General features: G+C 51.7%; 3 protein-coding genes across 13 annotated transcripts in view; 2 read left to right on the top strand and 1 right to left on the bottom strand.

The window, feature by feature from the left end:
• Positions 1–10,277: 10,277 nt before the first annotated feature.
• Positions 10,278–12,728, bottom strand: NDUFB11 (NADH:ubiquinone oxidoreductase subunit B11). Its single transcript, XM_036117311.2, has 3 exons — positions 12,308–12,728; positions 10,665–10,795; positions 10,278–10,502 (listed from the first exon to the last, which is right to left on the bottom strand). Exons 1-3 carry the CDS (start codon positions 12,509–12,511, stop codon positions 10,376–10,378), a joined length of 462 nt encoding a protein of 153 aa, XP_035973204.1. The 5' UTR covers positions 12,512–12,728; the 3' UTR covers positions 10,278–10,375.
• Positions 12,729–12,930: 202 nt separating this feature from the next.
• On the top strand, positions 12,931–42,285 carry RBM10 (RNA binding motif protein 10). Of its 9 annotated transcripts, none has more exons than XM_036117305.2 (24): positions 12,931–13,333; positions 15,328–15,469; positions 27,185–27,368; positions 28,814–29,044; positions 30,926–30,995; positions 32,861–32,934; positions 34,291–34,377; positions 36,527–36,587; positions 36,713–36,889; positions 37,269–37,426; positions 37,613–37,710; positions 37,798–37,885; positions 38,501–38,687; positions 38,798–38,940; positions 39,031–39,148; positions 39,245–39,336; positions 39,426–39,590; positions 40,506–40,655; positions 40,764–40,829; positions 40,920–41,108; positions 41,221–41,295; positions 41,538–41,644; positions 41,722–41,851; positions 41,949–42,285. In XM_036117305.2, exons 1-24 carry the CDS (start codon positions 13,069–13,071, stop codon positions 42,072–42,074), a joined length of 3,183 nt encoding a protein of 1,060 aa, XP_035973198.1. In that variant the 5' UTR covers positions 12,931–13,068; the 3' UTR covers positions 42,075–42,285. The 9 variants fall into 9 exon arrangements, with proteins under 9 accessions (XP_035973198.1, XP_035973199.1, XP_035973197.1 ...); XM_036117306.2 differs by having other exon boundaries at positions 37,269–37,429; positions 38,573–38,687; XM_036117304.2 differs by having other exon boundaries at positions 37,269–37,429.
• A 5,821-nt stretch (positions 42,286–48,106) lies between these two features.
• LOC118551494 (ubiquitin-like modifier-activating enzyme 1) overlaps positions 48,107–68,425 on the top strand; it is a 22,790-nt gene continuing 2,471 nt past the window's right edge. The window contains exons 1-22 of one of the 3 annotated variants that reach the window (XM_036117285.2): positions 51,397–51,612; positions 55,898–56,020; positions 56,171–56,287; positions 56,422–56,480; positions 56,580–56,748; positions 56,837–56,971; positions 58,011–58,117; positions 58,374–58,464; positions 58,578–58,710; positions 59,225–59,322; positions 59,397–59,543; positions 59,698–59,874; positions 59,996–60,100; positions 60,188–60,268; positions 60,645–60,800; positions 62,476–62,641; positions 62,790–62,986; positions 65,053–65,117; positions 65,359–65,554; positions 66,251–66,325; positions 66,445–66,634; positions 68,196–68,284. In XM_036117285.2, the coding sequence (XP_035973178.1) occupies positions 56,171–56,287; positions 56,422–56,480; positions 56,580–56,748; positions 56,837–56,971; positions 58,011–58,117; positions 58,374–58,464; positions 58,578–58,710; positions 59,225–59,322; positions 59,397–59,543; positions 59,698–59,874; positions 59,996–60,100; positions 60,188–60,268; positions 60,645–60,800; positions 62,476–62,641; positions 62,790–62,986; positions 65,053–65,117; positions 65,359–65,554; positions 66,251–66,325; positions 66,445–66,634; positions 68,196–68,284 (2,553 nt within the window). In that variant the 5' untranslated portion in view covers positions 51,397–51,612; positions 55,898–56,020. Of the gene's footprint in view, positions 48,247–51,396; positions 51,613–55,897; positions 56,021–56,170; positions 56,288–56,421; positions 56,481–56,579; positions 56,749–56,836; positions 56,972–58,010; positions 58,118–58,373; positions 58,465–58,577; positions 58,711–59,224; positions 59,323–59,396; positions 59,544–59,697; positions 59,875–59,995; positions 60,101–60,187; positions 60,269–60,644; positions 60,801–62,475; positions 62,642–62,789; positions 62,987–65,052; positions 65,118–65,358; positions 65,555–66,250; positions 66,326–66,444; positions 66,635–68,195; positions 68,285–68,425 lie in introns of those variants that run through there. The other 2 variants (XM_036117286.2, XM_036117284.2) reach the window with 2 other exon arrangements.

Here is a 68,425-nt window from a genome sequence, read left to right as displayed (position 1 = left end):
GGCCTAACCAACTGAGCCACCCAGGCGCCCCAGTACAGGAAATTTTACCCGCGTGTGTGCGTGTGTGTGATTTTTAAATATATATGTATATATTTACACTTTGTGTAATTGTGTTTCCTGTATGATTTTGTAATATGGTAATGGTGGTACTGTAATTAGCTTCCAACTCTAGTTTAAAAGTGAAAAAACAGGGATGCCTGGGTGGCTCAGTCGGTTAAGCGTCTGCTTTAGGCTCAGGTCATGATCCTGAGGTCCTGGCATTCCTGGGATCGGGTCCTGCATCAGGCTCCCGGCTCAGCAGGAGCCTGCTTCTCCCTCTGCCTGCCGCTCCCCCTGCTTGTGCTCTCTCTCTCTCTGACAAATGAATAAATAAAATCTTTTTTTTAAGTTAAAAAAACAAACGTAAAAAGTCATAACTGTTATAACCTGTTATTGGTCATACAATATATAAAATATGTAAACTGTAACATCGATAACCTAAATTGGGAGGGGGAGAAGTAAAAGTGTAAAGTTTAGGACTGCTACTGAAGTTAGGTTTCTACCAGCTTCTAATACGGTGTTGTTATAATTTGAAGATACTTTATGTAAGCCTCATGGTAACCACAAGGGAAAAACCTATAGTAATTACAAGAAAGAACATGATAAAGAAGTCAAAGCATACTGATACCAAGACAGCAAAGCACCAAAAAAGCCTGTAGGATAAGAAACAAGGAACAACAGATCTACAAAAGAGCCAGAAAACGATGAACAAAATGGCAATAGTAAATCCTTACCTATCAATATTACCTTAAATGTAAATAAATTAAATTTTCCAATCAAAAGACATTAAATGGCTGAATTGATTAAAAACAAACAAACAAACAAGACCTAACAACGCACTGTCTACAAGAAACTCACTTTAGCCTTAAGGACACACATAGACTGAGGGTGAAGGCATGGTAAAAGGTATTTCAAGCAAATGGTAAGCCATAAAAAGCAGGTGTAGCTATATTTATACCAGACAAAATAGACTTTAAGCTAAAAATGGTACGTTTTATTAATCAAAAGTCTTTTTCAGATCCCAAACTGACCCCTCTGAGCTTGTTTTGTGTTGTTGTTTTTTTTCTTTTCCAAAAAAAAGTTTCCCCCCAGAGAGGCCACGTCTGTAGGGCAAGTGGAATTTTTCTGGAAAAGGGAGAAAGCAGATTCCAGGTGAGAAGAATGATGGCCCAAAGGTCGATGTGATTTAGAATCTCGGCAGAAGCAGGGGCTTAAAAGTGGGCTTGGAGAGTTTTTTTCATTTAGATGGAATCTGTTCAAATCCACATGCGCGTACGCGCCACACCTCGGTATGACATTCAGAGCCCCGTGATCCAGACCCAAACAACCTGTTCTGTCTCATCCTGATGGGTTTAGGGTTTTTGAAGATTGCCTTCCTCCTCCCCTCCCAACCTTCCTCCCTCTCTCCTCTTTCTACCTCCTCCCTTCCTTCTCCTCCTCCTTCTCTCTCATTAACAGCCTAGTTTATTTTTGTTTATTTTTTGGTAGCATGACTACAGTTAAAAGGACAACACACCCAATTCACTTTGTGTGTGCTGTGGGTTGGGGGGGCTCAATAATAAAGGTAGAGAATGAACAGCAAGGGGGATTAAGATTTTATTATTTATTTGACAGAGAGAGACACAGCGAGAGAGGGAACACAAGCAGGGGGAGTAGGAGGGGGAGAGGCAGGCTTCCTGCTGAGCAGGGAGCCCGATGCGGGGCTCGATCCCAGGACCCTGGGATCATGACCTGAGCCAAAGGCAGCTGCTTAACTGACTGAGCCGTCCAGGCTCCCTGGGGATTAAGATTTTAAATAAGGGGAGTCATCTCTGAGAAGCTGATCTTTAGCAAAGACGTGAAGGAGGGGAGGGAGTTGGAAAGAGAATAAAAAGACAAGACTAAGGATTTCAAGGCCCCCAGAGGTGTACCTGTCCTTGACACCTCATAGCCTCCATCAATGGCTCCTCTTTTCCCAAACTTCAGCTGAGACCCTGGATCCTCATTCTGACCCAGGCAGAGTTCCCCACACCCTCTCTACCTTTGAGATGACTGACTCCAAGAATCCTGCCACTTTTCCGACAACTACTGCTAAAGGCCCTGACTGGCCTAAATCATTTTTCTTTTTTTTTTTTAAGATTTTATTTATTTATTTGACAGAGACAGAGACAGCGAGAGCAGGAACACAAGCAGGGGGAGAGGGAGAGGGAGAAGCAGGCTTCCCGCTGAGCAGGGAGCCCGATGTGGGACTCGATCCCAGGACTCTGAGATCATGACCTGAGCCGAAGGCAGCTGCTTAACGACTGAGCCACCCAGGCGCCCTGGCCTAAGTCATTTTTCAAACCTCGTCTTCAGAAAATGCCACCTTCCATGCCAGACCCCAAACCTCCCAGAAGTGACTGCTAGAGATTCCGAAACCACGTCTATTTCGAGTCCACAATCTAAACATTCCCCCAAACCATAATTACCACGATTTCATTTTTTTAGGGCACTTATTTAAAAACGTCCATGGTCACCACATTAATGTGAATAAAGATTCATTCATTCCACCAATATTTACAAACATCTAAACTGTATCAGGCAATGTTATAAAAGCACTCTCAAATTAACCCTCTCAATATCCTTAGGAGGGAGTTAATGTCATTAGCCCATGTTGATAGAAGAGTAAAAAGGGGGGTGGGGGGCGCCTGGGTGGCTCAGTCTGTTAAGCGTCTGCCTTTGGCTCGGATCATGATCCCAGGGTCCTGGGATCGAGCCCCACGTTGGGCTCCCTGCTCAGCGGGGAGTCTGCTTCTCTCTCTCCCTCTGCCCCGCCCCCAGGTCGTACTCTATTTTGCTCTCTCTCAAATAAATAAACAAAATCTTTTTTTAAAAGGCGAGTAAAATGGGAACAGAAGGTCACACATTTGGGGAGGGGGCTGTGATTTGAACCCAAGCAGTCTGGCTCAAGAATCTGTGCCCTTAATCACTATGACTGTCGTGATCATGGCTCTTGTTTCAAAGTTCTCTCTTCCGTTAGACATTTCCTTTAGGTCTTTTTCAAATGTCATCTCAGTGAGGCTTTTTTCCTGGCCACTCTAGCTAAAATTCACACATTCACACACACACACACACACACACATTTACCCTTTCCTGCGTCATTTTTCTCCTTCACATTTACTATACATTTTACTTAGTGATCTAGCGATTAGCATTATTCAAAATTGTTATTTGTTCTTTACATTTGTTATCTGTCTTTTATAGAAGTCAGCTCCAAGAGGGCAAAGAATTTTGCCTGTTTTATTCACTGCTGTAACCCCTGTCACGCAGTAGGCACTTGGTAAATATTTGTGGGATGAATGAATGAATAAATGAGGGAATGAGGGAATGAACCCTTCCAATGACGGCTGATTCCAAGGTGCCTTGTCTGGATCCTGGTTGGCCCTGGATTCGCTCTTCTGACTCATGCAGAGTCCTCTGACCTCTGATATATTGACTCTGCTTACAAATATTAACATTTAAAATCGGAATCATACCACTCTGATGAATTTCTATTAAGACAGTTTGCCCTGGGGACACCTAGGGGGCTCACTCAGTTGAGCGTCTGCCTTCCGCTCGGGGTCATGATTTCGGGGTCCTGGGATGGAGCCCCACGTCTGGCTCTGCACTCAGCGGGGAGCCTGCTTCTCCCTCTCCCTCTCCCCCTGCTCCTGTTCACGCTCTCTCTCTCTCTTTCTCTCAAATAAATAAATAAAATCTTAAAAAGAGAGAGAGAGAGTTTGCCCTGGCATGAATTATGAGCCAATTTAATTCCTTGTTCAATGCCCTACAGTGGTGCCCTTAACCCAAAGCCAGTTTGGGCCATTTTCACTTTTCTGAAACTGTTTACAGTGGGATGAATCACTTTCGGGTTAATTTTTACAGTGATGATTCGATTCCTGCATCAATTTTCTTGTCCGCGTCTTGTTTCAGCAATAATGGCTTTGCCCCAGATATCTCCTCGGAGTCAGGCTGCTCCTTGAACAGCTCAGGCACATTCTTGCTTTGAGGACCCTACTGGTTGTTCCCTCCGCCAGAAATACTCTTTTTTTTTTTAAGATTTTATTTATTCATTTGAGACAAAGAGATACAGAGAGAGACAGAGCATGAGCAAGCAGGGAGAGAGGCAGAGGGAGAGGGAGAAGCAGGCTCCCTGCTGAGCCAGGAGCCCAATGTGGGGCTCAATCCCAGGACCCCAGGATCATGACCTGAGCCGAAGGCAGACGCTTAACCATCTGAGCCACCCAGGAGCCCCAAGAAATACTCTTATATCTCTAGCTCATCTCTTGTTTTCCTCACATTTCTTTCCTTTTTTTTTTAAGATTTTATTTATTTATTTGACACAGAGAGAGACAGCAAGAGAGAGGGAACACAAGCAGGGGGCGTGGGAGAGGAAGAAGCTGGCTTGCCGCTGAGCAGGGAGCCCGATGCGGGGCTCGATCCCGGGACCCTGGAATCATGACCTGAGCTGAAGGCAGACGCTTAATGACTGAGTCACCCAGGCGCCCCCCTCACGTTTCTTTCCTGGAAAAAAAAAAAATCACCTTTCTTTTTTATTTTTTTAAAAATTTTTTATTAACATATAATGTATTAGTTTCAGGGGTACAGGTCTGTGATTCATCAGTCTTACACAATTCACAGCGCTCACCATAGCACATACCCTCCCCAATGTCACCAGCCACCCCATCACCCAGCCACCCCATCCAGCCACCCCATCATCACCCAGCCACCCCATCCCTCCCACACCCCTCCACTCCAGCAACCCTCAGTTTGTTTCCTGAGATTAAGAGTCTCTTATGGTTTGTCTCCCTCTCCAGTTTCGTCTTGTTTCGTTTTTCCCTCCCTTCACCTATGATCCTCTGTCTTGTTTCTCAAATTCCTCATATCAGTGAGATCATATACTTGTCTTTCTCTGATTGACTTATTTCACTCAGCATAATACCCTCTAGTTCCATCCACATCATTGCAAATGGCAAGATTTCATTTTTTGATGGCTGCATAATATTCCATTGTATATATATACCACATCTTCTTTATCCATTCATCTGTTGATGGACAACTGGGCTCTTTCCATAGTTTGGCTATTGTGGACATTGCTGCTATAAACATTGGGGTGCAAGTGCCCCTTCGGATCATCTTTCTTTTTTAAAAAATCATTTTTCAACAAGGCCTAAGCTGACCACCCTATTTTTTTATTTTTAAAGATTTATTTATTTATTTGAGAGAGAGAGAGAGCACACGAGTGGGGAAAGCGGCAGAGGGAGAGGGAGAGAGAGAATCTCAAGCAGACTCCCCACTGAGCACGGAGCCCGACACGGGGCTTGACCTCACCACCCTGAGATCATGACCTGAACTGAAATCATGTGACTACCCTATTTGAATACAAGCTTCTGTCACCTTACACTCCCGATCCCCCTTGAATTTATTTGTTTGTTTGTTTATTTATTTTTAAGTAATCTCCACACTCAATGTGCAGCTCGAACTCACCACCTGGAGCTCAAGAGTCAGATACCCCCTGGACTGAGCCAGCCTGGCACCTCTTGGTCCCCCTGAAATTTAATGCATACTTACCATCTCCCAACATACAAATAACATCATTGGTTGCCTTGTTTATTGTCTGTCTCCCTCTGCTGGAACATAAGCTCTAGAAGGGCAGGAAGTTTTGAATCTTTTGTTTCCTGCTGTCTCCCCACTGCTTATAACACCGCCCGGCATCCAGTAGGCAGGCACTCAATAAATACTCGTTGAATGAATAGCTCCTGTCATGCTGAGCTTTTTTTTGTGTGTGTGTGTGTGGCCAGTTTTCACCGAGTCTACTATTTCAGGATCAAGAAGTGCAAGTTCACGTTCTGTGGAGAACATTGGATCCTTCTACCAGTTTTCCCTCAACACATTCTAAAGCTCAGAGTTGTGCCTGCCATCAGTTTACTCTGTGGTGCTTACGTCTAGCAGTAGCAGTCGTGAATCTGGTAAGATATTTTGGTTTTATTTCCTAGGTAATCCAGGACAAAAAGTGTAAGCAATGCCCCTTATGCAGTCCAGAATTACCTAAGACGAGCTTCGCTAAAGCTTCGGGTCAACTTTGTGTAGTGCATAAAATCTAAACTTCTAACCGTGGTCCCTGGGGCCCTATGGATCTGGCCCCTGACCGCCTCTACAATCTCATCTCTAGCCACTCTTTTCCTGGAAGAGCCCAGGGCTTCCAGTGAGCACAATATTCCAGCCACACTGGCCTTCTGGTGAAACCTATCTCCTCTGTGGGTTTCTGTGTTTGCTAACTCCGGTCTTACCCACCACCTTGAGGGAAACTCCTTGAGGACCCAGACTGTTCTAGTGGCGGTTTCTCCAGAAGCCGACCCTGACACAAGAACTGAAGTCAAGTCATTTCTTCAGGACGGAATTCCAGGAAGCTCCTGTAAGGCAGTGGGGAAGTAGGGCAGCAAGACAGAGAAGAGAGAAGGCAGCCGATGGAGACTGTTAGTAAGCAACTTAGCGTTGGGAGTTAACCTGAGCGTGTTCCCACTGCGGAGTTCTGGGGGCCGGCAGAGAACACACACCTTAGAGATGTCCCATCTGAGGGCCCAGGGGGCAAGGGTGCTTATCTACCAGCTCCCATCAGTCATTGGTTAAGGGCTGCTGCTAAGGGGTGTTCATTTCCTGGCCCTTCCAGCCTGCCAGGCCCACAGACAGAACAGAACGGCCTTCTGCAGATTGAGCGGAAGCCCTCCAGCGAAGACATACGGACACTGGCGGTTGGCAGTGGGCCAGCACACCCCGGAGCTGGAAGGACATGCAGATCCAGGCAGGAAACTGACTGTCTGTTACAGGGCCTGCGACTGTCTTGTTTGCTGGGCCTCGCACATAATAAATGCCCTGTGAGATTGAAGGATGAAGGAGGTTGGTATCCGTTATGTTGCCGGAGCAGAGCTGGGTCCAACAGATCAAGCTTCAAACATCCCTGGGGTCAAACGGTAGGGTGAAAGTCCTCTCTGTTTAGGCCCTCTGACCACTCACACCGGCCCCTGCCGTCACCCCCACCCTGGGAAATTCCAGAGGACAAGGATGCTGGTATGTATCAGTGTCTGGTACACTATCAGGACTTAGCACATGGTAGGCAACAAACGTCCACCTCTTCAGCTCAGTGTGGTCCTTAAAAGGGCAGTGGCTCACCGGAACGGCTACAGTGAGGATGACGGAGGGCGCTGAGCGATGGCGGGGATGTGGCGTTCACCACCGAGGGATGTGGAGATTGGAAAATTGGAGTCATTTACTAAAGCTGATCCCATTTTGCCCCATGACTTAGGTCCTAGGTATATGCCCAAGAGAAATGAGTGCATCTATCCATCAAAAGATGTATACAGCAAGGGATGCCTGGGTGGCTCAGTCGGTTAAGCGTCTGCCTTCTGCTCAGGTCATGATCCCAGGGTCCTGGGATCGAGCCCCGCATCGGGCTCCCTGCTCAGCGGGAAGTCTGCTTCTCCCTCTCCCAGTCCTCCTGCTTGTGCTCCCTCTCCCAGTCCTCCTGCTTGTGCTCCCTCTCTTGCTGTCTCTCTCTCTCTCTGCCAAATAAATAAATAAAATCTTTTTAAAAAATTAAAAAAATTAAAAATGTATATAACAACAAAAAGATGTGTATAAGAATGTTCATAGAATCGGGGTGCCTGGGTGGCTCAGTCAGTTAAGTGTCTGCCTTCAGCTCAGGTCATGATCCCGGGGTCCTGGGATCGAGCCCCACATCGGGCTCCCTGCTCAGTGGGGAGCCTGTTTCTTCCTCTCCCTCTGTCCACCACTCCCCCTGTTTGTGCTCTCTCTCTCTCTGTGTCAAATAAATAAATAAAATTTAAAAAAAAATAATGTTCACAGAATCATTCTTAATAGCCCCACACAGAAAACTACCCAAATGCCCATCAACACTGGAACGGATGAAGTGAGATCTAGTCACACAATGGAAGAGATTACAGCAGCGAGAACAAACTACCGATTATATAACAATGTGGTTCCATCTCACAAACATCATGGTGAACTAAAGAAGCTGGAGAGAAAAACGTGTGATTGCATTTATATGGAAGTCCCAAGCCAGACAAAACTAACTTATGCTGTTCGAGGTCAGGAGAGTGGTTACCCTTGGAGTGGGGGTGGGTGGGGAGGGGGGAGGGTTGGACCTGAAGGGAGCTTCTAGTGTTTGTTCATGTTCTCTTTCTCAACCTGGATGCTGGTTACGTAGGAGCATCCAGTTTGTAAAAAGTAAATGAACTTTGAAGACTGTATGTATATATATTTTTAAGATTTTATTTATCTATTTGAGAGAGAGAGAGAGAGCATGGGCGGTGGGGGCAGGGGGAGGGGCAGAGGGAGAGGGAGAAGCAGACGCCCACTGAGCAGGAAGCCTGACTTGGGACTTGATCCCAGAACCCTGAGATCATGACCTGAGCTGAAAGCAGATGCTTAACTGACTGAGCCACCCAGGCACCCCTGTATGTACATTTTAATTCAATGGTCAGAACAAAGAAGTTTTGAGGTGGCCGGTTGTGGCTGGGAGGGGAGGGAAGGTGGTATTGTTGCCATCAGGAAGGGAGCAAAAATATGGATTTTAGGATTTAGTCCAAGTGCAGGCTCCTGTTTGGCCAGAATGGAGGTTTCTTGAGGTCCTGGGAGCTGGATGAGGAGGCAGAACTGGGGGAACTGGAAGTATGCAGCCTCAGTAGCCATAAGCCTGAAGGGCATTGATGGTAGGGCACAGTCCCTAGACCAGAGGTAGCAATATCACGTTTCTCAAGCACATACTGTACCAATCTGTGCGCTAAGCGAACGGACATGCCCAAATACCTGCCCTCATGCAGCTTACCTCCTGGATGGGGTCAGTGGGGGGATAGGTTCTCCGGGCCGATGGTAGGGTATGGCAGCAACAGGCTGAGGTTTATTATAGGGAGTAATCGCCCAATATACTCAGGTACTTGGTGGCTGGGATAACATGTCCCTTTCACTTTCAGTCCCAGTAACGGCAGGCTGGAAGGTGGAGAGTGCTCCCTTTACATGTTGGGATTCTCTGCTTTGGAGCCTATCCTCAGGTTGGGAGACAGGCCCCACAAGGAAGCACTCAGGAAGTGAAATTGCTCACTTCCGGGAAGGCTCTACGTGGATGTTGCTCCCACCTTAGCCACAGGCCAGTGGACTAGGGCTCCTCCTGAGACTCAGTAGCTAGGGGTAGAGACATCACCTCTGAAGTCCCAAGCAGGAACAAGCACAGAGATGGTAGCAATGAGCATGTGATGTGGAGTTTTGAAGTATGGGCTGTGGAACAGGGCAGAGATGCCAAGGGCATGAAGGGGAGCCCAGATGTCCAGACTTAACAGGGATTTAGGAGAGACTCCCTGGAAAGAAACAGACAGCTAGAGCAAGTCTCCTGAGCTCCATCTTCCAGAAGACAGAGAGACAGAGGGGGACAAAGACAGAGCCTGAAAGAATGAGCCCCTGATGCAAGGAGACAGCCTATTCCCAGAGAAAGAATGTGCAAGGGGAGAATTCCTGAGAGAGAGACAGAGAGAGACAGAGAGAGAGAGAGAGAGAAGGGGAGCAGGCAGGCAAAGACATGCATGCATATACAGAGATGTGCATCTTGTGTGCGAGACCACCCAGACTGGGACAGAAGGGAAGGGAGAGGCATCCAGACTCACCAAGACACAAGACGGGCAGAAACTCCAAAGCGCAGACAGAAACAGAGAAGGTGGCGACGGAGACAAATGCTCATCCTCGGCAATAGAAAAGCCCTGCTCTGACACACCACCCTCAATCCCCAGTCGTCCCGGCCCTTCTAAGATGGTTGCCATTGATTTCTTCCTATATGCCAAACCCCCATCCAGAGGAGCCCTGAGCCACCCTGTAAGAAGCCCGGACTATTCTGCTGGAGAGAGATGCCACATGGAAGAAGACTGAAGTGCCAGACACGCGAGTGAAGAAGCCACCTTGGATGTCCATCCCAGTTAAAGATGCCTCCAGCCCCCCTGCCACCATCTGACTGCAACCACCTGAGGCCCCGAGAAGAGCCACCTAGCTAAGCCCAGTCGACCACAGGACCATGAAAGGTAATACTAAATTGTCATCTTCAGCCACTAAGTCTTAGGGTGTTTGTTACCCAGCAACAGATAACCAGAACACCGAGAAAAGGCTGCAGTGGCCTTTTAAGACCTGACACCCCCATTCCCACATCCCCCCGCCACAACAAAACCAACACCAGCCAGTCAGACTTTTAGTCCCTTTAATTAGGTGCTCTGAAGAAAGGGCAGAATGACAGGGAGGCGGTGGAGAAGGTGATGTTTCTTGAGCCCTGCTTGGCAACGGGTCAGTCCTCATCCTCCGGCAGCTGGATCTTGCTGGGGTCAAAGCAGTTGGATTCCATGATGGGGAGGCCATTGGCCTCTCGGAATTTAACAAGCCTCTCAGCCTCTCGGCGGGCCCACTCCTGCATTCTGGAGGCAGCAGCACGGGAGTAGACATGAGGGAGCCTCACTGGACACCAATCCCCATCTTATCTCCCCAATCCCCACTGGCACAAAGAACAGGATGCCTGGCACAGTCCCCTTCAACTTCCACCCCCACCCATTCCACTCTCTTGGACACCCCCCATGCACCTGTAATCAGGCAGATAAGCTACAAAGGTGCTGCCAAGGACCAAGACAATGGAGAAGCCAAAGAAAAAGACGACCCGCATGTTCCAGACGTCCACAGCAGGGTCCTTGTCATAACCGTGGGAGTCTGGGTTCTGTGGCAAGAAGAAGAAGAGGTCAATGAGGGCTTCCTGTGGCTCCACAAAAGCCTTATGCTGGCACTGCATATGTTGGTCTCCAATTTCACCTCAGACCAATCTCCCCTCTCTCCTTTAATTCCTCTTTCTAGTCTTAGGAGTTGTCAACCTCCTTCTTACCACAGGGCCTTTGCACTTACTGTTCCCTCTGCCTGGAAAGCCTTCCCCCCAGATCTTGTCATGGCTAGATCTGTCTCCTCACTCAAAGTGTTGGCTTCATAATCACTTCCCTTAGGAGGCATTCCCTAGTTACCTTATCCATTACTTGTCTTAAACTACAGGAAATTGCCACTTTTATAGGTTAAAGATGGTTGAATATTGCCAATTTCCTATGGTTTCACCTAACAAAATTACCCCCTACCCCGAAGTCACTCCCCATCCACTTATCTTGCTTAACTTTCTTTCTAGCAGTTATTAGTTTACCAAGGTAGCATCTCCCCAGGTCCTATCACATTATCTTATTACATACTCAATATTACTGTTTCCAAATATTTTACATGTTTACCTTCTGTGTTCTCCACTATCACATAAGCTCTACGAGAGCAAGGGCTTTATCTGATTTCCACACTGCTGAACCCCTAGGGCCCTGAACCGCACCTGGCATACAGCACGCCCTGGCTCCTTATTTACAAAATGAATGGATAAATGAATAAGCATCCTATATATCCAAGCCAGAGGACAGTACTGATGAAGAACCTACTGTGTGCCATACACAAACTTCAGCATATCCCAGGGAGGCGGAAAGTAGCAATAATGATTAACACCTTCTAATGCTGAATACCAGGTGCCGGCAGCTGTTCTGAGCATTTTGACTCATTTAATTACGTGAGGCAGATGTAGCATTTTATTTTCTAGAAGGTGTCCTCATACTTTCCCCATTTTACAAAGAGGCAACCACGGAGTTAAGCTACTTGACCAAGGTCACAAAGATGAATAACTGTGGGTGCTTGTATTCCAACCATGGCATTCTGATTTCAGAGTCTCTGCTATCACCACAACACAGAGGACCTGATTCCGCCACACGTTCAGTTATGCGAGTTTGGGCAAGTCACTTAACATCTTTATGCTTCAGTTTCCTCATCTGTAGAACAGGTATGCTAACAGTACCTACTTCAAAATAGGGTTGTTTTGAGGATTAGATAAGATAACGTACGTAGAGTGTTTAGATTATTACTATTATACATGGGTGTTTAGTATTATTGTCGTTATACTATATTGCTTCTAACGTGTTCTGAGCATTGCCCACTTCAGGTTTTGATACCTGTCTGCAAAATAAAGCCAATCTCGCCCCCGGCCCTGAACTGAAGATTACCAGGGTACAAACAAGGAAATCAAGCTAGGCCAAGTTCCCAAGTCTTCGAGGATTTCACCAGCAGCGCAATCCTCAGCCGCCTAAGAACGTCCTCTACGGCGCCCCGTCCGCCGGCCCCCGATTGACCCTTCCGGCGTCCCGTTTCCACTCCCTCTCACCTTCTCATAGAGGTTTTCGTCCTCCGGATCTGGGTCCTCCTGCCAGCGTACGGTCGGTTCCGGCGGCCGCTTTCCAGCCACAGCCGACGGGGCGATCACGGCCCTGGACGAGCTGGATTCCCAGCGAACACGGGCTGCCGGGAAACGCGTCGCCGCTACTGCCAAAAGGCGGCGAGCGCACAAACCTAACAGCCCGCCCGCCATGACAGATTGTGCTGCTAGCTCTCAGGGGCGGGGACGGAAATGCGCCTACGCGCAGCTGCAGTTGGCCCGAGCGCGACAATTGTCGCTCCGCCCCCGCTGCACCAAATAGGTCCCGAGTCTGGATTTGGTTTTCGAATGAAATGAAGCGCTGAGCAGCCCTCTTTCCTTCCCTCTGTCATGGCCTCACGGGGGCGACCATTTTCCTAACCTCGGTCAGGCTAAGGAATTTCTGGCTGATAGGTCTGCTCATTTCCTTGATAAGAAAGCGTTGACATTTGGGTGGATGCAGGTCCCAGCCAATAGCACGGAGATTTCCCTCGCCCTCTGGGGAAGGGGGCGGAGCTTCCGTTTGTCTTTCATCTTCGAAGGAAGCCAAGCTTCTAAAAAGCGGGCCTCGCCGGATTGGCCAATAGCTACTCCTTTTCGCGACTTGCGAGCATTCGGAAGGAGAGTGGGGAGGTGGCATACGCTTGCCAATCAGAGCCGGCCAGGGCTGGCCGTCGGCGGCCGGCGACCAATAGACGAGGCCGGCCAGAGCGCGCTCCCTTAGTAGGTGGATGGTGGTCGAAGCGCCGGCTCCCTTCTCGTCGTCGCCATTTTGTGCTGATGATTGCGGCCGGCTGGGAGTAGGCGGCACTGGGTTTCCTGGGGAGGGTAGCGCGCTTGGCGCTTCTCCCCTCCCCGCTCCTCCGCCCTTCTGCCTCCAGCCCCGGACTTGGGGGTGGTGCGGGCCGGCTCCGGCTGAGCTGGGAGAGTTGGAGGAGGTGGCGGCGCGCCGAGGTGATGTCCGGGAGCCCTCCCTTGACAGCCCGGGCCGAGAAGGTGAGCGTCGTCGCTGGTCGTGGGGGCGGAGGTAAGGGGCCGGGGGCGGGCGGGTGCGGAGAGGAGGCTCGAGGGCGGACTACGGGACGTGGGCCTGGGCTACGCGCGGAACCGAGGGATGCGTGCATGGCCTGAGCCCGGGAGGGGGTGTCTCCCCCCCCTTTTGAGAGCGGAGGCGCGTGCGCGATTGGGGCACAGAATGGGTGCACGCGGGTTGGGGGAAGGGAAAGACCGATGGGAGTGGGCTTCCGTGGCTTACTGTGTCTGCGACACCGAACTTTATCCGTGGAGGGGCCGAGGTCTTTATCCATAGGGGAGGGGGTGTGCTATCTGCTCTGTGTGACTTGGGTACTTACCTATCCATGGAGAAGCATTCTGTGGCTCTGGTCCTTATTCTTGGGTGGGGGAGGAGGAGGAGGAGGAGGAACAGGAACGTCTCTATGACTCTGGTCTTTATCCTTGCAGTCTGTGCTGTAACTCAGGTCCTTATCCATGGGGAGGGGTCCTTATCCATAGGGAGTCTTCCTGGGACTGGCCCTAACCAACCCACTTGCTAGGCGGGGAGGGAGCGCAAGGAATGTGTGTATGACTTACTGCCCCTTCTTTGGGAAGGGGTTCGTATCCGTGACTCTGACGCTCATCCTTTGAAAGGGCCTCAGTGTGTGATTATGGCCTGTATTCATTGTTCCTGTCTTGCGATTTGGGCCCACAGTTATTCGGGGTGCATGTCTGTGACTTTGGTCCCTATCTGTTGTGGATACCGGTGTGTGACTCTGAGCTCTTTGCCAGAGTCTACTGAGGGTTTTGTATCTGGCTCTCATCCACTGGGGCCCCTGGTTGTGATTCTAACTCTTATCCATCTGGGAGCAGGCAGCTCTGGTTCCCTGTGGCTTAAGGAGGAAGAGAAAATTGGTTGTGTGTATACGTGGAGGAAAGGTGTGGTGGTAACCTAGTGTTGGGCAGGTGTTGTTACTGCCTAGCTTTGCCTGATTCCTGCTCAGAGGGTGGGGCCTGAAGATTCTGGGATACTTCTTGGTGACCCCTGGCCGGGTCACGTGGCTCTGGGGACTTACTTAGTTCTCATGGCAGCCCTGAGGGTTGGGTGAAATGACTGCCCTTCCATCCCAGCAGAACAGCACAGGGGTTGGGAACAGCCTCAAAAGGGCTCCTTTTGCCTCTGAATAAGTTGGACCCAGAGCCCTGGGGAGAGAACCACCTTGGGACCTGGCTCCGCATAAGAGGGCGCATAAGAGACAGGGCTCGAGGCTGAGCCAGTTGCAGAGTGAGGGCCAAAGCTGTGTTGGCCCGGAGCCCAGGGAGACGTCAGCTGTCTTACTGCCAAGTTAGCCCCTTTACCCTCTACGCCTTTCGTGGTCTTCTGCTGTCTTGTAGGGGGCAGCCAACCTCTTGTTGGGAGGATGAAATGGCACCTGGGGCCCCATGGAAGGAGCCTGGTGGGTGCCTACAACTCCCGTTGTGAAGTCTTGCTTCCGTGCCTAATGTGCCTGATCTTAGACAAGTCATCCAGCACCGAGAACCCCCTGGGCAGATAGCTCCAGGCTCAGACTTGTCTACCAGTCTCAGATGGCAGAGCCCTGATCACAGAATAGGTGGTACCACCAGGTCTCTCTGCAGGATGCTCCCTCTCTGCTGAAGGCCCTGTTGTTTCTGTTTTATTTTATTTAAGTAAGCTCTACGTCCAGTGTGGGGCTTGAACTCATGACCCCAAGATCCAGAGTTGCATGTTCTACTGACTGAGCCAGCCAGGTGCCCCTGGCCTTGCTATTTTAGGGCTGTGGGCTGTAGCTTCATGTTTGTGGGGAAAGGAAGGAGCAGGCCAGGTAGGGGCTGCCTTCCCGCTCTGGTCCACAGGAGCACCAGGAAGTTGGGAAGTAATGTCCCTGGGCTAAGGGACAGCAGAGAGCCTTGACAACAAGGGTTTCTCAAGGAGGCCCCAACTGCCTTGACCCCTTTCTTCCTTCTCCTCTCCCCAGAGTCCCTGCAGGAGGCATCACCCAGGCTGGCAGATCATGGTGGCAGCAGCGGGGGTGGCTGGGAAGTGAAACGGAGCCAGCGGCTGAGGAGGGGCCCCAGCAGCCCCCGCAGGCCCTATCAGGACATGGAGTATGAAAGACGGTGAGTTACCCACTCCCACCCCTACCAAGCATCCTAGGCTTATCCCCGTGTAAGGATTGGTCCAGGAAGGTGCTAGGAGGGGACTTCCGGGCAGAGGAAACAGTGCAGCAGATGATTGGTTTCTTTTCAGCAGACATTTACTTGGCACCTGTTGTGAGCCAGGACCTGTGCTAGGCTCTAGCAGTGCAGTGCTGAGTGAGACAGATAAGACTGTAGCCTTCTGCCTCAGTGTCTCACAAGAGAGACCACACAGTTTACAGGTGACTAAGAAACAGCTTGATAGGTGCCATGGTTGGTTGTGGAGTTGGGAAAGGATCAAGAGAAAGGGAGGAATGGAGGCAGAGGCCCAGGTTTCCAGTTTGGGTGACTCAGATGTTCACCACCACCAAGGTGTGGACAGCCACTGCAGGAGGAGAGGCAGAGGTGGGTGGCAGGTGGGTGGTGGGTTGTAAGTGCCTGTGGATTCTCAGGGGAGAGGTGTGGGCTATAGCTTTGGGTTGGAGGGATGGATGGGAGTGGTCCTTTCAGAGTCAGGCATTTGTGCAGGATAAGTATGGGGCAAGCCAGGTCAGATAGTGGGAGACTTCAGGACAAGGTGGGCTGAAGCTGGCAGGATACTTGTCTTAGAATGGGACACTCTCGTATGGTTATTTTTATTTTATTTTATTTTTCCCGTGTGGTTATTTTTAAACTGGTATGAACAGGAAACAGTCGGGACACTTGGTAAAATACAGAGATCCTGGGCCAACCCTCACCATCCTGGTGGATCACTCCAGTTGATTCTCATGCAGATGATCTATTCCTGACATATTAAGAGTGCCTTGGAAAGTAGACGTAATGCTCCCAGAAAGCCTCTGTTAAGAGTCAGTAGATTTATAAAAAGTCAGGGGGGAAATAATTTTTTAAAATGTCTTACAAAGGGTTTCTTCTTCCACCACCCCCTCTAAAAATGTTTTCTGAAGAGTGAGCCCAAATTTGAGATGGGGTCATCATCTACTGTTATTCAGTCTTCTTAAAAAAATGTCTTTTGAAAGCATTCAAGTTTTGGGTGGTATTCTCTGGAAATGCTCTGTGGCAGTTTCTGAGTTTGAGTAGGTGACATACTTCCTTCAGACTTTATAACCAAATAAAGCCACTGTCTTTCTTTCGGCTTTCAAAAGACCTCAAGTGCAGAGGTTTGAGTTAAATCATACCTTTTCAGTTCAAGGTGGGTTTCTGTCATAGGTCACTGCAAGGCCTTCTCTTGCCATATTTTTTTTTCCTTTTTATTTCCAATTCCGATAGCTGTAGGCAGCTGTTCTGTCCTGTTTGAAATGTATCCTTCTAAAATATGTAGCATTGTTTTGAGTGTCCCTGTTTTCAGTTTATACAAATGACAGAGTGCTGCAGTTTTCATTCTGTTCCTGAACTTTGTATTACTCAGCACTGCATTTTTAAGATCTGTCTCTATTGCCATGTGTGTATTAGTGCTTTGCTCCTAATTGGTCCCAAGGATGCCATGGTGTATGCCTGTTGCCTTTTACTTAATGATTCCCTCAGGATGGGTACCTGTAAGATTCATCACTTTTTTGTCTTGTAATCTGTGCATTCAGAAACCTCTGTTCCTGCCTCTGGATCGCAAAGATTGTTTTCACTCTATAGTTTTCCCTTTCACGTTCAGATCTTTAATAACATTTAAGAGTACACTTTTGAATATGGTATAAGGTAGGTTCTGGTTTTGTGTTCCTCCATATAGTAGGCAGTTTTCCCAGTACCTTTTAAATAGTCCATTCTTTCTTTATTGATTTGTAGTACGTCATCTCATTTCAAGTTCCCTCATGTACGTGGATCTGTCTTGAGTAATCTGATTTGTTTCATTGGTCTATTTGCTTAATTCTCATGCCAGAACCTTACTGCTTTTGTTATTATGGCTTTATTAGAATCTCTTAGCTCCAACTTTGCTCTCTTATTTATCAAAGTTGATTTTAGCCATTTGCAGGACTTCTATAAAAAATGTATCAAGTCCCTCAAAAACATTCAAGAAGTTTGATTAAGATTGCATCAAATTTATATATTAATTTGGGGAGAACTGTCATCTTTGTTAATTGGTGATCTCATCCAAGACCTGTATGGAGAATATTTTAAAGTTCGTTTAAAGGACATACAAGGGGCTCCTGGGTGGCTCAGTTGGTTAGCGTCTGCCTTCGGCTCGGGTCATGATCTCAGGGTCCTGGGATCGAGCCCCACGTCGGGCTCCCTGCTCATCGGGGAGTCTGCTTCTCCCTCTCTCTCTGCCTCCCCTTGCCCTGGCTCACGCTTTCTCTCACTCTCTCAAATAAATAAATAAAAATCTTAAAAAATAAATAAAATAAAATAAATCTATGGGGTGTCTTTGTGGCTCAGTCAGTTAAGCGTCTGACTCTTGATCTTAGCTCAGGTATTGATCTCAGGGTCGTGAGTTCAAGCCCTACTTTAAAATGAATGAATGAATGAATGAATGACATTCAAATCTGAATAAATGAAAATACAAGTCTTGTGTAATTCCTAGGTGCTTCAATAGTTTTCATTGACATCTTATTTTCTTTTATATTTTCCAAGCTTGTGTTTGCTGGGGTAGAGGAAAGCTGTTGATTTTTTTCTAAGTTATCTTACCCCTGCTGTACTCTCTTGTTATTTCTGATTATTCATTGTTGATTCTGATAGTCTTTCTAAGTAATTGATCATGCTGTATGCAAATAAATTCTGTCACTTCTTTTTCCTCACTTATAACGTTGTCTAGGACTTTAGTACCATATTAAACAGTGTCAGTGATGCTGGGTGCACAAAATAAGATTCATTTTGGCAGGTTGTAACAGAAAATCTGAAGAATAATGGCTTAAACAATGTAGTTTATTTTCTTTCTCATAAAGGACATCTGCAGATAGATGAGACATTTCTGTCTCATAAAGGACATCTGCAAGACATTAGCAGTCAGTGCCGGCCTGATAGGCAGCCCCGTCTGCTTAGCCATCAAATTGGATATGTGCTGTAGGCTGTTAGAACATAGCCTTTCATAAACCAAGAAAATAATCTTAGTTTGTCAAGATTGATCAGAAATGAGAATCGGGGGCACCTGGGTGGCTCAGTCAGTTAAGCATCCGACTCTTGATTTCGGCTCAGGTCATGATCTCAGGGTCCTGGGATCGAGTCCCGCATTGGCTCTGCACTCAGCACGGAGTCGGCTTGAGATTCTCTCTCTCCCTCTCCCCCTGTGCTCGCTCGCTCTCTCAAATAAATAAATCTTAAAAAAAAAAAAAATCAGGTGTGCCTGGGTGGCTCAGTCGGTTAAATGTCTGCCTTCGGTTCAGGTCATGATCCCAGGGTCCTGGGATTGAGCCTCGCATCGGGCTCCCCGCTCGGCAGAGGGCCTGCTTCTCCCTCTCCCTGTGCCTGCCGTTCCCCCTGCTTGTGCTCTATCTCTGTCAAATAAATAAATAAATAAAATCTTTAAAAAAAATAATCAGTGTTGGGTTTGATGAACATTAAAAAAAAAGAGAGAATCGAACTTCATAATTACGTGCTTTTTTTTCTCTTTTTGTCCATCAGTTTCACAATTAAATTATATCCTTGCCATTGTTGAGTTATACCTTCCTTGATCATGGTGTGTATGTTTATAACTTCTTATTTTGAAAAAAATTTCCAATTTTCAGAAAAGTTGCAAGTACAGTAAACTCCTGTATATCTTCTCCCCAGAACCACTAACTGTAAACATTTTGCCACATTTATTTTACCTACCTATATGCCTCACCATCCCCTTCTGCCCCCCATCTCTCTCTATATATAGAGATGCAGATACATATCTAGGTATCTATATATAGGCAACTTTTTTTTTCATGTATCATTTCAGTTAGTGACTGACATGACCCTTAAGCATGACAGAATGTATGTCCTAAGAACAAGAACTCTCTTTCATAACTATAGTACACTTCTGAATATCAGGAAATTGAACATTGTTATAATACTTTTATCTTCTAAAAAGTCCGTATTTTTATGTCATCCCTTGTCCTTTATGGCATTGGTTCCCTAATCTAGGATCCTGTCCAGGATCACACACTACACTGCACGGAGCAACTTTGTATTTTGGTTCCCTTTACTCAGGAACAGTTACTAAGTTTTTCTTTTTCATCCATGGCCTCAGTATGTTTTAAGAGCACAGGTCCTTGGCTTTGTAGATGCTTCTGAATTTGAGTTTTCCTAATGCTTCTTCATGGATTGTTGGCAGAAAAATTATTTAATATGTACGTTTTTAAAACACTGTTACATTTGATTAGGTACTGTATTATTTAGGATATTTGCATCTGTGTCCCTCAGTAAAGTGGTCTTAACGATTGCCTTTTCTAGTACCCATCTGACACTGAGTCACCATAGCCTCATGGCATGATTTGGGCAGCTTTTGCCATTTCTCTCTTTATTGGAGAAACTTGTATAAAAATTATCTGTCCCTTGAAAGCTTGTTAAAACTGAGCTTCGAAAGGGCCTGGGTTTGTAATGATCGTTTTGTCTAGTTCTTCTGCCAGTTTTGGCAGTTTATATTTTTCAGAAATATATTCATTTTGCAGAGGTCCTCACATATTAGGATTCAGTCCAGCTTTGTGGAAATGTATTATGAACAGGGTCTGTCTTTGGAAGGTATTTCGTCAAAGTGCTCTGTGGCCAATGAAAAGTGTCCTTTACAAATGTCCAAATCTGTTCTCTTCCCAGGTTTAAATAGCTAGAGTTCAGTATGCAAATTTATTTAGTTTAGGGGCACCTGGGTGGCTCGGGTAAGTGGCCAACTCTTGGTTTCAGCTCAGGTCATGATCTTGGGGTCCTGGAATCAAGCCCCTCCTCAGACTCCATGCCCAGCAGGGAGTCTGCTTGAGGATTCTCTCTCCCTCTCCCCCTCCCCCCTGCTCATATGTGCTTGTGCGCTCGCTCTCTCTCTCTCTCTCTCAAGTAAATCTTTAAAAAATTTATTTGGTTTAGATGCTGAGTGTCAGAGTTCAGGGTTTCATCTGAACATTTATCAACTGTTCGGTTCTTAAATTCTGAGGACTAGAGTTCACCTATTGAGGGATAACTGTGGTAAGCAAACACATATTGCTCATATCAGAAACCTTAAGGGGCGCCTGGGTGGCTCAGTCGGTTAAGCATCTGACTCTATTTCGGCTCAGGTTATGATCTCAGGGTCATGAGATCGAGGTCTGTGTCGGGCTCTGTGCCACGCATGGAGCCTGCTTAAGATTCTCTCTCTCCTTCTCCCCCTCCCCCCCTCCCCTTCTCTAACAAACAAAACAAAACCCTTAAAAATATGTCACTCATACCAGCCACTTCTTGTCCAGGCATTTATCATAAAGAAATAATTTGGGTTCCAAGCCAAGCTCACAAGGACAAGGACTTCATTTTATTCACAGCAGTTATCCCCAGCACCTAGAACAGTACTTGACACATAGCAAATGTTACATTAATATTTGTTGAACGAATAAATGAATGAACAATTATGAAAATTGGAAACCAACCAGATGTCTGGAAACATTTCATTTTCTCCATTTGTTAATTATCTTTGAGCTTTATGGTGTTTTTCCAGTATTTTATTATGAAATTTCAAACATACTGCAAAGTTGGAAGAATTTTTTTTTTTTTTTTTTTAAGTTGGAAGAATTTTACAGTGAATAACCTCTATACCCATCCACTGGATTCTACCATTAACATTTTACCATGCTTGCTTTATGACATGTTTATTTGTTTATGGTATTTTTTAACCCGTTTTTAAGTTTTTACAAAGCCAGATTTATCAGGTTTTTTTTTTTTTTAATGACTTCAGGGTTTCGTCTTGCTTAGAAAGGCCTTCCCCGTTCTTGGGGTGATTCATTTTTTTCTTATGTTTTCCTTCTAATGTCTTTACAGTTTCTATTCAGGGATTTCAATTTTTGATTCATCTAGAATTTACTTGGTATAAGAAGTGAGGTAGATAAACAACTTTTATTTTCTTAAACTTTTTCTGTGAAGGACCAGAAAGTAAGTATTTTTGACACTGCAGACCACGCCATTTCCGTCACAACTACTCAGCTAAAAGCAGCCCCAGACAATATGTAAATGAATGGGTATAGCCGTGTTCAAGAAAACTTTATTTAGGTGACTGGATTGGGTCCACTGGCTGTAGTTTGCTGATCTCTGGGCCAGACCGTTATTGCAACTGGTGTTTATTGACTAATCCATTTTCACCCTGTTCATTTGAGTTGCAACCTCTGGGTTACTCTAAATTTCCATGTGTGTTATTGTGTAGTGTGGACTCTGTTCAGTTTCACTGATCTGTCCATTTGTGTTTCAATGGTTCCACCTTTATATATAATATGTTTTAATATTTGGTGAGGTTCTTTTCCCCCTCATTAGTCTTTTTTTTAAACAGAATTTTCCTGACTCTTCTAAATTGTTTTTTGTCCTTTGCTGTTATAAACAGTGCTGTTGAATGATGCTTTTGTATGTGTGCAAGTATATTAGTATATTAAATTTCCAGGAAAACTGGGGGTCAGGGTAGATTTTTAGTTTTACCAGCTATTGCCAAATTCCCCTCCACAAGGGACTGTTCCCGTTTTCACTCCTACCAGCAGTACAAAAGTGCCTATTTCCCATACAGCCTTAACCAACAGCGTCTTGCCAAACATTTGGACTTTTACAGATCTGTTGTGTTAGAAATGTTCTATCACAAAGCTTCCTTACAGAAGAATTCCAAATAATATATGTAGATACTCCACATTCCAGGAGGTAGAGCTTAATTCTCCTCCTCCTGAGTGTGGGCTAATCTTAGTGACTCACTTCTAAAGAACAGAGTGTAGAAAGGGAAAAAGAGAAACTATAGTGGAGGAACCTGGCATACCCCACCACAACCACATGGTCAAGGTCAGCATCGGCAGTGATAAGTCACGTTGATATCATGAGCCCCCTTATACAGTGCGATCAGCAGGGCAAGTCACCTCTCTTGTATTCTCCCCCAAAATACCATAACCTCCATAACTTCTAGTCTAATCACAAAAACACAACAGACAAACCCAAGTTGAGGTACATTCTGCGAAATAGCTGACCAGTGCTCTTGAAAACTGTCAAAGTCATTAAAAAAAAAAAAAGGCAAGACTAAGAAACCTTCACAGGCCAGAGGACACTAAGGGTGCATGATGACTAAAAGCAATGTGGCATCCTGGATTCAATCCTGGAACAGAAAGTGGATGGTAGTGGGAAAATGGGGCGCCTGGGTGGCTCAGTCATTAAGCGTCTGCCTTCGGCTCAGGTCATGATCCCAGAGTCCTGGGATTGAGCCCCGCATCGGGCTCCCTGCTCAGTGGGAAGCCTGCTTCTCCCTCTCCCACCCACCCCCACTTGTGTTCCCTCTCTCGCTGTCTCTCGCTCTCTCTAATAAATAAATAAAATCTTAAAAAAAAAAAGTAGGGGCACCTGGGTGGCTCAGATGGTTAAGCATCTGCCTTCGGCTCAGGTCATGATCCCAGGGTCCTGGGATCGAGCCCCGCATCAGGCTCCTTGCTCAGCGGGAAGCCTGCTTCTCCCTCTCTTTCTGCTGCTCCCCCTGCTTGTGCTCTCTCGCTCTCTCTGTCAAATAAATAAAATCTTTAAAAAAAAAAAAAAGTAGTGGGAAAACAGGTGAAATCCTAATAAAGTGTGGGGTTTAATTAACTTCTTAGTTTTGACAAATGTGCTGTGGTTACATTTGTCCCCTGTTAACATTAGGGGAAGCCGGGTGAAGGGTATATGAGAATTATGTTATCTTTGAACTTTTCTATAAATCTAAAATTATTTCAAAACAAGTTTGACTTCATCAAGATTAGAATCTTAACATAAAAGGACATGGTTCAAGAGAGTGAAAAGACAGCCCACGGAATGGGGAAAGGTATTTGCAAATCATATATCTAATAAGGGATTAACACCCAGAATAGAAAAAGAACTCCTTCAGCAGCACAGGAAAACCCAATTCAGAAATGGGCAGAAGACTCGAATAGACGTTTCTCCAGAAAAGACACACAAGTGGCCGATAAGCACAGGAAGAGATGCAGAATGACAAGTGTTGGTGAGGATGTGGAGAGATGGGAGCCATGGTGCATTGCCAATGGGAATGTAAATGGTGCAGCTGCTGTGGGACACTGTCCAGGGGCTCCTCAAAAAAATAAATCTACAACTACCGTGTGGTCCAGCAGTTACATTCCTGGGTATTTACCCAAAGGACTCGAAAGCAGGGAGCCAAACAGATATTTGTACACCAGTGTTCGTAGCAGCATTAGTCACGACACCCGAAACAGCCGGTAGGTGGAAACACACTTGATCTTAGCCAAAAGGCCGAGAAGTGATCAGTAGGTGGAGACAGCGCAGGTGTCCTTCAGCAGATGCGTGGCCAAAGTGCTGTATGCCGTACCTACGTACACGTGCGGCCATAGCAAAGGAAGTTCTGGCTTAGGCTACAACAGAGGTGGACCTTGAAAACATGATGCTAAGTGAAAGAAGCCAGACACAAAGTAACAAATATTGTATGATTACACCAGGTACCGAGAACAGGCTGATCCATAGAGACTGAAAGTAGAATCGGGGGGAGGGGGGGATTAATATTCAGTGAGTAGGGAGTTTCTGTTTGGGATGATGAAAAAAAGTTTCCGGAAACAGCCGGTTATGGTTGCTCAACATTGTGAGTATATTTTGTGGTAAATTTTATGAGATCTCTATTTTACCACAATAAAAATGACTAAAAATACACAAAAAATAAATTGTAGATGTTTATTTTAAAATGGCCTGTCCAGGGGGCGCCTGGGTGGCTCAGATGGTTAAGCATCTGCCTTCGGCTCAGGTCATGATCCCAGGATCCTGGGATCGAGTCCTGCATCGGGCTCCCTGCTCAGCGGGGAGCCTGCTTCTCCCTGTGCCCCTCTCCCTCTCTCTCTCTCTCTCTCTCTCTCTCTCTCTCTCTGTCTCTTACGAATAAATAAATAAAATCTTTAAAAAATAAAAAATAAAAATAAAATGGCCTGTCCAGGGTAGTTTTAATTTTCATCCTTCATTATGAGACAGAGCATCTTTTTAAATTTAAATTGTTTGTATTTCTTTCCTGTGAATTGTGTTCCTCTTCCTCTTCCCATGCTTTTTCCCAGTTAGTTTGTCCTGACTGGGCTCATGATGTTTTTTTTCTTTTCCAAGCAGAAGTGTTTTATTTTTATATAGTTAACTTTAATAATCTCTTCTGTGGCTTCTGGATTTGGGTCATAGTTTTCCCCCATTTCAAGATTATCAAGAAATCATCTCGTGTTTTCTTCTACTTTTATGGTTTCAGTTCTATTAAATCTTTGACCCATTTTATTTATTTTTTAAAAGATTTTACTTATTTATTTGACAGAGACACAGCGAGAGAGGGAACACAAGCAGGGGGAGTGGGAGAGGGAGAAGCAGGCTCCCCGCCGAGCAGGGAGCCCGATGCGGGGCTCAATCCCAGGACCCTGGGATCATGACCTGAGCTGAAGGCAGATGCCCAACAACTGAGCCACCCAGGCACCCGACAAGTTTTATTTTTATTTTTATTTTTTACTATCGGACCGTGCATTTTATTTTTTTTTCATATTTTCCTGATTTATTTTTATTTTTTTAAGAGATTTATTTATTTATTTTACAGAGAGCACACGCACATGCAGGTAGGGGGCAGGGCAGAGGGAGAGAATCTCAAGCAGACTCCCCGCTGAGTGTGGAGCCCATCGTGGGGCTCAATCCCAGGACCCTGAGGTCATGACAAGCTAAAATCCAGAGTCGGCCACTTAACCAACTGAGCCACCCAGGTGCCCCGATTGTTTTATTTTTGAAATTTTTTTTTCCTCATGAGAAGTGTACTCTTCAAACCCCACCCCCTATTTCTCCCGTCCCCTCCACCCACCTCCCTCTGGTGACCATCAGTTCTCTATAGTTAAGAGTCTGTTTCTTGGGGCGCCTGGGGGGCTCAGTCGTTACGCATCTGCCTTCGGCTCAGGTCATGATCCCAGGGTCCTGGGATCGAGCCCCACGTTGGGCTCCCTGCTCAGCGGGGAGCCTGCTTCTCCCTCTCCCACTCCCCCTACTTATGTTCCCTCTCTCGCTCTGTCTCTCTCTGTCAAATAAAATCTTTAAAAAAAAATAAAAATAAAAATTTTAAAAAGGTGTTTCTTGGTTTGCCTCCCTCTTTTTTTTTTCCCTTTGTTCATTTGTTCTGTTTCTTAAATTCCACATAGGAGTGAAATCATGTGGTATTTGTCTTTCTCTGACTGATTTATTTCGCTTAGCATCATACTCTCTAGCTCCATCCATGTTGTCTCAAATCTTTGACCCATTTTAAACGTATCCTGGTTTATATGTATCCTGTATATACATTTATATATATATAAACGTATAGTCATAAGATCTTGGCGCTTGTCTAGGTATTTAACCTTTTTGGTTCAGTTATACTTCGGATCTTCCCATTTCTAAACAACGCCTCTCTGAATAGAGGCAACGTATCTGTTTCTGCATGTTACTTTTGTCCCCAGCATCCTTACTGATTTATTGGTTGTAATCATTTTTCATTTGACTCTCTTAGGCTTTGCAGGTATATTGTCATACCACTTACAAACAATGGTAATTTTACCTTCTTGTGTCCAGCTTTTTACCTCTTTTCTTCATTCTCTTGGTTCAGCTAGCGCCTTAGAACAGCGTTCGTAGTGGTGTTGATACTAGACATTCTAACAGTGTCATTCCCGACCAGGATTGGGACCCTGCTAGGAGTAGTCTAGTGCAGTGTCTGTTTTTTCTTATTTTAAGTAAACATGTATTGGTTGCTTTTAGAATACTTTTTAAGTCATTATTTCATCAAACAAAAATTATTCGGCACCCACTGAGTACCAGGTACTGAGCTTAGTTTTGGGGAGTAGGGCAGTGGACCCTCTGGATGTGGTCCCCTCTTTGCCAGAACTCATACTTTAGTCCTTTTTTAAATCATCAAAGAAGTGCATGTGAGGGGCGCCTGGCTGGCTCAGTCAGTGGAGCATGCAACTCTTGATCTCGGGCTTATAATTTCAAGCCCCACGTTGGGTGTAGAGATTACTTAAAAATAAAATCTTAAAAAAAAAAAGAAATGTACATGAAATCAACTTTGAGATAATTATTTTACGGTAATCGTGGTAGGAGAAATTTTAACAAAACAGCCGCCAGGGCCGGCAGGGTGACAGCAAAGCAGGGGGGCAGGGTAGCACAGCGAGCAGAGAGGCAGAGGGAGAGAGGGCGGTAGGGACCTCTCCCCGCAGACCCCACAGACCTGGCAGGACCTTCGTGCGCATTTTGGTGTTTTATCTTGAGAATGAGGGGGAGCCATTGAAGGGAGTGCAACGGTTGGGCTTGGTTGGCTTTGCCTTATAGAATACTCGCTCACGTTCAGGGCATAGCGAATGAGCTGGGAGAGGCGGGGTGGGGGTGAGACTAGCCCTGACGCCACATCTGAGGGCCTCGCGAAGGAAGACAGGCACGGGCCGGGGAGGTGGCAGAGGGAAGGAGAAGTGGATTGGATGTTTGAGGGGTGGGGACCAGCTCACCTCCTGGAGTCAGGATTTAGGGAGCCCCGTCGGGAGTGGGATCTAGGGCCTAGAGGGAGTGAGTGGGTGGGAGCCCGCCCTCGCCTCTTGTACCTTGCAGAAAGGACTGCCCTCTGATCCCTCCCCGTTCTTCCCTCAGAGGTGGTCGTGGGGACAGGACTGGCCGCTATGGAGCCACGGACCGTGCGCAAGATGACGGTGGGGAGAACCGCAGCCGAGACCACGACTACCGGGACATGGACTACCGCTCATATCCCCGCGAGTATGGTAGCCAGGAGGGCAAGCATGACTACGACGACTCGTCCGAGGAGCAGAGTGCAGAGGTGAGGGCCGGGGAGGACAGAGTCCTGCGGGGCCTCAGCTTGTAGCACCATGTGCAGGTGCTCTCGGCTCCCATGCCTTCAGACTGTGCTCGGTGGCTTTGCCTCACCTGGAGGGTCTGTTCCTGCTCCCCTCTGTGAGGGCTCCTCTCCCGAGTTGGGTCTCCCTGACTTCCACATGCTTGGCTCTATACTTCTGAGGGCCCCTGGCCATCACCTCTCTCCCTTCTTCCCTTTTTTAATTGGGGTCCATGGTTCGCTGCAAGCCCTTCACTGCCTGCTCCCAGCCAGTTTGGGGCCCTTGAGGAGCCTCTTGCATGGGACCCGGCATGTGTGGTTGGGAGGGCAGTGGGGGGACTGGATATCACCCAGCAGAGTAGCCCTGGGAGGCCAACCGTGGGCATTCGCAGGGGTGGCAGAGCCCCTCTACAGAAGGGAAAGACCCTCTAGGGCCTCTCCTTTGAGCTCAGGGGGTAGCCAGTTCCACATTGCATTGTTAGCCCTAACCTGAGGAAGGGAGGCATGATGTTCACCATCTGAGGAGGAGAAGCAGACTTGCCTTAAGGGAACCCCAGTTTGGGAGGATAGTCAGGGCCCAGGTCCAAGTAAGCAGGCAGGTCTCTTATCCAGCAGGGTGGGAAGGGTACTTTTGCAACCCAGCCCCCGGGGACAGAGTGTGGGCGTTTAAGCTTCCCCACTGGCAGCTGTGATCTGTACCTGGATGTCTCCAGGGCACCAGGGGGCCCTGGGTGGACCCGTTGGGAAGAGTGCAAGTGGAGCACTGAGTTATCTGGTCCCCCTGAGGGCAGAAGGGCTGTGAACCCTGGCCTGGCCTGCTTAGGCCTGGCAGGATGGCTTGGGCAACACGCAAGAACTCAGCCCCCGCACCCTGTTAGGGGGGAGCCTAGTGGTGACAGAGGACTGGCCAGGTGGAGGAGGATCAGGGCCTGGGGGCAGTGCTGAGGCCCTCACACCTTTGCAGGCCCCTGCTGACTGGCTCTGGATGAGATACTAAGCTACTTCTAGAACCCTGGCCCAAGCTGGAAATCATAAGGCATGAGGAAGAGTTGTGCACATACTAGCTGAGCTGGTAAGGGAGGAGGAGGGGGCAACAGAGGGCAGGATTCAGCACACTGACCCCAGACCCGAGGAGGTTTAGGCAGTGTCTGGTCACCTGTCTGTGGGAGTTCCTCCCCCACCGTAATACTGCCACTGGCCTCTCCCCGCTCCCACCAAGGCAGCCCCCGAAAGACCTCCGGGGACAGTTTCCCACCCCAGAAGGCTTGCAGTCCAGGGCCGACCCCTTTTGCCTGCCCTGAGCCTTTAGCCGGAGCCCGCCCAGCCCTGGCTTTCAGAGCCTGCCTGCCTCAGAGAGCCAGCGGCCAGCCCCTAGGCCCCCCCCAGACTGACTGCCCGTCTGGTGTCTCCCGTCTCATTCTGTCGGCCAGGATTCCTACGAGGCCTCCCCGGGCTCCGAGACTCAGCGTAGGCGGCGGCGGCGGCACAGGCACAGCCCCACCGGCCCGCCAGGCTTCCCCCGAGACGGCGACTATCGGGACCAGGACTATCGGACCGAGCAAGGGGAGGAGGAGGAGGAGGAGGAGGAGGAGGAGGAGGAGGAGAAGGCCAGTAACATCGTCATGCTGAGGATGCTGCCACAGGCAGCCACTGAGGATGACGTACGTGCCCCCCCCCATGGCCCCGGGCAGGCGGCAGAGCAGGAGGCCAGGCTGGGTCTCCTCCAGGGCCCTCAGCTTCTCCCTCACCCCGACCTCAGCATCTTTTATCCCTTTTCTCCCCCAGCACTGATCCGTCCTCTGGGCAGGCCCTTGTACTCTCCTGGTCTGGAAGGGAGGATTGTCGGATAGGCTGCCTTGGCCAAGGGGCTGTGGTGGTGGGTGTGGGAGGGAACAGAGCATTCCTCCAGAACATTCCACTGGTCATCCATCCATTCTGCATACGTTGATTGAGGGCCAGATGCTCACCGGGCCCAGAGCCGGGTATTCCTGGTGGCAGAGATGATGCAGGGCCCTACAGCCCTGGGGATGGGGAGGGTCCCCATGGGATTTTCTGAGGTTTTATTCACATGCTTTCCCCATACCCTCACCCCCTGCCCTCCTTTGTCAGCAGCGTCAAATATCAGTGGCCTGGCCACAGAGTTCTGGGTTCTTTGACTTCCTTCGCTGCTACTGACAGCCTTCCCACCCCATGCTCCGTGACATTCCCTTCCATATTCCTCCCTTTTCTTCTGTTCCCTTCTCATAGAGGCTTCCCCTAATGAGCCCCAGTAAAACCCCAGAGGGCCACTAGAATAGCCTTGTCCCTAGCCTCCCCGAGTCTCCTCTCTGCCCCTTCCCCTGAATTCTCTGCCCAACTCTTCTCTGAAATCTACCGGCTGCCCCTTTTGTCCCAGAGACTATCCCACCTGTGTATTTGGGAGTTTCTCAAGGCCGGCCCAGCTGCTGTGTTCAGGGTCGGACGGTAGCTCCACGCTGACATGTGCTACGGAGTGAGCACGGGGGGGGCCACAGGCCAGGTCTCACTTAATCCTCACAGCCACCCTGCGGGGAAGGGACTCTGCGTGTTTCCGTCCTACGGATGAGGAAACCAGGCCCCCAGGAGTGAAGCAGCTTGCCCCAGGTCCCGCAGCCAGTGAGTGGCAGGCCAGTGAGTGGAAGAGTGGAGCTGGGGTTTGGCCCTGGGCAGCTGGATTCCAGAGCCCACATTCTTGCTGTTTCCTGAGCCCTCCCTGAGTGTTTGCAGTCCTAACGAGCTCCCCTGTGTTTCTTTTCATCCTCAAGCACGTGTGTGTGTGTGTGTGTGTGTGTGTGTGTGTGTGTGAGAGAGAGAGAGAGAGAGAGAGAGAGAGAGCTTTTTCACCTGATGAGGAAACTAAGGCCCAGAGGCAATAAGATTGCTGCCCGAGAATGCCCAGCACATGCTCCCAGGCTTCTGCAAGAAGCACCACTGGCCTAGAGACCCTGCCTCACCTGGTCCGAACCCCAGATTGCCTCTGCAGCTTCCCTCTGGCTTCACCCAGGAAGCTTTCCAAACCCTGGGACCACACCTTTTGGTCTCCACCCCAGGATACTGCTCCATGCGTGGCCTGGGGCACACGGCGGGGCTCTGCTCAGATCCCAGTCCTTCCTGTTTTGGTATTCGCGTCAGGGGTCTCTTGGGGCAAGCCCCAGCTCTCCTCACTGCCACTGCACCAAGCCTGTTGACAGACACCGCCCCCCCCCCCCGCCCCCGCAGGCCATTCTTGAGCTGCTGGCTTGGCTCGCTGCTCTCTCATTGCTCTCTGCCTCTGAGGGTCACCACGCTGCCAGGCCCCGCCCCTTGCACCATGCCCCTTTCATTTCACTCACTCTCTGCAAGTCTGGGGCCGAGTGCTGAAACCTGGTGCTGGTGCGGCCCAGGGCCGTGGCCACTTGGGGAGAAGCCCCAAGAGAGCAAGAGGAGGCGGTGCGTGCACATCACCGGCAGCCCCTCAGGGTCCTGGAGGCCTCCGGTGGCCCCCCGCGTGCTGAGCCTGCCCCCATCCGTATTTCCCCGTACAGATCCGGGGCCAGCTGCAGTCCCACGGAGTGCAAGCACGAGAGGTCCGGCTGATGCGGAACAAATCCTCAGGTGAGCTTTTGTTCCCAGTGCCCCCCCCTTCCACTGGCCAGCCGCAGCCTCCAGTCTCCCTCCTGCTTCTGCCTTCTCCCTCACCCTCCCTGCCCTGCCTTCCTGCCACAGCTGGGAATGGGCAGCTTGGGGTGCCCTCTCTTCTTCTCTTCCCCTCAACCCGTCCTCCTCACAGCTCTGGGGCTGTCGGGGAGGGGGGGCAATACTGAGCTGAGTGCTCCCCGGGGGCAGGGGCAGGGCCAGGGCCAGGCTCCAGGGCACCTCCTCTTTGGGACTCTTAAGTATCTGAGGTGGTAACCCCCTCCCCATATACTCCCTTCCCTCTCCCTTCTTCTCCTTCCCCTGCCCCTCAATCTCCCCCACGTTTTCTGGTGACAGCCTGTGACCAGAAAGTAGGTCTGACACGGTCCCACCCACATGTCCCAAGAGGGGAGGCAGGGGATGGCTCTTACCCAAGGGTGCATCCCAATGAGCAGCCAGGATTTCTGGCTTCACTTGTTCCCTCCCTCCCTCTTGCAGGCTGCTTGGAGCTGGCCTGAGGTTAGCAGGGTGGGGGGGTGGGAGTTGTCTCTGCAGGACCTCTGGCCCAGGCTCCCCAAGGCAGGCACAGTGGGGCTTCACTGCCTGGGCTTCTCTCTCCATCTCTCAGTCTCTCTCCTCCCCACACCTCCATATCTCTCTCTCTCTCTCTCTCTCTCTCTCTCTCTTCCTCTCCCTCTCTCCCTCCCTCTCTCTCTCCCTCCTCCTCCCCCCTCCCTTTCCTTCTCCCTGCCCCTCTTTTCCTCTCTCTCTCTCCTTCCCTCTCTCCCTCCCTCCCCCACCCCAGATCATACCATTTCATCTTCCTGTGCATCCTAACGGTTACTCTTACGGAGATCAAGCATGCCCCCCCAAGTCCTGCCATATCTAAGCCCTCCCTGTGTGTACCTCCAGAAGAGGAGCTGCTCTCCTGCAGCCTCAAGCCCTGGGTCCCTTTCCCAGCCCTGGCCAGGCCTCGAGTCTCTCTTGGTAGCATGTAGGTCTTGCTCTGCTTCAGCCCAGCCAAACCACACACTGACAGGGTTCTGGTTGCTCTCTGTCTCCATAAGGTGGTATCCTAGGTGTGGCCCCTTCTGGCACTTCTCCCAGGCACCCACTGATTCTTTAAGGTCTGCCTGGCCAACCCTGGCCCCCATTCTCCTGCTGTCTAGGAGGACTTGCACTGTGGGTGGCTGTAATCTTCCTAGCTTGGCCCTGAGCGGCTCCCTGATAAGGCCCACCTCCCCTGCACTGTGCTGAGGCTGAGGTGACATTGTGTCCCTGACTCCCCCTGGTTCCTGATGGGCCTGGAGCCTTCCCAGCCTCACCAAGCAGCCTGGCCCAGGTTCTTTTTTGCTTCTTTGATGAAACACCTGTCACAGGACCCCTCCTGGGCACCGGCCTCGTGCTGGGCCCCACCCTTCGATTATCTGTTCTGGCCCATGTGGTGTCAACAGCCTGCCCATCTGCCCTCCTTCCTTCTCTGAGACAGATCTCTACTTGTACCCTTTCCCTCCCACCTCCTCCTCTCCGTCTCCGTCACCCCAGGCAGGTCTGCCTGAGCCCCTCTCTCTTTCTTCCCAGCTGGCGTGTGTGTATCTCCTCCTCCCCCTCCCACCTCCGTCCCCCATCCCTCTTTCCTACTCCTCCCAACCATCTACCTTGCCTCCCACCCCCTGGTCTTTCTCTCTCTGATTACTTCTCTCTCTCCCTTTCTTCTTTTCTCCTCTCCCCCTTTCCCTCTGCCCCCCCCCCGGTCCTCTCCCCTCGGGTCCCACCCCCGGGAACGCCGTGTGTCCAAAGCTGTTGACTAACCCACTGCGTCTGTATCTGAATGCTGTCTCCAGGTCAGAGCCGGGGCTTCGCCTTCGTCGAGTTTAGTCACTTGCAGGACGCTACACGATGGATGGAAGCCAATCAGGTTGCTTTGCCGCACTTGAACCCCCCCCCAAACAAATACTACTTTGTAATCGAGCGCTCCCCATCGCCTGATTCTATGGACACAGTTCCCTGCCCTGTGGCCCTGTGTCCCATCCCCCCCGCCCCCTCTCTCTCCCCCTTCCTGACCCTCACTATCTCCTCTTCCCATCTCTTGCTACCCACTGGGCTTCCCATCAAGAACCCACACTCACCACTGGCCCCTTCCCACCACCAGGCACTAGCTCTGCCCCTCCACCTCCCAGCTGAGCTTTTGGAGAAAGGGCTGCCGGGGGGAGGTTTTCTTCCACAGAGGCTCCCACTCCTCGGGGACCACCCTGCTCCGGGGTTAGGCAGAGCCAGGATTTCGTTCCACTCTCAGGCATCACTGGAAGTCTAGCCACTGGGGACCTTAGCTGTTGGCACACTAACTAGCAAGTCCCGTTTTGCCATCTCTCTCCCTGCATGTGAGTTCAGCCTTTTGACTTCCCCGTGCGAGAGGCCAGCACCAGTACCAGTCAAATGCGATAGAACTCACTTCAGATGCCCCAGCCCTCCCCCTGCACCTACCCCCCGACAGGAGCCACTGCTTGCGCACTCCACTGAGGGCAGGCCTGCCTTCTCAGCAAGGAGTCATGCTGTCAGGAAGGGAAGGGAGCCTGCTCCCCCGCCTGGCACGGTCTCCCCACCCAGCAGCTTTGGGACCTTCAGAGACCCAAGGACCTGCTCTGCTCACCTGCCCAGAGCCTGGCTCACTGGTGTGGGACACAGGAGGAAGGGTCAGATGTGGTGGAAGCAGGGGCTCAGCAGGGCGGCCCTGGGGCCATCTCTGCCCTAATGCCGGGGGGCCCAGGACCCAGCCAGCCCCGGGAAGACAGCCTCACAGCAGGAACTTCCATCTTTTAAATATGGCTCTTTCTTTTTCCCCTTCTCCAGCACTAGCGCGCGTGCGCTCTCTCTCTCTTTCTCTCCCCTCCTCTCCCTCCCCTCCCTGTCCCCCTCATCCCGAGTGTAGCCTGTGTAGTGCTGGCCCTGGGTGTGGCCTGGCAGTGTCAGGGCTGAGTGGGGGGTTTTCCCCACTGTCCGGCAAGCGTCGGTCAGCCGAGCACTGTGTGCCTGGTGGCGTGTGTTCACGTGTGCGTGCGCGTGCCCGGAAAGGCAGCAAACAGCTGCGCCCAAGGGCTGTGGCGCTTTCCCTCCCTCCTTCCCTTCCTTCTTCCCTCGTCCGTTCTCCGACCTCCCTCCGTTCCCTGTCCCTCATCCATCCAGCTGAAGGGCTCGCTCACTCTCTTCTCCTGTGCTGAAACGGTGCGTGGGGCACCGCTGCCTGGGCCTCACTGCGCTCTGCTTTTTCCTGCAGCACTCCCTCAACATCCTGGGCCAGAAGGTGTCCATGCACTACAGCGACCCCAAGCCCAAGATCAATGAGGACTGGCTGTGTAATAAGGTACAGGGGCGGTGGGCAGTGGTTGCCGTGGATAGAGGCGGCAGCGGCGTCTGTCGCCCTGGGGCCTCTGAGTGGCAGAGGTGTCGAGGACCGGCTCAGCTCAAGGGGCCACCGTCCCTTGCCGCCTGCCCACCCACCCACGTGTACTGGGCTCTTACTTGGCGCCAGGCTCTGCCCTCAGGAGGCGCAGTCCTGCCCAAAGTCCCAGTAGGCTTTCCACGAGTACTTACGTAAGCGACTGACTAGTGACAGTGGAGGCCCGCCGTGGGGTGTCCGTGTCAGATGTGGACTTCCGAGCCGGGCTGGCCGGAATTAGAGCCTCCCACATCCTCCTTGGTCTCTGCCTCACTTTCCTCAGCTCCAAAACGTGAATAGCGATGACCCCTTTCCCCCAAGGTGGTCGGGAGGATTCCCATGTGGCGCTGAGAGGTTAACCGTTGGAACAATGTCTGGCCCACAGTTAGCTCCCTTTGATGTCCGCCTGTTCCCCCAAAGGAAAGCACAGGCTGCTCTGGGAACCTGTGTCGGGTGGCCCAACCTTGACGGCCGCTCTGGCAAAGCCATGTCCACCTGAGGCTGAGGCCACAAGCTGTAGGATCTTGCAGTCGTATTCCCTACGAGGAAGCTGAGGCTCAAAGGGGGTGCCCCCGTGGGTTAGCCTTGCGCTGTGACTTGCTCCCGATCACAGGGGCCGTGGATGGTACCCTGGGTTCAGGTCTCCTCTGGGGCCAGCCTCCCAAGCGGCCCAGAGGCAGCCTTGCGACTCCACAGCCCCACCTTCCTCAGCCAGCTGGCAGTCCTGAGACCGAAGGGGGGCACTGAGAGCCCGCGACCCTCCCCGCAGGAAGAATCCTGCCTACTAAGGGGAGTGGCACCTGTTTGTTTTAAAAGAGAAAGTGTTATCAGGAGGCGGGTGTCCAGTGTCTCTGCAGGGGTAGGGACCAAGGGACAGTGGCACTCTGTCCCTCCTGTATTTTCAGATACTCCTCAAAACCAGGGAATTCTCTCCTTTATCCTCCTTTAATTCCCCGCATCCTGTTGGTCACCAGGCCCTGTCGCTTCCATCACAAAAATGCTCTCCCTCGCGATTCCCACTGCCCAGACCAGCCGTCACCCTCTCCCTCAGCCGCCGCAGACCTCTCTTCTGCTGTGCTGGCCCCTTGCCTCTTTCTCTCACCCTCTCACTTGTAACATTCCTCGAAACTGCCTCTAACCGCGTTCTTCCGTCTCTGCTTAGAAACCTGCCCCTCACCACTGAGCTTGAGCGTGACCACCCTCCGTAATCTGGTGTCACCTGCCCTCTCCAGCTCCCACTTCTGCCTCTCCTCACCCTCCTACACCAGCTACAGAAAATCTCTTGTTCCCTTTGCTAACAGTAGCTTCCCAGCAAAACCAGACCAAACCAAAGCAAACTTCTAGGCCTCCCAGACCAAACATCCCACCAACTGTCCCCAGCTGAGTGAGCCATGCCCCGCTTGGACCGTTCCCCTCCCGGAGTCCCCGCAGATGAACCTGCTGCCCCTCCCCCGTGCTACATCCGCTCCCTGCTGCTAGGCTGTGAGGGCGGCCCAGGCCACATCCTGGGCCTACGGGGCAGAGCCTGGCACAGGAGCGATGGCGCGGCCCCCGACCACGGAACAGACACAGAAACGTAGAACCTCCACAGATAGAAAAGCTGGGGGTTCCTGGAGGCTGCCATGACCAAGGCTGGTTTCTCAAGAACACCAACCCAGTCCTCAAGATAAAGGAGGGATGGGAGTCTGGCCAGAGAGGGGCTGCTGGCTTTCAGGGGTGGAAACATTGAAGGTTTCTGAAGAGGGAAGCACATTTTAGGAAGAGGAACCCGCTAAAGGGACAAGAAGGGGGGCAGTCCTGGCAGTGGGTACCTCAGAGGAGGTGGCACTTGTAACAAGGGTGGGGGAGTTGTTGATTCCTGAGTTGAGGAGGTGGCACTGAGAACAAACTTGAGACCACATGAAGGGAAGAGTCACAGACTGGGAATGACAGCCAGAGCCCCCTGCCACCCCTGACCCTGGGACCTTCCTTCCTGGGGCATGGCGGGGTTCCCTGGGGGGATCTCTGGATCCCGGTTTGGAGGGTGCCGCAGAAAGCCCCACCCCACCCTGACGGCCTGGCCTGTGCCTCGCAGTGCGGTGTCCAGAACTTCAAACGCCGTGAGAAGTGCTTCAAATGTGGTGTGCCCAAGTCAGGTGAGGCCCTCCTACCCTCCCCCCCCCCCCCGCCCCCGGGACATTGGTAGAAGGGGGAGGACGGTGACCGGCCTTGGAGCTGCCTACCCCTTTGACGCCAGCCTGTCTTCCGCTGCCCCTGACAGAGGCAGAGCAGAAGTTGCCCCTGGGCGCGAGGCTGGACCAGCAGACGCTGCCGCTGGGCGGGCGGGAGCTAAGCCAAGGCCTGCTCCCCCTGCCGCAGCCCTACCAGGCCCAGGGTGTGCTGGCCTCCCAAGCTCTATCACAGGGCTCGGAGCCAAGCTCGGAGAACGCCAATGACAGTGAGTCCGTTGTTCCTTCCTTTCTCCCTGCCCTAGGGTGTCTGGGCTGGGCTCTCCGAGGCCAGAGAGGAGGCGGTGACCAGGACTTAGTCCTCCCAGGGTCTCTTCCTGGTGGGGGGACAGACGTGAAGTAGGGAGAGCAGGGGAGGAACATTGCCCGACTCGACTTTGGGGGTGTGTTGGGAAGGTTCTCGGCAGGTGAGCGACTGAGCTGGGACTTGGACTGACAAGCAAAGTTTATCCAGGAGGAAGAGGTGAGAGGAAGCAGCAGGTGCAAAAGACGTGGAGGCCAGAGGAGAGGGGTAGTGGGGAGACACCAGAGGGTAGGGCTGGAGCAGAGTATCAGGGGTGCCCCCTAATGCTGGGCCCCTTCCTGCAGCCATCATTTTGCGCAACCTGAACCCACACAGCACCATGGACTCCATCCTGGGGGCCCTGGCACCCTACGCGGTGCTATCTTCCTCCAATGTTCGCGTCATCAAGGACAAGCAGACCCAACTGAACCGTGGCTTCGCCTTTATCCAGCTCTCCACCATCGTGGTGAGGGCGGCACAGGGGGGGGCCGGGCAGCCAGGGTCCCGGCCCCCGGGGCGGGGAGGAGGGACCCTGACCCCAGCCGCCTCCCCCCCCATCCGCGGCTCCAAGCCTGGCACCGGGGCAATGGAGCCGGGGACCTCCCCGGGCCTGACCCTTCTGCCCCTGCCTCCCCTCCTCCCCCTCCAGGAGGCAGCCCAGCTACTGCAGATCCTGCAGGCCCTGCACCCACCGCTCACCATCGACGGCAAGACCATCAACGTTGAGTTTGCCAAGGGTTCTAAGAGGTCAGGACCCCACCTGTGTCCCTTCCCAGCTGGCCCCCCCAGCCTGGGGCTTCTCATCTCACTCCTCGTCTCTGACATCCTCCCCAGGGACATGGCCTCCAACGAAGGCAGTCGCATCAATGCTGCCTCTGTGGCCAGCACTGCTATTGCCGCGGCCCAGTGGGCCATCTCACAGGTACTCAAAGGCTCCCCTCTGCCCCAGCATCCCCACACCGGGGCCACAGTCTCGACCCTCCCGCGCCCTCTCTGCAACCAGGAGGGCTGGCTTGCTGTCTGGCTTTCCGTGGACCCCAAACCCTCACAGTGGCTGCTGCGGGCTTTGGGGGCCTCGCCGCAGCTCCCTTCCCAGTCACCTCCTCCCAGGCTTTCAACTTCAACACCATCGTGGCTGCTTTTCGCTTCTATTTGGTGGTTATTTTATCGTCCTGAATTGTTACAACTTCTTTAATAAAACGGAATTTATAAGTGGCTGAAAGAAAATTGGGAGATGAAAATAAAGAAGGGGAGGACGGTGTCTTCCTTGACCTGACACCCAGCGCTTGAACTACTCCACACACGTACCAGTGTCAGCCCTGGGAGCCTTTTGGCACAACTCTTCAGTCGATTCTTGTTTTTGCCGCTGCCCTGCCCTGCTGTGGCCGGGCGGCCCGCACACTTCACCTGTCTGAGGCCTGCATGCTTTCTGTCAGCAGACAGACACTAGCCTCACCTGTGGGCAGATGCTTCTTAGCAGGTTCCCCTCCCCCTGCGCCCCTTCCTCTGCTAATAAGCCCCTCCCACTGCCCCTCAGGCCTCCCAGGGTGGGGAGGGTGCCTGGGCCACCCCCGAGGAGCCACCGGTCGACTACAGCTACTACCAACAGGATGAGGGCTATGGCGGCAGCCAGGGCACAGAGTCCTCCCTCTATGCCCATGGCTACCTCAAGGGCACCAAGGGCCCCGGCATCACTGGAACCAAAGGGGACCCATCTGGAGCAGGTGAGCCCCGGCATCTGTCCCTAAGCCTGCGGCGGGGGGGGCGGTAGGCATGGGGGCCTGGGCCCCGTCATTTACAGGCATTCTCCTTCCCTCCCTGTCCCTTATGGCAGGTGCAGAGGCCTCCCTGGATCCCGGGGCAGACCCTGTATCGCTGCAGGCTTTCTCCCGCGCCCAGCCTGGTGCCGCCCCTGGCATCTATCAGCAGTCAGCGGCTGAAGCAAGCGGCAGCCAGGGTGCCGCTGCCAACAGCCAGGTGAGGGAGCTTGGGGGCTCCTGGGGGGGGGGCATGCAGGGGGCATCGGCAGACACTGAGCCCCATTCCCCTGTCCGGCCCTGTGACCAGCCGTACACCATCATGTCACCCGCTGTGCTCAAATCCGAGCTCCAGAGCCCTACCCATCCCAGCTCTGCCCTGCCACCGGCCACCAGCCCCACCGCCCAGGAGTCCTACAGCCAGTACCGTGAGTAGCCGTGGCCTGTGGGTGGGGGGCGGGGCGGGGAGCTCCTTAACAAAGCAGAGAGGAGTGTGACCCCCCCTCCTTTCTCGCCCCCCCCAGCTGTTCCTGACGTCTCTACCTACCAGTATGATGAGACATCTGGCTACTACTATGACCCCCAGACTGGCCTCTACTATGACCCCAACTCCCAGGTGATAGGGTGGCCCAGGGAACGGGTGGGGTCTGCAGTTCCCCTTCTTGAGGTCTCCCCTCATGCCCTCCACCCTTGCTCCTCTCCCAGTATTACTACAACGCTCAGAGCCAGCAGTACCTCTACTGGGACGGGGAAAGGCGGACCTACGTTCCAGCCCTGGAGCAGTCGGCCGATGGGCATAAGGAGACAGGGGCCCCCTCGAAGGAGGGTAAAGAGAAGAAGGAGAAGCACAAGACCAAGACAGCCCAACAGGTGAACACTGGGGGTCCAGCAGTCACTGGCTGGCTGTTTGGTGGCTTCCGATGAGTGCATTACTCTTTAAGCCTCTGCTGCTGAGGGAGGGGGGCAGATGTGCGCATGGCAGTGACTGCTCCAGAGAGACCGGGCTCTGGCCCGGCGCTGCTCCTTGACGCAGGACATTGAGCCAGGGCCAGTCTCCGCAGCAGTACGTGGTAGGGTGCCCACCTCCCTGAGTGGCCAGTGCCATCCATCCAAGTGAGCCCAGTCAGCTTTCCTGCCCCCCCCCCCGGCGGGAACCCCCCCGTTGCTGCTTGTGCCCGAAGCCAGGCTAGCCCTGCCTGTGGAAACGAGGGGGCACGCGGACCTCCTTTGGGCCCAGAACCCCACTTGTGGGTATGTGTCCAGGTCTGTCCATCCCAGAGAACTTATTATGGGCCCATCAGGGTGTGGAAAATGGCCATTGCCACGTCTGGTGGGAGTGGGCAGTTGGAGGGAACTTCGGTGTCTTTCTGTGGAGGAAGGGTATGACAGTCTGGGTGCAGCACTTAGAAGCAAGAACTAAGTGTTCCCTTGGCAACCTGGTAAATTCTAAAAGTGGTGTTGTGCCTGGAGTGGTGGGGGGACAGAATATGGAATGTGGCATAGTATCCCATGTAGAGGTTCGAGAAAGCCGTTATCTGCACTGTAAACTGATGAAATGGAAGCACCCAGAGAGCAGAGTTGTGGGCGTGCCTGTGAGGAGGACAGGCACAGCCTAGGAGGGCTTGGCAAGGGGCACTGACGACAGAATGACGAGAAATGGGGACTTCCATCGCCACCTCCTCACCCCCTGCTGGAAGCTGCAGGGCAGGAAGGGGCAGTGGACGGAGCTGGCGGTCCCAGCCCCTGGAGGGTCCCTGAGAGCCTCACCCCCACCCTTACCCCTAGATTGCCAAGGACATGGAACGCTGGGCCCGCAGCCTCAACAAGCAAAAAGAAAACTTCAAAAACAGCTTCCAGCCCATCAGCGCCCTGCGCGACGATGAGAGGCGGGAGTCAGCCACCGCAGACGCTGGCTATGCCATCCTCGAGAAGAAAGTGTGTGGCGGCCACCCCTCCATCCCCCCCCTGCCCCCGCCTCGCCATCTCCGCCGTCTGTCTGTGCAGTCCCTGAATGTGTGTGTGTCCCCCCCACCCCCACCCCAGGGAGCACTAGCCGAGAGACAGCACACCAGCATGGACCTCCCAAAACTGGCCAGCGACGACCGCCCAGTGAGTGGCCCGGGCAGGAGGAGCCGCGGAGGGGTGGGGGCTCCAATCCAGCCAGGCCTGACCTCCCTCCCGCACCCTCCTGTTCTCTAGAGTCCCCCTCGGGGCCTGGTGGCAGCCTACAGCGGGGAGAGCGACAGTGAGGAGGAGCAGGAACGAGGGGGTCCTGAACGGGAGGAGAAGCTCACGGACTGGCAGAAGCTGGCCTGTCTGCTCTGTCGGCGCCAGTTCCCCAGCAAGGAGGCGCTCATCCGCCACCAGCAGCTCTCTGGACTACACAAGGTGACTGAGGGAGGATTGGCAGGGAGCCTCAGCCCGGCTTGGCCCAGCCCGGCCCGGCCCGGCCCGGCCCGGCCCAGCCGCTTCACGCCTCCTTTTGTCTGTCCCCTTGCAGCAAAACCTTGAGATTCACCGGCGAGCCCACCTGTCAGAAAACGAGCTCGAAGCACTGGAGAAGAACGACATGGAGGTGAGGTGTGACCCATTCCTGGACTCCATCCCCTCTGCCCCTTGCCAAGTGCCTATCCCCTCGGGCAGCTGGTGCTCAAGTCCCTCGGCGGATGTAGCCTGCTGCTCGCACCCCCGATATCCTGCCCACAGAGACCTCAGTCAGACCTGTTAGCCAAATCCAGCTCCCCCATTCTCTCTCTCACACACACAACACACACAACACACAACACACACACACACACACACACACACGTGTTTCAGCAAATGAAGTACCGGGACCGTGCGGCCGAACGCAGAGAGAAGTATGGCATCCCTGAGCCACCAGAGCCCAAGAGGAGGAAGTACGGGGGCATGTCCGCAGCTTCTGTGTAGGTGCCCGGGGCCAAGGGGAGGGGGCCCGGGGCCGGCGGGCCAGTTACTCACACTGTCCCACTGGCCCCTGCAGGGACTTTGAGCAACCCACGCGGGATGGGCTGGGCAGTGACAACATTGGCAGCCGCATGCTCCAGGCCATGGGCTGGAAAGAGGGTAGTGGCCTGGGCCGCAAGAAGCAGGGCATTGTGACGCCCATTGAGGTGAGTCTCCTGTGATCCCATCCCCATCCTCCAGCATTCTCTTCTCTGCTGCACCCCCATCCCGCAGCCGACCTGACAGCCTGCCTCTCTCACATAGGCCCAGACACGGGTGCGGGGTTCCGGCTTGGGTGCCCGAGGCAGCTCCTATGGGGTCACTTCAACTGAGTCCTACAAGGAGACACTGCACAAGACAATGGTGACCCGCTTCAATGAGGCCCAGTGAGCAGCTGCAAGAGCTGCTTCTACATATGTCGGGTCCAGCCTGGGGTAGGGGAGGGTGAAGTGTGGGTGGTCTGAGTGGGGCCCTGCACCTGTCTACCAGCCCACTCCCCATCCAGAGAGGCCCTGACCAAGTCAGACTTTGAGTTGGTGACTTTTGTTGGAAAACTGGGCTGGGGTCATGCTCTTCTTTTTGTAATAAAAGCTGAAAAGTCCATAGCTTGCATGTCTCTTTCTCATGCACCAGCGTGGTTTGTGGCCCCCACGCAGGGACATAAACACAGGTGGACGAGGGGCCTCATCAGACCAAGGTAGGTGGCAGTGGTAGCATTCACGGTGTCTGGTGCATGGGGGCTACCGGCTTGGGATGAAGGTGGGGGTTATAACAGGAAGTTCTGGCTTGTGCCCCGACCCACAAGATCCTGGTCACGGCCCCCTCGCCATTGTCAAGTCCAGCAGGTCTCCATATACCAGGAAATCCCACACCAGCAGGGCACCATCGGGCTTGAAGTCCCCTTGAGTCAGAGCCAGCACTGGGAACCTCCCACCCCCTGGCCTTGCCACCCAGCAGCTGCACCCGTTGTACAATCGCAGGGCTAAACCTAAACCACACTTGGCCCTCCCTGGGGCTGGGGACTGCCCAAGGGCATCTCCAATTGGACAACAGTGGGCACTCTGGCCCCAGTCACCCCTGTGCCTTCAATGGGCAGATGACCCCAGAGGGGTGGAGCTAGAGAAGCTCAGCCTGCCAATCCCAGGTCAGAGATGCTCCATCAGGACCAGTTGGGCCCACACTTATTCCCATTCTCTCCACGACTGTTAGCACAGGACCCACCCTTCTGGTCACTGCCAACCAGTCTGCACCCTGTGATTCCCAAGTATGTGTGTGCTCTCAGCACAGGTCTGGTGCAGTGGAACATGAAGCTGAGGCTGCCCTCTCCCGGCTGGCCCTGAAGGTTTGGGCGGGAAATGGGGCCAGGAACCGCCCCGCCCGGAAACAGAGGCTTGTGAGGTGAGAAAGTGAAAGGGGAGGTGCTAAGGGAAAAGCAATGGGCACAAAGCCCCTCCCCCACTTATTGGCCTGCTTTATGACATCTCTCTGCACCAGCTGTAGGAGGCAAGGTGAGAAAGAAGGGGCCCCCAGAGGTGATATGGTGGTGATTTGGGGTGGGGGTGTTGCCCAGGGACAGAGGAAGGGGGTGTGGGAGAGGGGAGAGGGACAGGAAATAGGAACAGAAGGAGGCCACCTGTAAGAACCTGTCTCAGGATGGGTGGGTTTTAGCCTGGAGGCGCCCACATGTTCCCTTCCCGCTTCCCACCCCCCCAGGGCTCTCAGAATCCCACAGCAAGGAACCCTTACACATGGTTGGAAGTAGTAAATGGTGCAGCCACTGTGGAAAACTGGTTGTTTCATATAAAAGGAAACATATACTTAGTCCATGACCCAGCAATTTCATTCTTAGATATTTACCCCCAAATAAATGCAAACACGCCAACAAAAAGACCTGTTATATGTACATGGAAAGCAGCAGCTATGTTTACAGTAGCCAAAAACTAGGAACCCAAACATCCAACAAGAGGAGAATAGATAAATTACGGTCTATTCATACAATGGACTACAACTCAGCAATAAAAAAGAACAAAATACTGATATAAACATCAACATGAATGAATCTCACAAACATGAGTGAAAAAAGACACAAAAGAGTACACACTATATAGTTCCATTTATGTGAAGTTCTCAATCAAAACATGGTGGGGCACCTGGCTGGCGTGCAGCTCAGTAGAGCATGCGACTCTTGAGCTCAAAGTTGTGTAAGTTTGAGCCCCGAGTTGGCTGTAGAGATTACTTTAAAGTCTTTTTAAAAAGAAAAAAAAAACATTTTGGTGATAGAGCAGAGTGAAGGTAGGGAGGGTGTCTTTCACTAGAAAGGGTTGCAAGGTAGCTTTCTGGAATAATGAAAAAGTTCTAGATCTTGATTGGGCGTACTGGCCATATGGGTGTATATGTAGGTAAAAATTCAAGCTGTACAATTAAAATCTGAGCATTTTATCATATGTAAGTTAAACACAAAACTGGAAAAAGACCACCAGAGAAAACCTCAGTAAGAAGCAAGGATATAAGAGAACAGAAATAGATGAAATAAGGGAAACAAACAACAGATTAGTAAAATCAAAGGCAGAATCTTTAAAACAAAAAGTAAAAGGAAAGACAGACCTGGCAAGACTGATCAATTAAAGAAGACTGAAAATGCGAACACACCAAATACAAAATTAAAAAGGGGAACTTACTACAGATGAAACAGAACTTTTAAAAATAATGAACATATGTCTGAAAATCTAGATGAAATGAATACATTCCTAGAATAATATAAAATGCCAAAACCATTCCATGGAGAAACAGATTAGTTGAATAGAGCAAAAAGTAATAAATTGAAACAGTAGTCAAAAGATTTCCTCTCCCCACCAAAAAAAAGGGGTGGCAAATGGTTTTTATAAGTGTGATTTACCCAACTCCCAAGGAATAGTTAATTGTTATCTTACTGAAGTTGTTCCAGGTACTAGAAAAAGAATAAAAGATGTCTATTTTATGAAGCTAGTGTAATCTCTATCCCTGAAACAGGTAAGATAATACAAGAAAATTTCAAGCCCATTTCACTTCTATCTGTAGATGTAAAAATCCTTAACAAAATCTTAGCTAAATGAATCCAGTAGTATATTTAGCAAACATGTTTTGATTAAATAGGATTTATCCCAGGAACGCAAAATTGGGTCAACATCACAAAAGGCTATAAATGTAGTTCTCTACCTTAATAGACCCAAAGTAAACAAAACATAATCATCTGAAACAGAAAAAGCGCTTGATAAAGTTCAAGACACCATGAGTCCATACCTATATAAATGAATGGGTAAAAGAGTAAATAATTGGAGAAGAAGGGAAATAATTTTCTTTACAGTAGAACATCAACTAATACTAATAATTGTCAACAATGTTGGAGTTAGAAATTTTATGAATGCTAAAACTAGTGGTTACACTAGCAGTCAGTCACACTTTGATGATGAACAGGATATTCACATAGATTCAAAGTCTCTCCCTATGAAATACATGTTAGTTAATTCCAAAGGGAAAAAGAGTATCTTTACAGTAGAGAAACCTGGCAGATACCAGCTTAATGAAGGGAACACAGCAAACATTATCAGTATTAAAATCATGAACCATCTGATAGAATGAAAGGAGGAGTCAATGACACTTCTGTGATCTTCCCATCCCAAATGCGGAACCTGAATCTAACCACGAGGAAGCATCAGACAGAACCAAACTGAGGGACATGCTACAAAATTCCTGGCTTGTCATCTTCAAAAGCGTCAAGGTCATGAAGGTCAAGGGAAGACTGAAGAACTGTTCCAGACTGAAGGAGACATGCCATTTGAAAGTTCAAATGTCACCTCCTTAATGAGGCCTGCCCTGTCTACCCTATTTAAAATTACAAACCCTTCCCCACCATACTCCCTGTGCCCCGCTCCTTGTATTACTTTTCTCCATAACACTTCTCAACTTCTAACATCCTCTATATATTTTTTCCTTTTCTGTATTGTCTCCTTCACCAGAACAAAAGCTCCACGTCTCGCCTTGCTCATCACTGTGTCCCTAATGCCTAAAACAGGGTTTGCCATATACCAGGTCTTGGAAGTATGAATAAATACACATACCACAACTGTTCAAATCACTCTTACTTAAAAAAAAGGCTAGAAAAAAAAAAGGCTAATATATAGAGTTCCTAAAAATCCATGAGAAGTACAGCAACCCAATAGAAATGAACAAAGGACACCAACAAATTCCCAAAAAGCAAGAACCATAAATACCTTTAAATCTATGAAAAGATGCCCAAGCTCACTCCCACAGAGTTCCAAGACACACTCATTCGTGGCTGGAGGCAAAGCGAAATGGTACATTTCTCTCTCTCACCCCCACCTCCCCCTCCCTCTCTTTTTCCTGCTTTCTTACCTCCATGGGCTTCTGCTCAAGCTGTTCCCTCCAACTGGAATGCTCTTTCCTCTCACTTGGGAAAGTCCATATCCTGCCTCAGTGACTCCCACTGATCCATTTGAGGGCAATCAATTCTTCAGAGAAGAACTCGGCCACACCCATGGCTTCAGCTGTCTCCCCTGATGGTCCCCAAATCCATATCTCCAGCCCCAGACCTCCCTCGATCCCCCTGAATTTCACACCTGGTCCCCAACTGTTCACTCAACCAACACATACCAGAACTTGGACGTCCAACATGCATCTCAAATGTAACACATCTGAAGACAAACGCCGGATCTTGCCCCACACCTGGTTCCTAATGGAGTATTTCCCATGTCACTTGATGACAACTCCATCCTTCAGCTGCTCAGGCTAATAACCTGGGGCGTCAGCCAGGACTCCTCTCTACTTTTCATGTCCTCTATCTGATCTCTTGGCAAATCCCGGCATCTTTACCAAAATCAGTCCAGAATCGAATCTCTCCTCACCCCTTCCACTTTTACCATCTTAGTCTGATCCTCTCTCATCGCTTCTGGACTCTTGCAGTGGCCTTTCCGCTGGTGTCTCTGCTCCCATCTTTCCCCTTACAGTTTGTTCTCTCTCCACCCAGAGCAGCCAGCTTGTTTACACTGAAACATAATTTATATAATGTGACTCCTCCACTTAAAATCCTTTCACGGCTCCCCACGGATCTTAGAACAAAACCCAAACATCTCAGCCTGGCTTATAATACCCTCCTTGACACGGCCTCAGAGCTCATCACCAGTGTTCTCCCTTCCACACTCCTCTCTGACTACACAGACCTCTGCACTCTTCCTCAGACAGGAACTTACAACCTCAAGGCTTTGCACCCAATGATCCCTCTGTCTGGAATGCTCTCCCCCATGTGACACATGGCCTGCTTCCTCACTTTCCACATGCCGCTTCCTCAGAGAGGCGGTCCCTGACTACAGGGAGTATCTGGGGAGGTCTCTCTGAGGTGAGGCAACAGATAAATAAGAAGGAAAAGATCTGATGGAAGAGTGTTCTTGACTATTGCAAGGGCAGTCTCCTTTATATGTTCTTTGCTGTGTTCCCAGTGCTCTGCACTTAGTAGGCACTCAAGAAATCCTTTTCAAATGAATAAATTTGGAGGTTGTTGACAGGATACAGGATACAGAATTTGGGATAAGGTGATAAAGATATTTTCTGTTAAACACCTTTGCTCAAACATCACCTTCTCAGCAAGGCCGCCTTTGATCACACGAAAAATGCAACCTGACCCCACAGATTTCCCCTTATCTTGTTCTATTTCTCTCCATAGCACTTGGCAGTTGTCACATACATCTATACAACACGTATTTACATATATCTTTATATATTCACATATGAATATAGAATACACACAATATTTAAAACATTTATTATATACCGATGTAAATTATTTACATATTGACACTAGCTATCATGTTATGTCAACTATGTATTTATATGTATATTTTATTACATATAATTTATATTATACAGTCATATCTATCATAATAAATATTTATATGAGAAACTATAATTTTTACTCATTTGCTGTATTTATGGTCTATCCCTCTCGCTAGAATGTCTGCTCCGTGAGGGCAAGGGAAGAATCCCTAGCGCCTGGCCCACAGCTTGAACTCCATAAATGTCAAATGAATGAACTCCTTTGGCCGTCTGAGCCTCAGCCTTCCCATCTGTAGGATGGGTGTGCCTTTACATCTGGAGGTACCCCACGTTCCACTCCCTTTTCCCATTCCCTCCCCCACCCCCAGCACAGCCCCCGGAATTCCACAGCCCAGGTTTACATTTTCCCATACTCTGGGCGCTGTAGCCCACCACGTGCACCGGGCACTGGCCAGACAGGACTACCACCCCCAGCATGCCTCGCGCGCTCGGGAAGTACCACAACCCGTAGGGTTGTCTGGGTCTGACACGGGCGCCGACGGCGCGGGAGCAGGGGCGGGCGCCCCTCTAGCTAAGCATCTGTGGTACGTCCCAAACCGGGGGCCCTTCAAGGCCCCGCGCTTCCGAGCTCCGCGCAAACTCTGGTCTTGTACGACGGAGCTGGTTTGCTCTTCCGTTGCCCCGTGGCTTCGGCTCATCTCCAGCAGGAAGGCGAGGCTTCCGCCCGGCGCAGGGGGTGAGCTGGAGCACGGTGCCCCCAAACCCTAGGCAGCATTTGGGGGAGGGGGCTCAATTTGGGGGATCCCCTAATGGGCGCATTTGGAGCTCTGGGCCCGGGGTGGCGTTTCGGGGTGGCTGTTTTTGAGGAGTCCCTTAGGAAGTGGCATTTGGGGACACCGGGATGGGATTTTGAGTCTGTTTTCGGGAGTATCACTGGGAGGCAGGATTTATATACCCCTCGGAGGCAGGGTTTAGGGGGATGTTTGAGGAGACCCTTAAGGTCCGTGTATGAGTTCTCTGTCCATGAGGCAGGATTTGGGGGTACTCCCCAAAGGGAGAGGCGAAGTTTGAGGTTCCTGAAGTCAAGGCGGCATTTTGGGACAGCTTGTTTCACGAAAGGTCCTGTGACAGTGGGAACGTTCGGGACCGACGTGGCATTGTGGATGTATCTATGGCCTTTGTGACCTCTGGTTCTATGATGAGGTCCCCCCGCGCTTGGATACTCGGGGCGAGGCGACTGGACAGGTCGGAGCCCACACGTTTTTAGGGAGAGGGACCCCCAGGCCAGGCTGTGGAAGGGACGCTGGAACCCAGTGTGCTAGGCTCTTCCCGAGGGGACAGCGTGCTACCGGGCCTTCGTTGGCCGCGGCTTTTTCATTATTCATGAGGAGGTGGGGCCGTTGAGGAAGCCCATTTTTGCCTCTTTCGCACCTGGTCCGCTGGAAGTATCGGCTTGTGAATTATTCACGAGGGGGCGGATCAGCGTGCTGGAGGGGTGTGCTGAAGGGCAGTCCTGCAGTCCGCCGGGCAAACTACAACTCATTGATTAATCGGAAAGGTGACTAGCGCCCCGAGTTTTCTGTGGCTTTTCTAGGGGCGTAATTGTGCATAATTCATGAGGGGCGTAGCTTTTACGGTTTCATCTGCATGACCCGCTGTTAGCTTTCCCTTACAGGTTCCAGGATTTAAGCCTTAAATCTAGCGAAGGGAGGAGGCCTCCTACATTGTTCATTCCTTATGGCTCAGTAACTCCAGATTATCAACACAGGCTCTAGATTCAAATCCCATCGATCCTTGCCAGCTGTGTGATCTTTGGCAAATCTTTCCGTGAGCCTGAAAATGGGTATGGGCATAATGATAATCAGATGAGTTTACACTCATTTCACACTTTATTAGCCCATTTAATCCCCACAACAATCCTAGGAGGTAGGTTGTTATTATCCCATTTTATAGATGAGAAAACTGGGACACCGGGAGGCTAAGTAATTTGCCTAAAGTTAGTTACTCACAGTCAGTGAGTGGCTGAGCCGGGATTCAAACCCAGTCAATCTAGTTCCGGAGTCTGTAGTCATAATCAAATGCCGTAATGTCTCCCCTCCTCCCCCCGCCCCCCGCCCGCCACCACCACTTTAATGGCCTGTATTACTGCTAGTTTTAGTCATACAGCACTTGTGCGTGGCACTGTTTTAAGCCCTTTCTGCCCATTTACTCATTTAAACTCCATCACAAGGTAGGTTACTATTGTTCTCATTTTATGGGTGGGGAAACAGTGGCCCAGAGAAGTGAAGTGTCTGGCCCCAGTTCACACAGCTAGTCATCGGTGGGTGGAAATGATTTTTGTGAGGGTTCAAGAACTCTCTAAGGAGGTCACCTTTGAGCTAAGACCTGAAGGCCAGGAAGGAACCGATTTCCTGCTCTGCATTCCTGAGATCAGTGGCACAATGCATGGAAAGGACACATCACCATAATATGCGATTTGTTAACATGATCTGTTGTTATTTGAGAGAAATGTATTGGGTGCTTATTGTGCGCCTGAGGCTTTGGTATACAGTTGTATCTCTGGTGACCTGGTCCTCTATCCTACCTATTCAGTGGACACTGGTGGCCTTAGCATTCTGTTTTCCATTGTCCTTCTAGGCGGTTGGTTGTCTCAACGCATTTTGTTTGTTTGTTTGTTTGTTTTTCTTTTTAGTCCTGAATAAGATTTCATTGCCTGGTCAAGACATTGTTTTTTAAATAATGCCCCAAGTTGGGGGTTTCTCTAGTGGCTGAGTATACCCTCACCCATAACAAATTTTATATTAATATAAATATATATTGACATAGTTCTTTTATGTTAATGTATAATACTTAAATTTAACATCGCCCTGTGTCAGCACTGCTAGCTCACACCTTGATCCGTATTCTCTGATTTTCATAATAGCACATTTTGCCTTTATGAGGTAAATGGGTTCTATTACTATCCCCATTTTACAGTTGTGGAAACTGAAGCACCTGCCAAAGGCATATTAGTCTGGATTCGGTTGGACTAAGGCAGCCCTGATGTTAGTCAGGGGTGGGGAGAAGGCAGCTACACTTCCCCCTGGGTTTCCCCTGTGGCTCTGCAGCATCGTCTTTCATTACTCATGAACAGGAAGGCGTGGCTGTGTTGCCTCGCCTGGAGTACTATAATCCCTACTAGCTGGGCAGGGCTGTCTTGAGTGTTTCTGTCCATCCAGCCTCATACATAATTCATAAGTAACTAGGTGGGACCTTTCTTGACCTCTCTGAGTTTCCAGGTTGAGCTGCTGCAGCATCATCATGCATTATTTATGAGCCGGGGGAGTGTGTTTTCCCTGTGGTAGCCCTTTTTCCCTGCTTACAGGGTATTAGATGCAGCAATAGGCGGACCTGTACCTTTTGTTCCAGCCCACCGGGCCTCGTGCATTATTCATGATAAGATGTGGCCTTGGTCTCCTTGGCTTCCGGGCTGCTATGAGATTATTAATTATTCATGAGCAACGGGGCGTGGCTGCCATGTTTTAACATTGGCTTTTTGGTTGCAGGGAGTTAGTCCACCAACCACCGGGCCTCATGCATAATTCATGATCAGGAAATGTGGGCTTGAGGTCCTTTCTTAGTTTCCTTGGCAGCCTGGCTGCAACAATGTATTCATTATTCACGTTCCATGGGTCGTGGCTTCTATGGTTTTTTGGGTTTTTTGTTTTTTTTTTTAACTTGTTTTCCTAGTTGCTGCCACCTTCGCCACAAGGTGGCGCTCTTCCTCTTCGAATGAGTTACACCAGGCCGGGACCATTATACATGATTCATGAATGGGCGCGGCCTGCCTGCATCCGGGTTCCTGGGGGGTGGGGCTCAAGGTTTTGTTCCGGCCTCGGGCTCTGCGGCCGCCATCTTGTGTCGGCGGCGGAGGTGAAGGAGGTGGCTGGGACGAGCACTACCACTACGGCCGGGGGAGGAGAAGGCGGCCCAGGCGGCGGCGATTCTAGGCGGCCCAGGCGGCAGGGAGGAGGAGGAGGAGGAGAAGGAGGAGGGTGGCGGCCGGGCTTGGCTTCGGCTCCTAGAGGAGTTGGCGGCGGCGCGACCCGGGGAACCGGCATTGGTAACAAACGGCCTTTCTCAGCGCCTTGGCCGGGGCAGGGGTTTCGGGAAGCATTGGATGAACCTGGGTCGGCGCTGGGCCAGGCTGATGTCGGGATGGGCGGTGATGACTCGGATGCTTGGGATCCGTGGGGAGGAGGGAGGGGGACAGATCTTGGGGCGGGGTCGACATTTCCTATCCTGGACCAGCCCTCGGGCTCCGAAGTCTGACCTTGGGGTCAGATCCCCCCCCCCCCCCCCGCAGGATCTGGTTTTAGAGACTCAGGCCTAGTATCCCTAGTCAGGGACCGGGACCCTGTCCTGAACCTTGTATCGCAAGTCAGAACGCCCCTCAGTCGCCAACAGAGACTTAGGGAATTGACATTCCTGGTCGAAGCCCCCCACCAATGTATGCCATTAAAGCCCTACCCCCAGAGTCTACTTTCAGACTGTCCTAGTCTTTCAGTATTTGCTCTCACAGCTTCCAAGAGGGGCTAGACCCCGGGGAAGGCCTTCATTTCTGTAAGTCTTCTCTAGCAGCTTCCTTCAGATCGCTCTGCCTCCTCCCCCAACTCACACAGGCATTATCTGCCCGTAGAGCCTCCAAGGAAACTAGACCCTGTGAAAGACAATTTGGGCCTGGCCTCCATGTCAGAGACCGGTTCTCCACATCTCCAACCCCAATCTGGCCCTAGCATCTTCCATCAGAAAGCCCTCTGGGCCCAGCATTTCTAATCAGAGGTTCTCTTCAACATTTACCTTTAGAGACTCCTTTCATTTCTAGCATCTGCTTTTAGAGACTTTCTCTACTTTAAGGGAATGCTCTTTTTCATGGTCTCAGTATTCTCTTTGGAGACTGCCTCTTGTGGGCCTCAGCAGCTCCCTGATCACACACTCCTAACTCCCAGGATGTTCCCTCAGAGCCTCCCGAAGGACCAAATACCAGGGCGGAACTGTTCGGATACATAATTCTCCATCACGGATCCCCCGGCCAGCACCTGCCCTTGCAGACCCTGTTGCCTTCCAGCCCCCTCCATCAGACTCACCTCAAACCCCACCCTTCACTCAACCTCTGCCTTCAAAAGCCAACCAAGGTTGCAGCTTCTCTCACAGATCCCTTAACCTCACATCAGGCCTCAGAATCTGTCCTCAGAGTCTTTCAAGGTCCCCAGCATCAGTTAGAGGCCTTCAGGTTCGTAGGACCCCAACATCATTGTCAGATGTCAGTTCCCCCAACAGGCCTAGTTGTCTTCAGTCAGAGTAGAAAACCTCCTCCTCAGCATCTACTCTCAGAGCCTCCATGGGATTCCACATAATTGGTCAGAGAAACCCAATCCTACTTGGAGACCTAGCCAGTATCTGCTTACTGAACTTTTTAGGGCCAGAACTGTCTGGGCTCAGCCTCCTCTTTCCACTCTGTTAGAGCAGCTGCCGTACCTAGCATGTACCAATCAGAGATCAACACAAGGCCCTTGTGCTCCATTAGAAATCCCTCCCCAACCCCACCCTAGGACTTAGCATTCACCTTCATAGATAGTCTCCTGGGACTCTTGACATCGATGTCAGAGACACCTGTCTCCCTACAAGTCCCTGTTATTTTTGGTCAAAGGTTTTTCTGTGCCAACAGCATCCATCTGCAGAGACCCCTAGGGCCCCAGCATCCTCCTGATGGAGAACACACCTCTCCCCAGACCCCAGCATCTTCCTGTAGCCTCCTTGGGCCCCAGAATCCCCCACCCATTCCCTGTGTAGCTTCCATGGGGCCCAGCTACTGCCCTCCTACCTCCTTGCAGCCTCAGGGGGCCTCTAGTGCAATTTCCTGGCCTTTCCCTAAAAGATCCTTTCCAAAGACCCAGATATGAGTCTTAACAATCTGGCCTGGCCCTCCGCTGCCTGCCTTCCATGACTTCTAACCCCCTTTTCCATCTCCTCCTGAGCCTCCATGGGCTCAAACAACTACCTCCTGACTCCTCTCTTTTATGTTCCCAGGGACTTCTCAGTTAATCTCTCCCAGGAGGCTTGACAGGCCCCAGCATCCTGTGCCCTAGCTTCTCCGTCCTGATAACCTGACCCTGTGCCTGCCCCCTCTCAAACCTGCTCCAGGACTCCTACCTCAAACCTTCTTCTCTGGTTTGGGTGGTAGAGAATGCTCAGGCTTCAAAATCACCAGTTTGGAGACCTCAGGCAAATTCTGAAACTCTCTGAGCCCCAGTTCAGGTTTGCTGAACAACAGATAGTATATGTGTTCTAATTGGGGCCTGAGCATATGTTGAGGGAGAAAGGGTATCAATTTTGTACTGGGGGTAGGGGGAATTTTTAGCTCCTCTCGGGGGTTTCTGCCCCAGAATCCTCCTGCTTGCCTTGAGACTGGGCTGTTGCAAATCTCTGCAGTTGAAATCTTTTCTGGAACAGTTACCCAGAACTTGCTTAGACCCTTGCTGGCAGCAACAGGAATGCGGAGATAAAAAGTGCAGATATTAAAGATCTCTCTGGCCCTGGGTCATCTCTGATTTAGGAAGCAAACGAGATGCTGTGTCCCAGACGAGCAAAGCAGTGACAAGGCAAAGAGATAACTAAGTGATGGAGGCCACTGCAGGTGTCCAGGGAGGAGCTTACTGATGTCTTCAAGTCGCTGAGTTCTGACCACAGAAGTTGACTTTTTTTAACCTTCTCAGCAGCTCCTTGAGGATAGTTCTGTTTGTCCCCGCCTTTGGAGAAAATGGGGCTCAGTAAATGAGATCCCTTCCCCAGGTCAGAGAGTCAGTAAGTGGAAAAATTATGATTTGCTTTTGTCTCCATACTAATTCACCAACTTTTTCTTGTCTAGGTTAGTGCTCTGCATTCCCAGTAATTAGGTTGGTTGGCTCCAGGGCCCTAGCCAGCCTCCTGCCTTCTGGGTCCTCCTCCCTCACACCTCATCCCTTAGCCCCATGGGCTGGGTCCTGAGCTTGATCCTGACTCTGTTCTCCCAGGAGGCATTTGGCAAACAGGCCCACACCAGCTGCGTGACTGTGGGCAAGTGACTGAGTTCTCCGAGCCTTTTGTTTTCTTACTTGTGATGTGGGCATGAGGTTATCTCGTTCATGGGCATTGTTGGGATTAGACAAAGCCCTTTACCGTGTGATTGACGGGCAGTGAGCTCTTGGTAGATGATGGGGAGGGAGCTCCTGTCTTCTTGCCTAGTCTCAGAGTGTGACAGGTGCCAAGATGGAACCTTAGGTGCACTGGGGGTGCTCAGTGTGATGGGGGGGGTCAGAAAAGGCCCAGTGTAGGAGGACAGTGGCTTAGGAGAGCATTGGTGGTGAGGGGAAATGGTCGAGGGTCCTGTTGTCTCCGGCATGTGGATCCAGTCACACACAGATTTCACTCTCACAGCAGGCTCTATCTATTGTTCTGTCTCTGGGACCCAGTATGTGATGCTTGGCAGGTTAACTTGACCTCATGAGCTCAGGTTTTCTCATTTGTCTGGCAAGGGTGCTCAACCCCGCCTTGCAGGGTCAGGACCATGGAGGGGAGGGAATGTGATAACACCGGGCGGCAGCCTAGGCTTCAGGGTCAGCAGATCCTGGTCCGGGCCCCGCTTGGCCACTGTGTTTGTGGGAACCTCGGTCAAGTCACCACATGTCCCCGAGTGAATTTTTTTTTTCCAGTGTGAGTTGGGGGATGTTATTGATAGATAGTAGTCCAGATCTCACGGAGACACCCTGAGGACAAAGTGAGGCAAGGCTCATAAAGTGCTTACTTAGTATGACATTTGGCACAGGGAGGATTCCTGATAAATATTCATCCACCATTATTGTCAACCTGTTTAAGGGGCTCCACGTGCAGACAGGGCTTGGGAAGTGTGTGTGTTGTCTCTCCCCGTGACCTCTTTCATTGGCCTGGGCCTTTCCCCTCCCAGAGCTGGGGGGAGGGGTGCGGTGGGCTTCAGAAAACTCTCTTCCCTGGGCCCCTCCGGGGACTGGGTCTCTGGCAAGGTGTCTCCCGCCATCATGCCACCCTGATGGAAGTCTAAGCCGCGTTTCCCTCCTGCGCCCCTGTCGCCGGGGCTAAGGGGGGGGAGAACGGCTGCTTGTTGTTGCCTGTCCGCTCTGTGTCAGGCTCTGTGGTTTGGGCTCTCTTTCGTCACTTCGGCAACTCCATGGGGTAGGTAAGTGGCCCTGTCAGCCCTGTTGCACAGGTGAGGGAACCGAGCCCACAGGGCTTAAATGAGGTCTGTCAAAGAGTGGCAAGGTCTGACCTGAGCCTACAGCCTCCTCTGACTTTCCCACAAGGACATTCTTCATGTCACTCCTCTCACCCCGCAGGACTGGAGTCTCTCCCTCATGCTGGGCTGGGGAGAAAGGCGAATGGCCTAGTGGTCAGCAGCATGGATTGCAAGCCAGACCACCTGGGTTCAGATCTTAGCTCTGACAGCTGTGTGACCCTGGGCAAGTCACCTCACCTCTCTGTACCTGCCTCCTCTTCCGTAAAATGGAGATACCAGCCCTTAAGTCTTCCCTTACCCCGACAGTCACCACTAACCAGCTGCAGCACTCACATGCCCCAGGCTCACCTCTGACCCTCCTTTTCCCTTCCAGATGTCCAGCTCGCCGCTGTCCAAGAAACGTCGCGTGTCCGGGCCTGATCCAAAGCCGGGTTCTAACTGTTCCCCTGCCCACTCCGTGTTGTCCGAAGTGCCCTCGGTGCCAACCAACGTAAGCGTCTTCTTCCTGCACCCTGGCGGGCAGGGTGGTGGGAGTGGTGGGTGGGAGAGCCTTCCGTATCACTGTGTATCTGTCCACGCCCTCCTCTGTATCTCCCCAAACCTGTTCTTCTCCTCTATTCCTAGGGAATGGCGAAGAACGGCAGTGAAGCAGACATAGATGAGGGCCTTTACTCCCGGCAGCTGTAAGTGGGGCCTAGGTTGGGCCAAGCAGCGGGAGGGGCACTGGGAGGACAGGGTCTGGAGGGCCAGACTTTGACCCGGAACACCCCCCAACCTGGCAGGTACGTGTTGGGCCATGAGGCCATGAAGCGGCTCCAGACCTCTAGCGTCCTGGTGTCAGGCCTGCGGGGCCTGGGTGTGGAGATTGCCAAGAACATCATCCTTGGTGGGGTCAAGGCTGTCACCCTGCATGACCAGGGCACTGCCCAGTGGGCTGACCTCTCCTCCCAGGTACTTCTTGGCAGCCCTTCTCCCTGGCAGAGGTGCCAGTCCCCCGGGCTCTGCCACCACTCCCTTCCTCCCTGGCTCCCCTTTGCAGTTCTACCTGCGGGAGGAGGACATCGGTAAGAACCGGGCTGAGGTCTCCCAGCCCCGCCTCGCCGAGCTCAACAGCTACGTGCCTGTCACTGCCTACACCGGGCCTCTGGTTGATGACTTCCTTAGTGGCTTTCAGGTACCTTGCTGGGGGGAGGGGGCGCACTGCCCAGCCTCCTGCCCACTCTTCTCCCAGTCCATCTTTGCTTTGTTCATTAGTTCTCTGGTAAATGGGCTAGCCTCTGTGCCAGGTTTCGTGTCGGGGACGCAGGTGGGATTTAGACCCTGGACCTCCCTTTTCGGGGGGGGTGGGGCTGTGAATGGGCAGACCCATGCAGCGTGGTGGTTATGAGCACAGGCTGGAGCCAGACTGCCCTAGCGTGGGTCTCCAGTTCTACTAGGATGCCCTCAGGCAGGCCACTCGATCTCCTCTGGTTTATTTTGTTCTTGTTTGTGGACTTGGGACCTGTAGTAGTACCCAGTTCATCGAGTTTTTGTGAGGGCTAAGTGCTTGGGATACCAGCTGGCACGTGCTAAGGGCCGTCTGCTTGTTTGTTAAATAAAAACTCTGAGCCGGAAAGAGGAGCTGTGGGGGTTGAGGTTCTGCCCTGGGGTGTCCCAGCGGGCCAGGGCACCGCCGCTGAGCCTGAGGTAGTTGGAGGAGCTGGCCCTGGCGGGGAAGGGTGGGCATTCCGGCAGAGAGCGAAGTCCCAAGGCACCCGGTTCAGCAGGCACTGTTTCGAGAATTGGGAGCGAGCGGGTGTGGTAGGAGTGAGCTCAGACTTGGGCTGCGGAGGGAGGTTTACTCCTGTGTCTCACGGGGCAAGGCAGGGTTGTAGGCGGGCGGCAGTGGGTGTTGGTGCGTAAATGAGTTCCCTGTTCACACTCTCTCCTCCTGGCTGTCTCATTGCCTTGCCGGCTACTTTGCCTGCCCTGATGCAGGGATTCGCATTTCCCTTTTCTCTGGGTCTCACCTTGGCTGAATTTGATAAATAGTAGATACTTTGTGAAAGTATCTACTGAACCACGGTAGATACTTTGAAAGCTTTAAGAACTCTTCTGAGCCCCGCCCCCCCCCCCCCCCCCCCGCCCCGGCCCCAGGCACCAGCCTTCCTCCATTATTCTCTCCCCTTTGCCTTGGTGCCGGGCCCTTGCCCTGAGCCTCCATCTCTCCACAGGTGGTGGTCCTCACCAACACCCCCCTGGAGGACCAGCTGCGGGTCGGTGAGTTCTGTCACAACCGTGGCATCAAGCTGGTGGTGGCAGACACGCGGGGCCTGTTTGGGTGAGTGTCCCCACCCTGGTTCCCCGACCCCTGCCAGGCCCGGGCCAAGACCCCTGAGCTGTCACCGCCCTGCCCCTCAGCCACTCGGGTTTTGGATTCTGTGTGTCCACTTCTCCCCACGTGACATGAGCGCTGTGTGATTCCCAGCAGTGATGGGCTGAATTTGCTCAGCAAGTATTCGCTGCATCTCGAGGGACACGCGGGTCCCCGTGAGCATGGGAGTCTGGGGCATCAGCCCTGTTGCCTCCCTTTACAGGCAGCTCTTCTGTGACTTTGGAGAGGAAATGATCCTCACAGATTCCAACGGGGAGCAGCCACTCAGTGCTATGGTTTCTATGGTCACCAAGGTGAGGAGATCAGCTTCAGGGGTCCTGGCAGGCGGATGGGCAGCAGCAAGCCTTCTGTCTGCTCCTGGTACCCTGAACCCACCTCTGAGGTTCATTTCTCCTTTAATAATCAGGACAACCCCGGTGTGGTCACCTGCCTGGATGAGGCCCGACATGGGTTTGAGAATGGCGACTTTGTCTCCTTTTCAGAAGTACAGGGCATGGTTGAACTCAACGGAAGTCAGCCCATGGAGATCAAAGTCTTGGGTGAGCTAGGGCTGTGGAGGAATCAGGGATGATAAGAGGTATGACCCTGGGCTCTGAGCGAGGGGAGACAGACACATGCTGGGTGTCCGAGATGAATCAGAGACAGACCCCCCTGTGGTCCAGCCAGAGCTGGTGGGCCTGGGGTAGAGGTGCTGTCTCGTGTTCGAGCTGTTCATAGGCGAACAGGTCCCTGGTATCTGCGCTGACAGGGAAAAGGTCTCTGGCGTTTGAACAGAGCAGGTCAGAGGATCCGCTCATGTCTGAGCTGATGTGGACAGGGAGCAGAGAATGTCTTCTAGTGTAGACTTGGATCCAAGAGCACAGGATCTCGTGGGTTCTGAGCCTGGGTCTTGGGCAGAGGGGAGATGGTTTCTGATGTCAAAGTAGAACCCGGGGTGGGGTCTTGCCTCCCGATGACCAAGCTCCCTGAAAATCCATGGATTTTTCCCTTATCTTGAGGGTGTTGTGGGCTTTAGGGAAGGCAGATAGCCTGACCCTTTCCCTGTCTACCTAGGTCCTTACACCTTTAGCATCTGTGACACCTCCAGCTTCTCTGATTACATCCGTGGAGGCATTGTCAGTCAGGTCAAAGTACCTAAGAAGATCAGCTTTGTGAGTGTGGTGGGTAGTGGGGGGTGGGGGGTGGTTCTGGGCATTTCTAGGCTCTGATGCCCTGCCCCCCACAGAAATCCTTGCTGGCCTCACTGGCAGAGCCTGACTTCGTGATGACGGACTTTGCCAAGTATTCCCGGCCCGCCCAGCTGCACATTGGCTTCCAGGCCCTACACCAGTTCTGTGCTCAGCATGGCCGGCCCCCTCGGCCCCGCAATGAGGTGGGTGAGTGGGTGGGCCAACCAGGGCAGGTGACCTTGGCACTGAAGGCCCACTGTGCCTCTACCCGTCCACTCTCCCTCTCCTCTTCCCCTCTCCATCCCTCTTCCCGCAGTGGCCTGACAGGTGCCTTCTTGGTTTCTTCTGCCCCACCAGGAAGATGCGACAGAGCTGGTGACCTTAGCCCGGGCCGTGAATGCGCGAGCCCTGCGAGCAGTGCAGCAGGACAACCTGGACGAGGACCTCATCCGAAAGCTGGCCTATGTGGCTGCTGGGGATCTGGCACCCGTAAACGCTTTCATTGGGGGCCTGGCTGCCCAGGAGGTCATGAAGGTAAGCGTGGGTGGAGAAGGGCAGGGTCGGGGTGGGCCAGGCACCTCCCTGACTCCATCACTTACTGTCCATCTGTCCCAATTAACTACTGACTGCTTCCTCTCTCCTCCCCAATCCCCAGGCCTGCTCTGGGAAGTTTATGCCCATAATGCAGTGGCTATACTTTGATGCCCTGGAGTGTCTCCCGGAGGACAAAGAGGCCCTCACGGAGGACAAGTGCCACCCGGTATGCGAGTGGGGCCCACGGGGAAGACATCATTGGGGGCATTTCTGGCGAGACCCCCTCTGACCCTCCTCCCTTTGCACTCTTCAGCGCCAGAACCGTTATGATGGGCAGGTGGCCGTGTTTGGCTCCGACCTGCAAGAGAAGTTGGGCAAGCAGAAGTACTTCCTAGTGAGTGATCCCCTTAGATGTTCTCTACCTGCACGTCCCAGGCCTCTGGCCACCTCTTCTGGAGTCTCTTGCCTCCCGAGGGAAGGTCTTTTGGTTCTGGTACCTCCGTTGCGTGCCTTTTGCCACTTTCTTGATCTCGAGGGAAAGCCTAGTGCGTCCTTCTGTGTCGTGCCCCCCCCGCCCCACCCGCCCGCCGTTGCTGCCTTCCCTCAGATGGCTCCGGGTTATTTCTTAGAGTTCTGGGACTTGAGGATGTGGCACTAGCCTCACTTCGCCTCCCCTGCTGTCTTCGGGGGGAGTGAGGAAGAGTGCGTGCCGTCACGCTCACCTGTGTTACCCCACCCGGCCTCTGTCCCTCTTCTCGGCTGCCTCCTAGGTGGGTGCAGGAGCCATTGGCTGTGAGCTGCTCAAGAACTTCGCCATGATCGGGCTGGGCTGTGGGGAGGGCGGAGAAATTGTTGTCACAGACATGGACACTATTGAGAAGTCAAATCTGAACCGGCAGTTTCTGTTCCGGCCCTGGGACGTCACGGTGAGTGGGATGGGGAGAGGGGGTGGGATTTTGTCCTCTGGCTTTCCTCCTGTCTTTTGTTTCCATTCTTTCTGGAAAGGAGGGAGGCCTTTCCACCTTTTTCCTTCAGCTCTTTGTCTCAGCTTTTCTGCCTCATTCAGGAAACGTTTCTTGAGTATCCTTGCGTTGAATCTGCCATTTTTCATCTCACTTTTTTTTTTTTCCCTTGACCTCTTATCAGTGCTGGTTGGGACAGTGTGTTGGGGGTCCCCCAAACCACTCCAAAGTTCGATGATTGACTAGGAGGACTCACAGGGCTCAGCTCATAGCCGTATTCACGGCTATGATTTCTTCCGGCAGAACGATGCAGAGCACAATCAGCAAAGGGAAAAGGCGCCCGGGGCGAAGCCTGGGGGAGACCAGGCATGAGCTTCCAAGACTCCTCTCCCCCGGAGTCACACAGGATGCACTTAACTCCCCCAGTAGCGAGTTGTGACAACACATGTGAAATGTTGCCAACCAGGGAAGCTCATTAGAGACTCAGTGCCCAGGGCTTTTACTATGGGCTGGTCACATAGGCACCCTCTGCTGGGCACATACCCAAATTCCAGCCTCCCAGAAGGAAAGCAGGAATTCAGCAGAATCCGTATTTTGCATAAGCAGTCTAGGCACAGGGAGCCACCCTTACCAGGTAAGGCATGGTGCGAACCCTCCCGAAATCCAGGTTCCCAGGTGCCAACCAAGGGCCGGCCTTGCCAGCAGGCCTTCCCTAGGAGGACATTTGTGCTAGGTTCACTCTTCCCTGCCGGATGGACCCTGGGCCGTACACGGCTCGAGCTGTGAAGTCTTCCGTGGGTGACAGGGCCATGTGTGCCTGCCCAGGATCTGTTCCCCTCGCCATTCATTGACTCAGTAACCAGGTAGCCACTGGCCTAGGCACTTCTCTCGGCACTTGGGATACAGCGAGGAAAGAAAGCTTCTGGAGTGGGGAGGGCAGACCATAAGCAAGCAACACGGTGTAAGGGTGAGGTTTGGAGTTAATGCTGATAAGTGCCGCGCAAAGGAAACAACAAAAGCAAGCAAAGGGAAGTCGGGCACCCCCGGAAGATGGGTTGGCAGTTTTGGTTACAGTGGTTAGGGAAGGGCTCGGTTCTGCAGACCTGGAGGTTGGAAGGGAGTAGAGCCCCCCTTTTCTGGGTTCAGAGCGCTCCAGGCCAGGATCCTGATGGTGGGGAGAGGGGTAGGAGATGAGCTAGGGGAAGTGGGGGCCAACTCCTTTTCCCCTCTGTGGAGAGGGGGAGTCGGGAGGGTTTTGAGCAGAGGAGGGACATGACCTGACCTGGCCTTTGAAAGGATCGTTTCGTTTGAGAGGATGGATCCCAGCTCTGGGTGCTGTTATCTGAAAGAACAGTAAATGTTGGGTAGGCGTAGAAACAGAGTGGCTGGCCTCTTGCCTCTGATCTGCATTTGTTCACTGCTTCCTTTCCTTGAGCCCCTGCCACCTCTGTCCCAGCCCTGGCCATGGGGCGCTGTCGAACACTGTCTCCTGCTAAATTAGGGAGCCTTCTGAACTCAGAACCTGGTTCTTCCCGGGCATTAAGTAAATCCATGTTTAGGAGGACACTCTATAGAAGTTTGTTGGGTGAATGCATGAAGAGCTGAGCCCCGTGTTCCCATCCTGCCCTCGTCCCCCTAGAAGTTAAAGTCAGACACGGCCGCTGCAGCTGTGCGTCAGATGAATCCGCACATCCGGGTGACGAGCCACCAGAACCGTGTGGGCGCTGACACGGAGCGCATCTATGATGACGATTTCTTCCAAAACCTGGATGGTGTGGCCAATGCCCTCGACAATGTGGATGCCCGTGAGTTTGGAGGCGGGCGAGGAGGTCAGGGGCAAAGGTGGTGTGCGCACGCACGCGTGTGTGTATGTATTAGGGGTGTCTGTTTTTACGTTCTCTATTGACATTCCTGACATACACACGGTCTGCCCACCCCCCACCCCCCCAATAGGCATGTACATGGACCGCCGCTGTGTGTACTACCGTAAGCCGCTGCTGGAGTCTGGCACACTGGGCACCAAGGGCAATGTGCAGGTGGTGATCCCCTTCCTGACAGAGTCCTACAGCTCTAGCCAGGATCCGCCTGAGAAGTCCATCCCCATCTGCACTCTGAAGAACTTCCCCAACGCCATTGAGCACACCCTGCAGGTGATCAGCTGGAGGGGGGAGAGGGGTGGGGGCAGGCACCTTCTTGGCCACTAGGCCCCCTCAGGTGTCACAAGCCTAAAGCTCAGGATGTGCTTCCTCTTGAAACCTTCCTCCCTCGCTTCCCATCCAACAGCCTGGGTTTCTAGAGTGATTCATTCATTTTGTTTTATTTTGAGAAGTTTTGAACATGTAGAAAAATACAAAGAGTGGTATGATGAATACTCAAATATCATTCCTCACTTAGATTTAATAGTTGTTAATGTTTTGACACATTTTTTTCTTAGATTGCTGTATTTTTCCTTCTTAGTGCTGAAACGTGTCGTGGTTATCATAACACCTCCTTAATCTAATACGCTTCCGCGAGGGAAGTGAGCTCTGCATAACAGGGTCTCTCGACCTTGGCATTATTGACATTTGGGGCCAGATACTTCTTTGTCGGTGGGGGCTGGCGTCCTCTGCACGGTCCAGTGCTTAGCAGCATCCCTAGCTTCTGCTCAGTAGATGGCAGTTGCAGCAACTCAGAATGTCTCCAGACGTTGCCAATACCCCCTCCCTTCCTGGGTGGGGGGCGGGGGGCAAAATCGCTCCCAGGTGAGAACTGCTGCTGTCTAACCAAGACCCTACTTTCATGCTGAACAAAATTAATGGTGATTTCTTACTACCTCTTGCAGTTATTTAGGTCTTTAGTGCTTAGTTCCTCTTCAGGTGTGCACAGCTCTTGCTCAAAATGGCTTCGACAGCTAGTTTCTCAGGATGACTCTGTTTGTGTGATGCGTGTGCATACAGCATACAGCCCAGTGCGCCTGTCATCGGGCTGACTTCTTACAGAGTGAACGCACCTAGGCAGCTGGCCCCAGGGCCACGAACCAGAACCTGAGCGCGGCCCGAGAACTCTTGTGCTATGAGAATGACCCTGTTGTCTTCGGGAACAAACTGCTCAGAATGTTTAGTTAGGAGTGTGGGGGTGAGAACCAAATAGGGAAAAACCGGTTTCCTCGGCCACTCTCCCTTCTGCCTGGAGTTCCAGAGTGGGCATGTTCATATTTGTGTCCCCACTGTGCTCTCACTGGGCCGTGTGTGACTTCGGACTCCAGCGCTCCGTGCCTGACTCCTCCTCTGTGAAATGGGGCTGATAGCAGTGTCGGCCTCACGGTTCAGAAAGCACTTGGCATTTACTGTGTATCTGGGGCCGGTTTAGGAACGTTTCAGTAGATACGTAGTTGCTTGTTTTTTCTTTGCAACCCCACCGCAGAGTCCTTATTGTTACGGTATCTGTTTTAGAAAGGAGGGTGTGAAGATAAGTGTTGCTGTGTGTTTCTGAAGTCCCCAAACTGGATACTAGGTAGGAGAGCTGGGGATTGAACCTAGATGCGCTCTCCTCCAAACTCCCTCACCAGTGAATGCATTTACTGTCCTTGGGAATTTTCAGAGTGTAGAGCGTCTGTCTTGTTTGCTGCTCAGCGCCAGGGCCTGTATGGCAATCGTTTTTGGTTTGGATCTGAATTTTTTTTCTTTCTTTTTCTAAATTATGGTAGAATATAACTAAATTTTTTTTAATCGCCATATAACATCTTTAGTAAGGGACACAGATCCTTAAGAATCTTTTTTTTTTTTTTTCACACATACACTAGTGTAACCACCGCCCAGATCAAGTTCATTGGGGTTTTTTGTTTTTTGTTTTTTAAAGATTTCATTTATTTATTTGACAGAGAGAGAGACACAGCGAGAAAGGGAACACAAGCAGGGGAGTGGGAGAGGGAGAAGCAGGCCTCCCGCCGAGCAGGGAGCCCGACGTGGGGCTCGATCCCAGGACCCCGGGATCATGAGCTGAATGAAGGCAGACGGTTAACGACTGAGCCACCCAGGCGCCCTTAGTTCATTGGTTTTTAAATTGAGGCGCCGGAGGGTGGGGGAGTGGGGAAGGTTGGGGAGCAGTGGCAAAGGGCTTCCCTTTTCTCAAAGCAATGGTGTTCTTCTAATTGGATGCATTCCCTGATGGTCTCTCTGATGACAAATCCCCAGTTGTCAACCGTCCCTCCACGTCGTCCATCTGTTCTGTCTTGCAGTGGGCTCGGGATGAGTTTGAGGGCCTCTTCAAGCAGCCGGCGGAAAACGTGAACCAGTACCTCACGTAAGTATCCAGGTGCCCCTTCAGCCCATCCCCTGCCTGCCCGCCAAGGCATCCTGCCTGCTTTCCTCACCAGTGACACCCAGCACCAGGCACACTTTGCAGATGAGTCAAGTGAAGGCTCAGGCCTCATATCGCCGGGGGTCAGGACTAGCTTTCCATGGAGAAAGTGGGGTGGCCCTGGAGCCCACTCCTAGGGCCACTGTGTAATCCTGCCCCTCTGACCCCCTCCAATTCCTGATAGAGACCCCAAGTTTGTGGAGCGGACCCTGCGGCTGGCAGGCACCCAACCCCTGGAGGTGCTGGAGGCCGTGCAGCGCAGCCTGGTGCTGCAGCGGCCACAGACCTGGGCCGACTGCGTGAGCTGGGCCTGCCACCACTGGCACACCCAGTACTCTAACAACATCCGGCAGCTGCTGCATAACTTCCCTCCCGACCAGGTAATGCCCGCCGGCCACGGCCGCTTGGCGCAGTGCGTCTTCCCGGCACAGGAACCTGCTGTGGGCTCTCCACATGCTCTTCCCGGCCAGGAGTCTGGCTGTGGCAGGTACCCCAGGGCATGGGGCTCTCAGAAGACGGGTTAAGTCTGACCCGTTTTTCCCGTTGCCTTGCCTTGGAGCAAGAGACTTGTGTTTCTGTTTCCTATGCCTGTGGCGTGTCCTGAGCCCTGCTAGACTCCCAGGGCCGAACAGATTATGGGGGAGAAATTTTGTAGTCCAGAGCGCAAGAATCCATATGGCTTCGCTTCCCAGCTCCATTTGCACTTGGGCAAGTCACATGACTTCCTCTGCACTTCAGTCTTCTCACGTGCGAAGTAGACATGACGGTAATCTACCTCACAGGAGTTTTGTGAGGATTTATTGGTACTTACTAATAGTAAGTTAGTACAGTGCCTGGCAGTCCGTAAGAGTTTGTGAAATGGCTGCATATCTTGCACAAAGCGAGTGCCCAGGAATTGGTAGTTGTTTGCTCAGCGAGGTCCCTGGTTCAGCCTGGCACCGGAACTTCCATCTACAGGACCCTACAGTCTGGGTCTTTCATGACTGACTCCAGGGCCCTGTGGGTGCCCAGCCAGGAGTTAGGCTTGTTAGAGAGCTCTCAAGTCCTGCCCCTCAAAAATCTCTCTCCTCCTTTAGCTCACGAGCTCGGGAGCTCCATTCTGGTCTGGGCCCAAACGCTGTCCACACCCGCTCACCTTTGATGTCAACAATGTAAGTCTCTTCCCTGGGGTCTCCTTGGGTCAGGTGGAGGGTGGGTGGGAGGGAAGGAGGCTGAGACACATCAGGCGAGAGCCGATGTCCTCACCGTCCTGGGCCCTGCCTTCCCCCAGCCCCTGCATCTGGACTACGTGATGGCTGCCGCCAACCTGTTTGCCCAGACCTATGGGCTGACAGGCTCTCAGGACCGAGCTGCTGTGGCCACACTCCTACGGTCTGTGCAGGTCCCCGAGTTTACTCCCAAGTCTGGCGTCAAGATCCACGTCTCTGACCAGGAGCTGCAGAGCGCCAATGCCTCAGTTGGTGAGGGTGTTTGGCCAGTCGGCCAGGAGTCACCACCCCCCTTGTCCCCTGCCCAGGCCAGCCTCCCCACCTGTTCTCTGCCCCTGGCTCTGCTCTGCTGCCCCAGGCCTGAGACTTCCCCACACCTTCCTTTGAGTCTCCCTTCTCCTAAAGTGTGAAGAAGGTCGTTCGGTTGGGGCAAATTGTCTCCCTCGCTCCTTCTCCCCACTCTCTGGTCTTCTGTGTGTATTTGCCTTGCAAAAAAGAACTTCTGTTTCTTTTTTTATGTTTCTTTGGGGGGTATGATCTCCACCAGTGGTCTCTGTGCCTTGACATCTGGCCCCTGTGTTCCTCTGTATGTTTCTTCACCCTAATATTGCCCTCCATAAATCTTTCCCCAGAACTCCCTCCTTATCTTCCTCTCCATGTCTCTCTCCTCCAACTCCCCATCTCTCTCCATCTCTTTCTTCCAGCTCATGCTGCGTATTAGGTGAGGGGCCAAATAGTGACTCCCAGGCTTTGCAGGCCATAGAGTGTCTGCGGCTAATCACCTGTTGCAGTTGAAGCACAAAAGCAGCCATATACAATGTGTAAATGAACGCGTGTGGCTGTTTTCCAGTAAAGTTTTATTGATACAGCAGGTGGTGGGCTGACCTGGGCTCAGTGCTGTAGTTTTCTGACGCCCAGTCTGTGGATTTATCTATCTTCTGCTCCGTACCTCTCCCCGTCCGTAGACTAGATACAGCATCTGCAGCTATGTGGCTCTCCCTGCATTATCTTCCATGCTCCCCATCTTCCTCTCCATCGGTCTTTTCCCTTCTCCTGTTATCTCCCCCGTCGTCTCCCCATCTCCCTTCCCAAATCTCTACCCCCTCATGTTACTCGCCGTATGTTTCTTCCCATCTCTCCTTCCACATCTGCCTTCACTTCGTCTCTATATTCCTCCATTTTCTCCTTACGTACATATGTATATACATGCATATAGCTGCATAACTGTACATTGAGATCTACGTAATGTACGTAAGGTATACATAAAATGTATATAAATGATACATGTAAAGTGTGTATGGGATACATAACACCTACATGTCTCATGCCCCAATTCTCTCCTCTTCATTATCTTCTTTTCCCTCCCCATATCTTTCCTCTATCTCCACGTCTGCATGTTCCCCCCAGTATCCCCTCTGTATATTTTTTTCATACCCCTGTCGCACCCCCTCCCCCATATTCTCCATGTCACCCCACCTCTTTCTGTAACATTCTCCCCAGGATCTACAGATCTCCCATCCAGATCTCTGGATCTGTCCATGTTCACTTCCTCCTGATGTCTTCCTTAGGGTCTCTGGAGAGCTCTCTCTCCACATACCTGCCCCCTTTCTGTCTCCTTCAGGTTTGTGCTCTCTTGTCCTGCTCTGCCTCTCCGCCTTGTGCCTCCTCTCTCCCAGGATAACTTTCCTTTTCAAGTCTTCTCTACCTGAACATCTTTTGCCCTCCCTGCCCCCGCCCCTGCCCTGGCTCCCGTTTCCACCTCAGACATTGGCCCGGGATCTAAAGGGTCAGTGGGGTCTCTTTCTTCCTGCAGATGATAGCCGTCTCGAGGAGCTCAAGGCCACACTGCCCAGTCCAGAAAAGCTCCCTGGATTCAAGATGTATCCCATCGACTTTGAGAAGGTGCTGGGTCGGGTCCCTGGGCAGGCAGGGGGATGGCTAGACAGAACGGGTCAATGGGGATTTGGAGGCAGCCGCAGGTCTTTAACGGGGATTGGATCATGGGCCTGCCACATGGCCCTGAACGTATAGATGTTCCCAGCC

The sequence above is a fragment of the Halichoerus grypus genome, chromosome X, assembly GCF_964656455.1.
Source record: "Halichoerus grypus chromosome X, mHalGry1.hap1.1, whole genome shotgun sequence".
Taxonomy (NCBI): Eukaryota; Metazoa; Chordata; class Mammalia; order Carnivora; family Phocidae; genus Halichoerus; species Halichoerus grypus.
This window is presented reverse-complemented; position numbering and strand designations above follow the sequence as displayed.

Bases quoted from the DNA above. Each gene is read 5' to 3' on its own strand.
- NDUFB11 (XM_036117311.2), bottom strand. From the start codon at position 12,511: ATGGCGGGCGGGCTGTTAGGTTTGTGCGCTCGCCGCCTTTTGGCAGTA. The intron at 10,796-12,307 runs GTGAGAGGGAGT...TTCTTGCCACAG, and splicing joins ACGAAAACCTCTATGAGAAG to AACCCAGACTCCCACGGTTA. The intron at 10,503-10,664 runs GTGCATGGGGGG...TGCTGCCTCCAG, and splicing joins GCTTATCTGCCTGATTACAG to AATGCAGGAGTGGGCCCGCC.
- RBM10 (XM_036117304.2), top strand. From the start codon at position 13,069: ATGGTGGTCGAAGCGCCGGCTCCCTTCTCGTCGTCGCCATTTTGTGCT. The intron at 40,830-40,919 runs GTGAGTGGCCCG...CCTGTTCTCTAG, and splicing joins TGGCCAGCGACGACCGCCCA to AGTCCCCCTCGGGGCCTGGT. The intron at 41,852-41,948 runs GTGAGTCTCCTG...TCTCTCACATAG, and splicing joins GCATTGTGACGCCCATTGAG to GCCCAGACACGGGTGCGGGG.